The sequence below is a fragment of the Mytilus edulis genome, chromosome 9 (genome assembly GCF_963676685.1).
Source record: "Mytilus edulis chromosome 9, xbMytEdul2.2, whole genome shotgun sequence".
NCBI lineage: Eukaryota > Metazoa > Mollusca > Bivalvia > Mytilida > Mytilidae > Mytilus > Mytilus edulis.
Genome location: NC_092352.1, coordinates 49,965,269 through 50,037,357, shown reverse-complemented (window position 1 = coordinate 50,037,357; position 72,089 = coordinate 49,965,269). Strand labels below are relative to the sequence as shown.

Sequence of the window (72,089 nt, the reverse complement as noted above, 5' to 3'; positions counted from 1 at the left end):
AATTCGTACTAGATCAAATCTGCCTGAGGACGTTGGAACTATAGTTTATTTTTATTTGATAAAAAGTATGTAAATACCGAAGCAATGTGTTCATTCAGCTAGGCACAGTAGTCCTCTAGCATCGGTATCGGTAGAGGATGAAATGATTACTTAATCGTGTTTAATTTGAATAACTGATGTTGTAGATAAACTCATCATAGATACCAGGATTGAAATTTTATATTTACGCCAGACGCTACTGTATTCATAAATACGTTTATCGTTCATAACCGCGCTGTATTATATATAGTTAAATATAATTATCAATAATTTCAATGTTTATGAGATCTAAGATGTGTTAATTAGATAAATGTAATTTTGGAAAGATAATATTTTAAAGAATGCTACGGTGAAACGTGCACGTGTAAACTACGAACTAAGAAACAGGTCATTTGCAACCTGACGGATGGGAGGGAGGAAATCAAGGGGGGACAATTTTGGGGAATGGTAAAGGGGGTATTTAATGTTTCAATACTACAGATGGGGAGGGGTCCGTGTAACACTTATCAATAGAAAATTTTAAAAAGTTTTCAATTTTTTGTTTTTTGAATTTTGATCAAAGTATTGAAATATCAAAATTTCAAAGTTTTGAAAAGTTTTGCAATTTTGAAATTTTTACCTTATAATTAAAATTCTAAAATTCTAAATATCGTTTTTAAATTTGATAGTTTAGACATTAGACAAAACTTTAAAAGTACTAAACTTAACGTGCAGTTTTAATTATTTTTCCTTTTTGAAAGTTTGAAAATTTTAAGTTTTTTAAGATACCAAAAATAGAGAAGGGGCGAAAAGAGGGATACCTAAACAAAACAAAATGGACAGTTACTGTTACTTAAAAGTTACTGTAAGAAATAAAACCAGAGGCAGACAGTTGTAAGCGGTGAAAAAATGGATAACAAAATAAACATTTCTCAAAAGCGGAGAATTCATTTTAAAACAAGAAGCACGGCTCTAATTCTAAGTTAAGAATAAAAAGCAATAAAATATATCAAATTATATTTATTTGCAAGTAAAATAATTTAAAGAAAAAGTGTTGTTTGTTGATAACTTCAAAGGGGATTGGGGTGGTCTGTTTTTTTCCATAAACACATTCTGATCCCCAATTTGATGGAAAAAAATATGTTCTACATGTAGCAGAGAACAACAAATATAACCTGTTGGTGACCTTCTGCTGTTGTTTTTTTCTATGGTCGGGTTGTTGTCTCTTTGGCACATTCCCCATTTCCATTCTCAATTTTATTTTTTACAGAGTTTGTCTTTAGTGCCGTGTGGAGGCAGTAGAGGGCCTCCCCGTGCTTCAGGTTTATGCTCTTATAATATACTAGATTATGGAGTGTGTGTCCGAGCGAGACCTGCTCTAGTTCATTACTCTAGGAATATTTATCAAAAAGTAGCCCTTGAATTTTTACTAGATAACATTTTTGTTCGCTTTGGGGATTCCGTATATCGTCAGATTATCGGAATTCCAATGGGGACTAACTGTGCACCACTTATTGCGGACCTGTTTTTGTATTGCTATGAGTTACAATTTATGACAAAAATAAGCAAAGACCCATCGAAACAACATCTGATAAACAAATTTAATAATACTTTTAGATATTTGGATGATATTTTGGCTCTTAATAATGACGACTTCAGTATATATATTAAAGAAATTTATCCTGTTGAACTTACTTTAAATAAAGCTAATACTAACAATGACCACTGCCCTTTCCTCGATCTTGATATCTATATAACTAACAGAAAGCTGAATACTAAAATTTATGATAAAAGAGATGATTTTTCATTTCCTATCGTTAATTATCCATTTTTAGATGGTGACGTTCCCTTGTCACCATTTTACGGTGTTTATCTATCTCAACTTGTACGATTCGCTGGTGTATGTAACAATGTTTTAGATTTTAACGAGAGAAATTTATGTATTACTGAAAAATTATTACACCAGGGTTTTCGATATCACAAACTAGTCAAAACATTTACTAAATTGTATCATCGGTATAAGGACATCATTCGTAAATATAGCTCAACATGCAGACTTCTTATACGTTCAGGTATTTCACATCCAATTTTTTATGGAAATATTCTTTATAAAGCACAAATGTGTCAGTATTCACCTCAAAAACTAACAAAACCTTTGAATAGACTTAGTAAGAAGGGATATAGTTACGATACTGTTGTCAGGTCATTAAAGATTGCATATTTTGGCGTTAATATTGATTCACTTATAGGGTACGTCTTTGCATCGGAACTAAACACAATTATTCAAAAACCAGTTGTTGGCATGACACGGGTTATGTTCTGATGGTATGATAATAAACCCCTGACGGGAAGGATTGTGCCTGATGTTCATATGATGAAATCAAAATCTTTCAGTCAGTTTAATTGAAGTCTGGAGCTGGCATGTCAGTTAACTGCTAGTAGTCTGTTGTTATTTATGTATTATTGTCATTTTGTTTATTTTCTTTGGTTACTTCTTCTGACATCAGACTCGGACTTCTCTTGAACTGAATTTTAATGTGCGTATTGTTATGCGTTTACTTTTCTACATTGGCTAGAGGTATAGGGGGAGGGTTGAGATCTCACAAACATGTTTAACCCCGCCGCATTGTTACGCCTGTCCCAAGTCAGGAGCCTCTGGCCTTTGTTAGTCTTGTATTATTTCAATTTTAGTTTCTTGTGTACAATTTGGAAATTAGTATGGCGTTCATTATCACTGAACTAGTATATATTTGTTTAGGGGCCAGTTGAAGGACGCCTCCGGGTGTGGGAATTTCTCGCTACATTGAAGACCTGTTGGTGACCTTCTGCTGTTGTTTTTTTCTATGGTCGGGTTGTTGTCTCTTTGGCACATTCCCCATTTCCATTCTCAATTTTATGAATCCAGTTTTTCCCCATACCTTATAGTGATTAATTTTGAACCAAACAATTTGTTTGCTAGCGTTAAAAAACATGAAAATATTGTTCGCGCTGAAATTTCTCACTTCGACAATAAACCCTACCACTCCTCCTTTTGAAGTTAAATAGCTGCTGCCTAAAGCTAGGTTCACACTGCCGATCAAGACAAATAACGTGATCGGGAGACTGGTCTGACTCAATCGACAAGAATGTTCGGGATAGTCTACCATGATCATCATCGATCTGACTTTCTACCCGAGAGTTTTTGACATGTCAAAAACATTCGAGTAAGGATTGAGAAGCATGTCACTCGAGAAGAGATCGAGAATTCGTCGAGGAGCGGTCGAATTGATCGGTAAAGGATCGTGTAGAGATCAAGTTTGGTCGGAATATACAAATTTTACCGATCAGTACTCGATCATTTCGACCTTTGCTCGACTAATGTCCGATCCTTTCCAGATTTACTCGACCAATGCCCGATCGCTTCCAGATCACTGCAACTTATATATTTATTTTATCCCAGACCAACTCCACCAATACCCGTTCACTTCGCGACCACATTCGACCACTCTTCGATCTCTACTCGGCCATACACGAGAAAACATGACTGCTACACGATTATCTAAAAGTGTGTGCAGATCTTATTAACTCTCATAACTCTGCTTCCGAAAAAATATATTGGCAACATAAGTATTAACTGTACAAAAAAAATTCCCCCGTGTACAGTACGTGCCTTTACTTTTGCAAGAAGGGGTAACATTTTAAAAGAGAGGCAAAAGACACACAAAAAAACAATCAAACTCAAAGGTCGAAAACAAACCGACACGGTCAAGACGAAAAACAGAAACCGACGAGAAGACAAACAGCAGTCCACATAACATAGAAAACTAAAAACTTAGCCACACGTAACCCAAAAAAACCTGGGATGATCTCAGATGTTCCGTAAGGGAAAAAAATCCTGCAATTTCGGCACCGGTGGACTTTTCAAATATTAGAGTAATTGTGCCATTATATTCATTGTTAGACTGCTGATGACTAAGTTATCTCTCAAAATTGGTTTATAAGAACATCAAGATTATATTTTACCTGTTTTATAGGCTTTTTTCTGTTTTGTCTGTCTGTTGTTCCGTTTGTCGGTTTTCTCGGCGCTTGTTACTGTCTACACCTTCTTGTTCGTCTTCTATGCTCTCTACAAGCTCTCCTCTGGGAAGTGGATCGTAACCCTTGGCTAGCGAAGATGCACCTTGCCCACAAATCCAATTGCTACATTTCTATGTAGATATTTTAAATGTATGATTTTACTCGGACATTCTACTGAATATAACCAAATAAAAGAAAATGTGTCCATGGGACACTGATAATTCCCCAGCTATAAAATATAATATTATAAAGGGTCATGTTGGGACGTACGTGCGTACTGACGGACAAGGGTAACACTAAAATGCCTACTCCGAAGCGGCGAGGAATACAAAAAAATCGGACATTTTTATACTAAAAATGTGCATACACGACCAATTCCAGATTATACCTACGACCCATATACGATCGGATCGATCTGGTCTGGTCGAGATCAGGCTGAGATCGTGAATAGTTGATTTGGTCTAGCTATTTGGGTAAAGATCTGTAAAGATCGTGAATTGATCGGAATTATCGAATAAGTATTCATTTTGTTCTCGGGATGGAGTCGGGATGGAGTCATTAAGGAGTCGTGATGGGCCGAGTAAAGGTCGTGTACAATCGGATGGCGGTCGGGTAGAAGTCGTAAACAAGATCTGATAAAGAATTTGGTTGAGCTTGGTCGTGAAAATTTGGACAATCGGGATCATCGAGGTGATCTGATCGGCAGTGTGAACCTAGCTTAAGACAACGTTTGGACTGATGCTTCTAAAAAGTATATGCATTTATCATTTATGTACCTCCATTAGGGGTCCTGAACCCACCACTGTTTTTAAAAAGCAAATAAAAGGAAACAGGATTATAATTTTTTTTTATTTAGGGATAGTTCCGTATTTGTTTTTATCGGCATTTTTAAGTTATCGCACGACAATCAAATTTTAGCAAGTTAAATGTACGCAGCGAAGTCTTGTTAGAATGCGGCGTGTAGAAAGAGTGCCGAGCTCTCTTCACGTTAAGAACCCCTGCAGTAACTCGTTGGTTTTTTTCTGTCCCTATCCAATATACCCTCATTTTCCAGTGGCATCTAAATGTCGATCTTCATCATGAACAGACTCTTACAGGGCCTACCTGTTGAATTTATTTTTAATTTATTATCGTCCTGAACATGCATGATATATTTGCCACTGGCAACCAACAATCAATCATTTTAAATAGGTCGTTTTACAAAGAAACGTAGGTTTCAAATCCTTCGGGCAAAGTAACTCTTAGATGTTTTGGATATGTTTAACTTACTTGGTGGCCAAACACCTCCTCAATTTTTTCGTTTCTTGTATTTATTTGACTTTCAAATATTCCAAATTTTCAGCGTTTCGAAGGTAAATGTTTTACTTAAAATTCATCGTTTTGTATTGTCCTTGTTTTTCAAGAGCAACATTGTTGTATGACCAAAATGGCAAAATCCATCATGCATAGAGCGTGGGACTCTCTTTACACACCCAATTCTGACTAGACATAGCTGCATACTTTTACTTTGCTGAAAGTTGATTGTTGTACGATAACTTAAAAATGCGCAAATAATGAATACGGAACTATCCCTTGATACAAAAATATCTTTTTTTAATAATAAGTTTTCTTTAAGTCGCTATTTTAAAACAGAGGTGGATTTAGGGGGCCGCCCACCCCTACCAGAGCTACATATATGATAAATGCATATCCCTTTTACAAGCATCGGTCCTTACGTTGTCTTACTAGGGCCCGCCTTTTCAAATTAATAGATCTGCACATAAAAAATATATCATTATGGAAGCCCCTCGTGGAGGTATTCAAGTCAAATATATTGACAATATTTATTTTTTCCGATTCCCAAATAAATTATATCTCGGTTGGTCACTTCGACTTGGTCAAATGTTTATCATTAATATGATTTTTTTTAAATTATTAATTCAAATTACTCTTTCAAAATACCAACACCTACAAATGGATAGATGGGCGATTAATGTACAGCGGCAACAATTACTTAATGAATGACTGTTATTTATTTTGAATTTAGTGAACCATAAAATTAATTTTTGACTCTTCACATTGAATAATCCGCGAAGCGGATTATGTTAAATGTGAAGAGTCAAAACTTAATTTTATGGTTCAATAAATTCAAAGATATATATTAAAATACGAATAACAACGTACACAGATGTTTGCGTATGAATAAATAACGTTAGAGTAGGCGTGTCTCCATAAAAATTGATCACATTGAAAATAAAGCTAATTCTTTTAACCAATCAGAAGACAGTAAATACACCAAATTTATTTATATAAATATGCAGGCTTAAAATAATGTTTATGGTTGTCGTTTATATGGTATGAATTTATTCAGCTTTTACAAGACCAGCACGATCAGTTGGATGGTACTAACATTAGATACATTTAAACAGTATCCTGGCTTCAAGCTACTAATATTTTATCTTATCCTTAAATTCAGCGTGTTAAGCGAATAGCAGTGTAAAATAGATATCAACAACCTAAAACATTCGTGGCTAGCACAATGTTCATTGTGACACCATACATTCAATATTCCCTCCGTATCAATACTTTGAACTGAAATCAATGATAAAAGGGAATATATGAACGTCATGAAATCGATAAAAAAGGAAAACAAAACGTAAAAAATTGCATGCTGCTCACACCCGTAGCCAGGGGTTGTTTGAGGGATCGTACGACCCTACCTTTTGTCGACGTTCTGTTTGAATCGTAACTGTTAAGGCCCGCTTCGCAAGTCCGTGTACCCTCCCCCCCCTTTTTTTCCTTGGAAATAATGGCTACGGGCCTGATACCGAAGCGCATTTTCTGGATTTACCTTCATCAGGAACCCTAAAAAGCCGGATATTTGAAGGCCAACAATTTAAAACAATCGAAATAATTGATAAAATGTCAACTGAGATGACCGTTCAAAACTATTTATCTGAAACACTAAGCTTATACATGTATTAGAGTTTAAAAAAAAAGTAAATATACTTGTTTAATGTCGGTGTAAATGGGTTTAATTAAAAAAAAAAGAATAATAGATGCAAAACCTTAAAAATTCCAGGATATTGTTATCTCATGTGATGTCTAATTTGTTTTATAAAAAAACGACCTCTTAATTCTTTTAATTATTTATTTTGCAATTAGATATGATTTGATGTATTTTATGCTTTTTATACCTAACTAAGAATGATCATTATCAGAGCATAGTTTTTGTTTTAAAATGAATTATCCGCTTTTGATAAATGTTTATTATGTTATCCAATTGTTCACCGCTTACTGTACAACTGTCTGCCTCCGATTTTATGTTATACATTATTTTTTTAGTTACAGTAACTGTTTATTTCATTTTGTTTCGTTTCGTTCCGCTTTTATCCAGTTTCACACTTTGTCAGGTACCCCTCTTTTCGCCCCTTTTCTTTTTTTGGTATCTTCATCAAAAATTAAAAAAATCAAACTTTTAAAGTTTGATCTAATATTTTAAATATCTAATTAAAAAACAATATTTTGAATTTTAGAATTTTAATTATTTGGTGAAAATTTCAAAATTTCAAAACTATTCAAAACTTTGGAGTTTTGAAATTTTAAAACTTTGATCAAAATTCCAAAAACGTAAAATTTCAAAACTGTTTAAAATGTTGAATTGATAAGTTTTACACGGACCGGGAGGGAGCATTGAAAAAATTTAGAAGATTTTAGCATTCCGGTATTTTTCAGTAGCAAAAACTAATTTGCTAATTTGATGAATACTCGAAATTAGTATAGATCTGATGATTCAAAATGAGTGTTTAGTTCTATATAAGTAGCACTTGATACAGATATCCTGGTATCAGGGCCGTAAATTACCTGGAGGCATGTAGGCAGTTGCCTCCTATTGCAGGCTGACAAAAAAAGAAAAAATAAAGAAAATGAAAAAAAAATGGGTTACATCATGTTTTATTTTAAAAGTACTGGTTGTTATAGTTTAATTAACAAGGTGATTAATCATAATGGCAGGGTGTGTTCGATATTTATAACTGGTAAATATCGCTAAACGGTACTCAACTTCTCTGCACACGTAGTTCTACCCAAATATAAAACAAATACTATTGCTTATGTTAGCCTTGTCAGTTGTGTCTTGCAGTTATGAGAAATCGTTTTCTGCGCTACGTCGCCTTTAAACATGGAACAGGTCAATAATGACGAAGTTGAAATAGCTCGATTTGGACTGTCAAAAAAGCAGGATAAACCACAAAAAAACTATCAACTTCAGGGGGGCTTTCATTTTAAGTTTGCAAATTGTTTCCCTTAAACTAAGTAAAAATAGCTTGTGGAGAGTCATAAAGCAGGATAAAGCGTAAAAAGAATCTTACTTTAACGGCACACCCAATCTAATATAAATAAAAAAGAAGATGTGGTATGATTGCCAATGAGACAACTCTCTACAAGAGACAAATTGACACAGAAATAATTTAACAACTATAGGTCACCGTACGGCCTTTAACAATGAGCAAAGCCCATACCGCATGGTCAATTATAAAAGGCCCCGAAATGACAAATGTAAAACAATTCAAACGGGAAAACTAACCGGCCTAATTTATGTGCCAAAAATAAACGAAAAACAAATATGTTACACATCACCAAACCAAAACCACTGAATTACAGGCTCCTGACTTGGGACAGGCACATACATACAGAGTGTGTCGGGTTTAAACATGTTAGCGGGATCCCAACCATCCCCTAACTCTGCTTTATAACTGTATTCAATATATTCAAGGCGCTTATTTATGAAATGTAGCAAAAATCTAACAAGTGGTGGATTCTGTGGAGGTACGTTGCATACAGGGAAAATGCCCGAAAAAATATAATTTTCTGCATAAAATGGGTCCAAAATTTTTTTTTGCCTCGCTCCACTCGGCAGGCTGCATCCCCTTACAGGCCAGGCAATTTACGGCCCTGGGTATGGACTGGTTTTGCTCATTGTCAAAGGCAGTACAGAGATATAATAATTGCTACCTTTTACTTCACTATGTCTGGTAGAGCGGTCACAGTTGCAGTTTTACCACATTTTGATATTTTTATACAAGTACACAAATCTGGTAGTGCTAATGATGATATGACGTTAATCAAGCAGTGTTTTTCCTATTGTAAAACATTTAAATCAGCACACAGCAACAGTGTTGCATATTTGTTCATGTTAATTAAGTAAAATAAGCTATCTTTTCCTTGACTCATATGGATGTATTTTGCAAATAAAATTATTTTATTAATAGATAGACTAAATAAACTTTATCTATTTAAACTGATGACAAAGTATTTCAGTTTCATATTCAAGAGTTCATTTCCCCTACATATATATGTATTGCTACTTAAATCTTCCTGGTTGACACTCGTCTATCTACCAAGAATTTTTATAGAAATACTTTACAAATTCTTGATCTACCTGTTGACAAGATGGTTAAAATACGGATATACTTTGTATGTGAAATTTTGCTTTTATCCAAAGTCATAGGTGAGTTATATTGTTAATCCGTCTAACACCATAATGATCATGATAATATGAAATGGGTATTATTGTGTAAATTTAATTATTAAGCATATACTTATATATACATTAAGATGTGTACAACATGGAACGTTCTACTAAAGACCGTCAAAAACCGTTGATGGTTATTAGAAAATCGACTCTATATATAGTACATGATGCAGTGTGATTTGATTAGAATTTATCAACGTGTTTAGTTCATACAAATGAATTTTTTGTTATATAATTATGTGTTTTGTGCTTTTGAAATTAAACCCAAACTTAGAAACAACCAGGTTATTTGAATTTGTTTGAAATAAGTTATATTCACTGTCTAAATAACAGAAGAAACTGCATTCATTTAACTCAATGTAGTCATGATACAGATAACAATGATAAATCAAAGTACAGAAGTGCTGAACATCAGAGGACCTCAAGTTGTGTTGAATTATTGATAAATGACAGGTGTTTATATTATACCTATCAGACAGATATGTTCACCATACAATATATTATAAATATTAAATATAGTTTGCTATCATATCTGAGATACTGACTTGAACTAGGAAACTTAACTTTGTGAATTATCAATGATTACTTGGTCAAATGAGAACTGTTAGATTGGCATTATGACCATATAGTTGCACACATACAAAAATCGCTAACATATAACTTATAATAGAGAATCAACATAGCAAACAATTCTTCGAGTAGCTATATAATCACTCACTGAACTATGAAAAAGAGGTTCAAGGCAATCATATCAAAACAGATAAATTGTAATATTGTGGCTAGTTAAAAAATAAAGTGGCGAAAAAATATATTGTTTTGGCGAAAGAGGTGGCGAAAAAATAATTGACCCAGGGGAAACCCTGGGGCTAAAGATACCAGATGAACAGCAAACTCATAAATCGAAAATAAACTTACAATTCCATGACTAAAACTAAAGAGACATGCATACAAATAAAAGTACACTAGAAACAACACAGAAAACTAAAGACTGATCAACACGAACCCCACCAATCCTTGGGATGATCTCAGGTGCTCCGGATGGATAAGCAGATCCTGCTCTACAAATGGCATTTATTAACAATGTTTTTACATGTTGTTTCCAGGTCTTTTTTCTGAAACATTTAGCTTTTGGATCAATTGCTAATTAAATGGATGTTAACACAGCAAGATTACTATCCCTTATTCTAGATTTTTGTTGCAGTCAACACAAACTCTGTAAATGTTCATAAATAGATTCACTGAGTTACATTTGCATCTTGGTTTTATTGTAACACAGTCAATCATTTATCCATTCCATTATATTAAAAAAAAATTAAAAAAAATCAGCAGCTATACATGTACATTGTAGGTTCTGTTTTCTAACTATTAAATGGTTCATTGTAAATATTACAATGTATTATATGTAGTTAACCTATAGCTGTACAATGTAACCTATGGGAATGCAACAAGTGTATAAATCTCAATAACCGAAAATTATACCATAGCTATCTATGGTATAATTTTCACAATTATACCATGGTTTTGTTGTGCATGATTTTCGAAAAGAAAAACATAGATGGCAAGACCTAAAGGAGGCCGCCTAAAATTTTAAATTGACATGAACAACAGAGTCAATGTGGGTCCACTATTAAGCTAAACTGCCCGCTTTGCACCAGCCGATATAAATGAATGCCTAGGGTGGGAATCGAACCCACGTACACCAACTCCGTTGTCCCTACATTTTCAAATAAACAAATTTAAAAAAAGGTAGAAATGTGTTAAAATTTAATATCAAATTATACATGAAAATATAAGTTGTTTTTCGATGATTCAGAATCTGATGTCTACTTAGATTGTAGTCCCATATCCTCCATTGTACAGCTACACGACTGAATATATTTGGTAAAAGGGTTTAAAATTGCCGAGGCACATTTTTTTGGGGAGAAAGGAGCGGAAGGCACGCCCTCTTCAAGGAGCTTCATGTATGGTAGATGCGTAGTCCTTTTTTTAAATATAGTTTTACCTTAAATGTTGACTTGCTAGACCCCTCCCCCTTTAAAAATCCTGGATTCTCATCCGATTTGATATAAATCCAAACTGTTAACGAGGTTGCTTAAGTAATAACAATTATGTTTGAGAATTAAAATAGAAAGGTTCTTTAAAATGAAGCTGAACATTTTGTTTAAATTATCTAGAATATACATCGCATGCGATTTTAATCGTGGACATTTTGAATTCCTTGTTAATTAATGCGTCGACCTGGGGTTCTGGTACAAATAAAAACGTGGAATTATTCATCCAAACTCACCAAAAGATTCTTGAGATTCAAATTTCCACAGAATTATAAAATTAATCAACAATAAAAATTTAAACATTTCGAACATTTAACATTTTGATAAAGTAAAAATAATCACTAACCCTTTGCAGTTCAACTTTTAATCTGGGGTTCCGGAAAACTTTTAAAATATCTCTTGCAGCCATATGCAGAACATTCAATTTCTTTTGACTGTAACGTTACCCGTCACCAATGTAGATGTGGATCCATCGCTGTCGAAAAATCTTGTCTAACTGATGTTCCCGCTGTTTCAGAAGCCCGTGCTTATTTCAGAAAGTAGGCGGAGCTTAATGTGTAAGGTCCAAAAAGGGTAATTTGACTGATTCTTATTAAAGTATTTTTAAAGTAAAAACTAACAAAAATATATGAAATACACATTTTTAAACAGCAATATATGCGATAGGTTAAAACAGATATTTCATATATTTTGGATAGTTTTGTGGTGTTTCATAAATTATACCATAGCTTTTGTTGAAACCCCTCGGCAACCTCACTCGACTTCGTCTCGTGAGGTTATTGCCGGGAGTTTCCACAAAAGCTATGGTATAATTTACGATACACCACAAAACTATCCAAAAGATATGAAATATCTATAACATAGCCATTTGCTAATGATGGTATTTTTGTTAATTGAATTTCACAACATCTGGATAGTTTTTCAACTGTTAGTCTTTTTTTACTTTGTTCTGGATTGAATACTTTGGATACCACTGGTTTAGCAATGAGAACATTTTGCACTATACATATAGAACACAACTACCATATGAATGTGTCGGTCCTTTGTAAGAAGCCTGTAAAACAGGCCTTGTAATTTTTTGGTGTATATCTTGATTTCCCGATTGTACATTGATGTGGCCATTAGTTTCTTGTATATATTGTTTAACATTTGACATTTCATGGCTATTTCTAACTGATGTATGTATAGTTTTTTTCTTATTGTAAAAATGTTGTATGGTTATAAGCTTTATTTCTTTTTCATCATTTTGTCTAGAGCTGGTGTCTGATTTATACCAATCATACCTCCCTTTTCTTTTTTTATGAATAATGACAACAGTTTGGTTTTAATTTTCATTTATGTATGTACATGTACATGTAACAATATAAAACAGTATATAATATACATGTATAATCTCATTCCATCATTATAATTGGTCATTGTTGGTATATATTTATCTTTAAATTTAACAATGTACTGTGAAAGAGCTATCTTCTAACAGATACTTAGAATATAATGGTTATTGTGAAACCACTCATTCAAAGGACAAGTTTCACTTATTGCCCAAAATAGCCTAAACTATAAAACTCAAAAAAGTTCTCAATTTGGTTCGTAATTTGGGTCTATTTCAAAAGTCTTAACACTCAATAAATCAGTTCTTTTCATAAAAGTACATTTTATGTTCCAAATTTGTCAAAATGTGATGATTTTGGACTATTTTCAGACCTGAAAGCTTTAAACCTTTAGGAATAAAGATTTGGCCGCTACCTACATGTACCATCCAAAATGTTTTGTAACCAAAAGAATCCAAATCTGATATATATATAATTCATCAATATAAAAACTTTTTGGATCTTGGATGGCAGCCAAGTTTAATTATGCCAAAAACAATTAAAGTTTTACCATAGTTATCTGTGGTATAATTTTCACAATTATTCAATGGTTTTGTTGTGTCTGATTTTCGAATAGAAAAGATGGCAAGACCTGAACGAGGCCGCCTGATTTTTTTAAGTAACATATGAACAACAGAGTCAGTGTGGGGCCACTAAGCTTAACTGCCCGCTTTGTACCAGCCAATATAAATGAATGCCTAGGGTGGGAATCGAACCCACACACACCAACTCTGTTGTCCCTATATTTTTTTTAAAAATGAACAAAAAATTGTCAAGAACAAATTTAAAAAAATGTATAAACTATAAATGTGTTAAAATTTAATTTTAAATGAAAATATAGGTTGATTTTCGGTGATTCAGATGTCTACTTATATTGTAGTCCAATAGGCTCCACTGTACAGCTACATTAATATACAGCGTAAAAGGGTTCAAAATTGCTGAGGCATATTTTTAGGGGGAGGAGGGAGCTGAAGGAACGTCAAGGCATATTTTTAGTGGCTCCAACGTGCAGAAAAGGAACATATTTTCTTTACCTTGTAATACAATTTATTTAATATGTGAATATGATTTTCGGCAATTTTGAAACCTAATTGGAAATGTAATTCCAACCCTGTATCATCAAGTCAGAACCCGTATAAATGTGCTAGGGCTGTAAAATGTAAACAAATAATTGCGCTCTTGTAACCCTATACGTGATCTACTTGTTACTTTAATACGAAGAAGATAAATTTAACTTTAAAAATTGTTGAGATCTAATATAAAAAAACAAATTGTTGCAATATAGAATACACAGAAAGTAAACTTATCTTTAAAGGCCTTGCATGTTCTCGTTTCTCCAACTCAATCAGCTGGTATTTTCAAAATGGCGACAGGGAACGTAAACAGAGAAATTATTTTCATATTGTGCCAGATTAAATATTCCTGGTTTTGCTACGATAATATGATAGACAAATATTCTACAAACGGTTTTAAACAAGTTTAACCTAAAATCAAATAATTGAAATATATAAATTACCTTTCTGTTTATAAATTCCTGTATTGATCGACTCTCGTGTTTCTTCAAGCTCGCTCTTAATGATGAATGCGCACTGGTGGTATTCATCCGCAACAACAATTTTTTGCTACGTCTGCTCATTAATATTAAAGATTGGTTGACTAATAAACTTATATTTCTAACGACAAAACATTTCCATATTTTTAATTGGTATTGAATAAACATTAATTTTCTAAGTATCCATTGACAACATGAATTTAAAAGAAGCGATCAATAGTTTTATTTTGCACTATATAACGTGCGCGGATCAATAACTCGGTTATCATTCCAAAACTAATTATATATGCATATTCCTTATATGGATATATTCAAATTAGGCGGAACATTAGGCGATGGCAATACACCCAAAGCCCTGACGGTCCTCTGATGTAAAAATCTCCTTTAATTCTTAAGGTAGGAAATCCCTATCTCAGAACAAGGTTATTTGAATTTGTTTGAAATAAGTTATAGGTTATTTGAAAAAAAATAATAAAAACATAGGTCACTGATGAGTTAGAAAAGATGTTTCAATTTAAATGCAAACAAATGGCATTGTTGCACCAAAGGCAGATAATTTGAAACTTTTTCAATGATATAAACATTTTAAAAGTCATCTGGGGCCAAAACGAATCGATTATTTTGGTAAATGTTTGTACCATATCATAAAGTAACAACTAATTGTGTAATAAATAAAATTTGTAATGAAAAAACGAATATTTTGCTGCAAATTTTGTACCCGCGTGCATTAAATACGATTTAGACAAAAAAATATGATTTTTTGTGTCAAGTAATTATAAAAGCGGAATTTTTAAATAGTATGTTGTTATAAGGAGGTAATTTTGTCCAAATTTAAAAAAAATATGCTAAAAAAAGAAAAACATCGCCGATGTATTATTCGACCTCATGTGACTCAATATTCATGTGAACTTCTGAATCAATTTAACCCTCTTTCGCTGGAGATAGTTCAAGCATGTACTTGGTGTATTCAGATGTTAAAATGAAAAAAAAAAGTCAACCTGGAATGTGAAACAAATGTGAATAATTACGCTTCCTGGTTCGATTCGCAACAAATCATTCTGACACATTTTAAAATGATGGTATATCATATCGGACAATTCATACGCTTTTGAAACTGACACTCGTCTGAACCGAAACAGAACACTTTTCCTTTTAAGAGTTATTTTCTCGAACACTTTTCCTTTTAAGAGTTATCTCACCGAACACTTTGTTACATGTTATTTTAAACTTCTTCGCAACTGTAAGGGAAACCGACAAATGCATTGTTCCAAATGTCACGTTATATTATCAGTATATTTTGTGGAATTTTGACTGAAACGATACAGAGATTATTCTCCCTTCTCTATGTGATATATGTATAATGTACTTGTAACTGACAAACCATACAAAATAAAGATTTTTTTATTTAAGTTACCTGGTCCACCTAAAAGAAGATGAGGTCAACGTTATGTTCTCCTAATTTTTGGCTTTGTTTTTCTCTTCCTAAAACCATATTCATGTAAGATACCGACAAAATCTGGTTAAACCAAACTGTAAATGTGTAAGTTGCGACATGTCATGATATTAACGTTTTTTTATTTGATGTTCTTGTCTTATGATCTTGAATTTCTGGCTAATGTCAAAGGTATATCTAAGGTTCCAGATTTTTACATTTGCTATAAATTCATATTTCTCTAAGTAAATGAAGGTTATTTCACCACATCAACTGAAGATCAGAAAGTTTGGATAACAAATAGTACCGCAGGCGTTAAAGATAGCTTATACCATTTTAATTGTCATTAGTATTGGTTTTTTTTGTATTTACAACCCTTTCATAGGAAAAGAGAGACTAAAAAAATATTATCTGTAAAAAAAAGTACAAAAGGCGAGAATAGCAAGTATGAACAAAAACTAATTTATGTAAATGTTAACAGAATGTTTTATATTTACTTGTAGAAAGTTTCCAAGTTACTTTAAGTGAAACAACTGGACAAGATGAACAAGTTACCTGTCCTGTAAACAAAACAATAAGTCGGAAATGGATTACATACGGTGAATCTCAGTGTAAAGATGTCGGGAACAACAATATATGTCATTCAAATGTAAATAGTTACTTCAATGACCAATGTCTTGGACAAAATATGTGTATTCTTCCGATCGACATTTTGTCTAATAATAGTTGCCAAAGACCACCAAGACTTTTAAAAGTAACATTTCAATGTATCTGTGAGTATTTCTAAGCTTTACCCTTGAAAGTTATATTGTCGATTGGTGTACCATGACTGTTATAATAATTTAGAAAGCGACTGTATTTTCAAAACTCTATCCAATTCTCACTCGCTATGAAACTTATATAATCCACTGGTACATGTATAAATGTAAGAATCGTTTTTATAAATTACGATTTACGTTGCGGTCGGAGATAATTTTGACACAACATTACAACTTAATTATGCAATAATTTTATAGTTTTGGTTCGAAGAACATATGCTTTCATTTCAAATAATTCTTATTGGAAAGACTGTTGTTAAAAACAATTTATACTGTCTTCTCATACTTACTTATAGACTTTGTATTCAAAATAGCCTCGTTTTTCAACATAATGTTATCTATATATATGTCGTGTATATGTTATTTATAGTTTGTACAATTTACTATCTGTCCAATTTTTGTTGAGAAAAAGATATTAACTTGTACAACTCGCTATCTTTGAGTTATATTTGATACTTCCTTCCATGACATGACATTTGAGCAAATTGGTCTAAACAACTTGTTGTCACTTAAATGCAGACCTGGTATAAGCGATTAAGTCGTTAAAATGAAAGTATCAAAATGAAACTCTTCTACCAATTATTTTGATTTATTATAAAAAATCATCTTCAATTGGGAAAAATGGATTGTTCTAAGGACATTTTTACCACATGGTAGATTGTGTTTTGTCATAATGTCGTCTAATCTTTTAATTACCAAACGTGACTTATTCCCGATTGTGACTGTTTTGCCGAGTGTGAACTCACATTACTATAAGACGTGGAACGGTACTTATCCATCCCAAATTCATGTATTTAGTTTAAATGTTTAATGTTATATTTGTAATTCTCATCGGATTTTGTCAAATGTGTTGACGTCTTTTCTATTATATTTATGTGTTATGGTAAAGAAAATTAATCACCGCCTTCATTTATCAGATTTGATTTCGTTCAAAGTAATCAGTACGATATTTTACGTTTGAAGTTAGATTCATAACAAACCGGACATAGTTTTATGATATAGACGTTACGCACGGTATTGGTGCCACTCAGCGTTACACGACGTTCCTAATAAAACGATGATTTTGACGTTGTTCCACGGAAAGTTTCAAACGTTGACCTTATATTCTACTCTTGTGAAAATGCCGCTTAAAGTAAAGAGATGTTCGAAGTTGCTTCTTTAAATGGTTTTATTTTTTCAAGCCGGTGCAAATGCAAAATTCCATTGAATTAAAACAAAATTTTAGATACTGATACATGAACAATTTTTAATTTGCGAAGAATTGTCTGCAACAATAGCACAAAATGACAATTTGATGTCTTATAAAATGATTTAAATATATAAAAAGACGATGTGGTATGATTGTCAATGAGACAATTCTCCACAAAAGATCAAAATGACACAGAAATTAACAACTATAGGTCACTGTACGGCCTTCAACAATCAGTTTCTTCTATTTCTTAAAATTAAGCAATGCTCTCTCTGCCAGAAGACGTCCCCTATCTTTGCTAGTGAAATTGTAAATATTTCGTTTCTTGTTTCCGTCTCTTTTCCCCAATTACACGTTTATATATGTTTGTTGTAATTTGGTAATTTCGCTCCCTCAATTAATATCCAAATGCTTCTTGATTTGTCTTTGATTATGTGAAAGATGTAGGTAGTATATCGCAAGCTATTTTTTCATAATCTTATTTTATCAATAATTTAATCCTGGGACTATTATACTGTATACTAACGTTAATATAAAAGTCCAAGAATTTGGTTTTATTTAATTTTTCTTAAACAGTGACTTATAATTACATCATAATTCATATTATTTATTTTAACGTATAAGTAAGTCCACAATCTTAATATCAATCCCGATTTTATGGAAAATGTTAACTATATCATTATTTAAAAAATCTCTAACAAAAAACTTTATAAATGTGCATCATGTTTAAAAAAAAATACGTGCTCTTATGCTGCCGTTGCCAACTTTCAATAATTTAAAGTTGGTCGGGGTCTAAATTATTTTTTTTAAAAAGAAAACGTTTTCATTGATTAATTTTTTTAAATCAGGATTGTTTTACCAGGGAAATAATTAAGAAAATTCATGTTATGTAGGAATTTACACATTTTGCACATAAATCAGGCCGTTAGTTTTCTCGTTTGAATTGTTTTACATTTGTCATTTCGGGGCTTTTCATAGCTAAGGTAAGGGTTTTGCTCATTTTTGTTTGTATTAATTGGTTTTATACGGCCACATCTTCTACTTTATTGTGAAAATGAGAACCGTGATTCTGTATTGTATTGTTTTTGCTTTCGGAAACATATTTTGCAAGCTATCCTTACATCTGATATTTTTTTACAAACTCAAGCTTCAAAAAAGGGTCGGCAATCAATATTTTTTGTTGTTGTTAATATTAGAATTTGGCAAAGTATAGAAAACTTTTACACAGACCAATACCTACATCACACGGATTACCAGCAGTTCGAAATCCGATTTTGAATAATACAACTTTTTTTTTTTACTAGATGTGATGTTTTTAAATAACTGCTATACGTGCATGTTTGCATAGTTCAGTTTTTTCTCAAGCGAACAACTACGAACCGTCAGGAATGCATTTCATGCATTTTTTTTATACTATACAATATTTTTGGTTCCGCGCTTCCATTTTCAATATATAACTGAGTATCGGTTTACACAAAATCTTCTTTGACATTCATCTGATTATTTTTATGTTTTCGGTTTCAATCTTTTTGGTTTCGTATTTACATTGTTTTAAAAGTATAATCAAAGTACTGAAGTACTGAACCTCGGATGACCGCAAGTTCTTGTGGATGGTTACAAGCACTTGTCTCAGAAAAAAAATCACATTGCGATACCGTAAAACTGAGGTTTATGTACAGAGATATATTTTTTCTGAGACAAGTTCGTGCGTGGATGATGAATAAATGACAAGGAATTCAACTTCACTGCTTTAATATCTATTATATTGTGGTGATACAAATACGTATGCTCTTGTTTGTTGTTATATATTATATTTATAATTGTATATAGCAGTTACATGTATGTATAATTTTCATCCAATTGTATATCATTCTATTCTACGATTCTAATACAAGTGCATTACAAGTGCATGGTGGACACTCTTCTATAACAATTCGATTTTTCCAATAGATTGGATTTGAGAAGACATTCATATTTTCCCAAAAAAAACTTTCTTGTGATATTCTTCCGCATGCGTTAACACAATTTTTCTGTACGTGTGCATTTTATAATGCATATAAATATTTGTAACGACATAATATTTGCGTATTATAAATTTCTGTTCTTATGAGTATTCATTGAAGAAGTGAATTTATAACAAGCGATAAGAAATGTTATTTTGCACTCGATGATATCCGCGTATTTATACGATCGGTTACCAGTCAAAAACGAAAGTCAAATCTCTATGGCAACAATACATCGGAATGCCCTCACGGTCATTGCGATGTAAAAATTAAAATTCAAGCTATGTGGCGTTCTGCGAAGATAAAAAAAAATCTACTTTACACCGCAGATTGATTGGTTGATTTTTTTTCTAGAATGAGTTGGGAGTGTCTGTAAAATAATACCTTGGAGCTAGCTGCTACATGTTGGTGTGCCATCCATCATATATGTTGGACAACTACTCTCTCACTCTCTCTCTCGTTCGTTCTTTCTCAATTATGGTAAAAGAAAAGTTTTAATTTCAATATACTAGTTTCATCACATGCCTATGTACCAGGCAATTCTGTTGGAGATTCGAGAAAATAATCTTTATTCTGCCACACTACCTCTAAATGTAATAACCTTATTTTTCAAACACATATTGGTAGGTAGATGACTAGGAATTGTTCTACTCACAGTAGATAAAAAATTATCGTTAGCTATACTGAAATGTTTATGACATACAAGTATTTCTCTGATAAAATGTTTTGTTAAATGAGTCGATGCGACAAAAAAAATGATTGCACGTTTTACTGAAATGTTTACGACTAAGGTGTACTTTTTCTCATAAATGTTTTGGGAGAATTTTCATTCATGTGTATAGCTTCGAATCTTTTAATAGCAACGCTAGGAATTACAGATACTATCTGGCTTAGGATGATAATTAAGAAGATCTCACTTTTGATCGTATTTTCTTTTTCAATGTATCTTGCTTTTATAAAGTGGGAGTGTGGTTAATAGTAAGTTATCTCTTTGTTATACATCCGGGCCTTGTCTTTATGAAATATCCGAGTTAAATATTTCGACATCTTATATGCATGAATTAATGCAGATCTGTATTTTAATGCATGTTAAACGAGAACTTCATTTTATATAGATCAGACCATATCATGAAATTATGTTATGCCAAATATGCAAGAAATTTCGTATACAGTTTAACGTTATTATAACGCGAACGTCAAATTACGGTTACGGGGACATTTCATTGGACATCTTAGATCGTTTCGGATTTTCTAACTGCAAATCAAACAAAAGTACATATCATATCATTTTAAAGGAAATTAAATGTATTTTCCATTCATATCAGTTAACAGGTGTTAAAAAATTGAGATATAGTAGAATTTCGTTTGATAAAAAGCCTCTGAATTATTCTTTATGTTATTTTGTCCATCGGGACATTTTATTGGACACGGGGAAAATGACGATGTTTTTAAAATAAGACCGCAGTTACTTAATGATGACTTCAGATAGCTTCTTCGGGACATGTATAATTTTTCTGATATTATTAAAATCCATTTTCGTCCTTTATATCTTATGAAAGTGAAGACAGAAAAAAAATTTACGGGTTGAGCAGCTAATTGGGACATTTTTTTCTCTTTTTTATTTAAACTCTTTTGACGATCTTCCTTCTCTTAAAGTTAAAACCGTCTGTTACTTCATTTTAAGTTAAATGTATACAAAACAATTGCAAAATTTTTAACCATTCTACCTACTAATGAATCCGCACTGGGATTTTAAAGACTCACATAAAACAAAATTGTAACAGCGGGACACCCTTGAAATGACGTCATAGGGATCGAAATGAGCAAAGTTTTTCATTAAAAAATAGACAAAGCACAAAATCATCTATGTTATTGTTTTCTGTGGTTTATTTCCTTTCGAATGATATGCATAACATGGATATTTATTGTATAGGATAAGAGCTTGAATTTGAATAACCCGCCTTCTAACCCATATTTCCAAAGTGACACCAATATCGTGCGCAACGTCATAGTTAATTGCTACCTCAGTTTTATATTAATAAGAATTAAAATGTGCTTTGTTATTAAATTCAATATCAGTATTTAGTTCAAATAAATAATCTTAAATTAATCCTAATTCTATCTTATTCATTCTTATGTGACGTCATTTTTCATTTTTTGATGCTCTGTTTTACTTATTCAAATGACGTCATTTTTTCGTCATTTTTCAGTTTCAAATAGGACGTCACTTGGCGTAGAGGTTTAAACCTATTCGGATGTGTCTACTTTTGTGTTTCAAATGTCTGGTTATGTAAATGTATTTCAGTTGTTTCCTGGAATAAGTTAATACTTCAGCTTTATCATGTACATCTTTTGAATATTCATTTTATTAAATTTACTGTTTGCAAAAGTATAAATTACTCTAAATTATAGGGATTTTCTGGTAACTTAACAGAAAACCCTTGCCGTTTTTGGCACAACCTTTTTGATCTTTTGGTCCTCGATGCTGTTCAACTTTGTACTCGTTTCGGCTTTCAAACTTTTGTATCTGTGCGTCACACATAGGTCTTGTGTGTACAAAATACACTTCTGGCGTATTAAATTTTTGAACTTGTTGCCTTTTGTTGGCTGTTGTTCGTGTGATTCTTTGTCAATTGTGTTCTCCAATTTATTTATATTGTAGTCCTGTGTTGTCATTTTGATGTTATATTTCACATGGCCATAAAAGTGCGAGGTTTGGCATGCCACAAAACCAGGTTCAACCCACCATTTTTTCCTTTAAAAATGCCCTGTACCAAGTCAGGAATATGGTCATTGTTATATTATAGTTCGTTTCTGTGTGTATTACATTATAACGTTGTGTCGTTTGTTTTCTCTTATTTTTTAGTGTAAATTCACATTGCGATAAGACGTGTCACGGTACTTGTCTATCCCAAATTCATGTATTTGGTTTTGATGTTATATATATATGTTATATTTGTTATTCTCGTGGGATTTTGTCTATGTGTGTTACATTTTAGTGTTATGTCGTTGTTCTCTTCTTATATTTAATGCGTTTCCCTCGGTTTTAGTTTGTTATCCCGATTTTGTTATTTGTCCATGGATTTATGAGTTTTGAACAGCGGTATACTACTGTTGACTTTATTTATGTCAGCTAAGTTTATATATTTAGGTTTTATATATTATTATACTTTTTTCCTTTTTTTTTTATGAAAATAAACAAATCCTAAGGGGAACTAGCTACGAGATATATAAAAAAAAATCTAAAAAAGGATTTTTTTTATTCAATTAATAATGAAAGCGAAATAGTGAAATAAGAATACGCTTTCAGCAGCAAGTATTGTTCAATTTTGACAAAATAAGCTACATGTAAGAAACACTGAAGATTAAAAATTCACTTGCAAGTAAATAATTCGACTTCATTGAATTTTTATTCATGTGAACTTCAATTTAACCCCTTAGCTAGAGATGGATAACGCATGAATCGTGCGTGATCAGTCATTTAAAGGAAAATTAATGAATGTCAACATTGAAAGTGAAACACAGGTACGTATTAGATACAATACAAAGGTAACAAAGAAACAGGCCGGTAACAACCGTTGCCGGATAGTTTTTCTGCACGAGAAGTCAGGTCAAGGTCCGAGGCGCTTGCCGAGGACCTTGACCTGACTACAAGTGCAGACAACTATACGGCAGGTTGTTTCCGGCCTATTTTTTTTTTGTTACCTTTGTTTTGTATCTGACTTGTACGACGTTTCAGGAAGGATGTAGTACATTTTTGCATTTAGATAAGGTAGCAAAACTAAACATATTAGAAACTTCAATGGCTATATACCAGTTTATGTAAGTTACAGTTTAAGCACATTTTTTTTCACTGCCTTTAAGCCGAGAGATTTTTTTTTCTTAAAAATTCAAGAATTTAATAACTTAATGAAAAAAAGAACTCTTTCAAGGAAAAGATGAATGTTGTTCACATTTGAGACTTTTTAGAATGCAACTTCGCTAGTAAAGCTATTTATAAAAAAAAAACAGCTACCATTTGAATTTTTTTATCGTGGGAAAAAAACGGAAGAGAAAGACGAGGAGGGGGGGGGGGGGCGGTGGTAATCAATTTAAAATAGACAGACTTGATATTTGTATAAAAGTGCAGGATATGCTATTCTTCCACCCCACCCCCCATTTCCCCTAAAAAAAATGGATTTTGTCTTGTTATTAGGTATATAAATAGGCATATGTTTTGGATTTTTTTTTAATAGTTCATACCTATAGTTTTTTTATATGTCTCTGATAGTGTTAATCAGGATTTAACACGTGTCACTATATGATCCAATCGCAGCTAACCGTTCAAAATTGATGACATTAGATGAATGATTTTTCTTCACGATTTGCTGCATATTTGAACATGTACTATACGGACACTTTTTATTTATAGGATCAATCGTGCATTGGTGAGTTAATAGGGATGTTATCTTTTGATTTGATTAGATTTGATTTATCTATAATAATACTAAAATTACGAGGTCCAATTTGTCAGCCGTCATCACGCAAAAACGACGAATCACAGAATTCAACTTTATATATAACTAATATAGTACAAAGGTGTAGATTAAAAATTACACCACTCCTGGCCCTTTTGTTTTCCACGTAATTAATATTGCCAATAATTAAGAAGTTCCGGGTCGAGTCCGCTACCGATACCAATAGTATAGTTACCTGTTACCTATTACCTTATTTGTACGTTCCGCATCTGACAGGCGCACCACCAAACGTTGTATTCAGGATTAATATGCTATATACACGGGTCATAACCACAGGGTTGACACTACTAAACTGTCAAATTGTTACCTATTGTAGGTTGCAATTTGTAAATACAGCTGTTTCTCAAAACACGCCTCTTTTGGGGAGTAATAGAATATTCATAGAAAATTAATTTTGTTTACATACTGGTTCCCAGTTATGCTCTTTGTGTTCCATATCGCAGAGACAGAACTTGGGAATGTTACCAGTAAATAAACACGTGCATATTGTTTACATTGAAATCTGTGGTAACCTTTCATTCGAGGTAGGGGTAGTTAAGAAAATTAGTGTAAGTTTAAACTCTGAGAAGTTCAGGGCATATAAACGTTGAAAATATGCCGCACAGCCCTATATTTTGACCTTTGAAAAAAATTGTGGTGCATATGAACTTTCAATTCTAGGATAAGATTTTTTTCAAAACTTCATAGTAAAAGTGGTACAGTTTTAGCCGTAAAAGGAGTTCCTATGGGAAATTGCATTGTCAATATTTACAGAAATGCAACCTGTGGTATTTTAATCAGTAACACTTTCTAAGATAACAATACGAAGACTAAAAATCTGGACTAAAAATAAGGCGTATAGGTACAGTTTTCAATTTGTTAGTGGGCATGACGTAAAACAGCGAAGCAAAGAATTCAACTTTATTTATAACTTATATAGGACAATGCTGTTGATTAAAAAATACTCCATTCCAGGACCTTTTGTTTTCCAAATAATTAATATTATTGTTTCAGTTCGACGGGTTCAAACAGAAAGACTTGAAAGCAGAGAAAAGCTGTGTATCTTATAATCGGCATGACTTTATCAGATGACAATACTAATACTAAAATAAGGCTTGCGCATAGTTATATACTTTAATTCAGTCACGGACCAGTGATATCACGGGTGTGTTCTAGTTTTATATATTTTTCCTGGTGTTTTTATTGAAATATAAACGTTGGTACCAGCATTTCTTTACTTTCAACATTGTCCAGAAAACTATTCATGTCCATAATGTTGAAGGAAAAAAAAAACACTAACGGACCGACCATTTAGCTTCAAAAGGGGGTATGGTATCTTCTTTTCTGAGTAAGAATCAGCGCTATCACCCAACTTAGGATTTTAAAAAAATATCGAAATTAGACGATTATATACGGTATACGGAAAATCAGGAATCAGAACATCATTTTGTCATCTGCTTGACCACAATATATTTTTTCTCATAAAGTTGGGGATCAAAATATTTTTTAGAAAAAAAGACATGCCCCCCCCCCCCCTTTTAAAAAATAAAATTAAATGGTCAATCCCTTAGTGTATATACTGATATGAATAGTAATTTACTGGAATTGTTTGAAATATAGTTATTGATGTTAACGTTAATATTTTATTCAAAAAGAGAGGAAATATGTCGGTGAAACAAAAAGTTCAAATCCAATTGAAATTTAAAAGTAACCATGAACTCACTGATCATGCACGGGTGATTCTATTCATAAAAAGTGTCCGTGTAACAACTAAAAAGTGTCCGTATAACACCCGTTAATGTACTGTTTTTCTATAGCTCTGCTGGGGGTAAAGTCGTAAAAATCATTTGATTGTCTGGTTCAATCGACAAAAAATAATAAAAATACAGATAAAAACGATGATTAACATAAATTATATTTGCAATCTATAAAATTAAATTATATAGACCTAGAAAAATCCAATTACACAAGTTCGCAGAATCTATCGATTATATCTATATCTATTACGAAATACCCGCGAAATATAATATATGGTTCATAATTTGAAGATATATAGTTTTCGTATAAGGCGATATAAAGATCTTACATCTTTTTGAAGCCTGTCACCGACGAAATACCACCACTCAATATAACACCCAAAACAAGAGTCTTCCCGACTAAATATAATAGCGTGTGTGATCTAATCTTACTAGGATATGTCCTTGTCATACCCATGATGCATTGCACTAATAAAAATAGTATGTGTTTATAAAAGCTTTTAATTGGTGACATATAGAGCAAAACCTGACTGGGATTTTTTACAAAAAAATATCCTGACCCTGATTTGGTACCCAACAAAACATGTCTAGCACTTCTAGCAGTTTTGCCAATCCTCCAAACAGTTTTAGAAATAAATTGAGTACTGAACACATAGGGAAACATTGAATGATAAAAAAATCCAGTTATGCATGAGAATCCCAACCATTGTCATTATACCAACCTTCTATTGGGTGACTTCTTTGGTGCTTTTAAATGTGGAAGAGAACAAATAACCAGTGTTCTCCCCAGGATTTTTTGACAGCGCTGTGGTAAGCGCGCGATGTTGGATTCATTCAAATAATGTTACATTTATATATAACTGCCATGTTGGTTATATTATATTAAATATACAAAGACCTGCATTTTGTATACACTCATATGCTTTCACAAAAATGGAAAAAAAGTTACATTTTAAATATTATGTTTTAAAAATTAAAATGCCTAGATTTGATTTCATTACCACCCTTCCAATTCTTTTGTGTGACAGTAAGTATGCACTTTTTGTTGTTTGACTTATAAACTAGTTATACATCCTTTACAACTTCATAAATTTACTAAATTTACAGAAAGTTTTCAATGACAAGATTGGTATGTTTTACATTAACTTTAATTAACATTTATACAAATTGCAATTTCAATAAAAATGAGTATAGTACATGTATTTCAAAGGAAGAAATGCAATTGTCCTTTCAATAATATTCAAATGTTATCAAAGATTTGCTTAAAAAAGGCTATCATATTCCAAGATGAATATGAAAAAAATCCAATAAAATATTTTAAAGAGATTTATTTTATTCTAAAGGTTAATTACCAATCAAATATATTATGTTTGCCAATTGAATCAACTACCACCTTTAGAGGTTGTGTTTAATAATTTATAAACATTCTAATACTTGCCACCAGATAAGTTTGTCAAGATTTGACAATACTTCTTTTAGGAATTTCCCTCCCAAATCATCTCTCTTACTGGCTGACATAACTTCCTGTTTACACTTGTGGCTTTTGTAGCATTAAATGCTATTCATTATCCAAGCCATCCTCTGTTTACATTAAATTTAAAGCAATATTTAATTAATACATATTGATGATTGGTTGACAAATATAGATATTTTATATATATTTACACAAAATTTTCGTTTTGTTTTACTCCCTTATCCATTTGGAAAGAGCCATCGAAGTAATCGTAAGATACGGGCTTGTAATGAATCCCTTGAGAACAGGGATGCTTCCTTCAAGCAATACAGGTTCAACAGTTCGGTTGTAAACGCAAAGAAAGAAATGAAATAATCGCAGATGGTTCAAAAAATGGTCGAGACCACGTTGTCAGAGAAGGGGTAAAACTTCCCTTATATAATTCAGAAATGAACTTTTGAGCACCAGAGACATGTATTATAAGTCTCTGTTAGCATTGTCCATTCCTTTCATAAGTTTCGGCATCTTGTTAAAGCGAAAAACTTGAGGAAGGAAAGGTTTATTTGGCAATAAAAGTTTTGCAAATGGCGCCATTTTATTTATTTATTGAACTGGCACCTACGATATTTGACCTCGTTGGGTGAATTAACGATCTCTCAGATAAATAAACCAGTCGATCACGTGATCTGAAATTGAACAAAATAATACCGGAAGTTTGAAAATTCCAAAACAATAGCGCTGATTTTTGATTGGAAAGCACTGCGGTCTGCCCAAAAACCACCGCCGTGAAATCAAATAGCGCTGAACATCGAGCGCTAAAACGGCCTGGGGAGAACACTGAAATAACCATTGTCAATAAGTGGTGACAGTAACACAGCTGCACATTTTGCTGAACATTCGTTGTAGCAAATCACATTCATTTTTCAACTACAAACTATATAAAAGTATTTATATAATGATGTTGATCGGTCAATCGCGAACTACGTATTCATAAACAATGTTGTACGTGTAACATGTGTAATGAAAATTGTTTGTATTAATATATGAATTGGGGTGGGTCACAGTCCAGCCGCACTCCGGTAAAACTGAAGTAATCTCCCACCCTTTTCGTGTTGAATTGATGCGGTTCCCCGGAGGGAAAAGCTCTTGACGTGAAAATTTTATGCATTAATATATGAATGGGATGGTCACATTCCAGCCACACTTCGGTAGAACTGAAGTAAAAAATAAATGCCCAACCCTTTTCGTGTTGAATTGATGCGATTCCCCGGAAGGAAAAGCTCTTGACGTGAAAATGTTATGCATTAATATATGAATTGGGCTGGTCACATACTCCAGCCGCACTTCGGTAAAACTGAAGTAAAAAATAAATGCCCCACCCTTTTCGTGTTGAATTGATGCAATTCCCCAGAAAGAAAAGCTCTTGATGTGTAAAAATCTGTTGTAAAATTGATGAGCCAGTATATTATCGAGCGTATGATCTGTAAATTGTTTATTCTAGACTTTTGATAATTTAGATAAATTTTATACATTCTTATAAATCAAATATGAGAATTTGAGTCAAATCGGTAAACATAAATTTGATAGCTAGTGCCCTTTAATCATTCAGACCAGTATAAGTTGTTCTCGATCATACACTTAATGTCAGCATTCTCTCTTTTAACGGACAGCTGACTTTGAGGAGGACATGTTCTATCATGCACCAATTTAAGCGCTGGCCAAATATGTTTAAATTATGTAATAACATTAGCTGTAATTTCCCTTCCATTATCACTTTGGAGGTTTGTCTGATCATGTGGAGCCCCGAAAGTATAATAAATATCAGGAGGTTGGTAAGCCACTTCGGCTGCTCTTTTTGCCTGCAAGTTGGTACGGTGATACTAGTAGTGCATGATCCATTGATATTTTCCATCTGGACAAGATTATAAGAAAATAAGGTCTACCTACCAATAAAATCCATGACTTCGACTTGATGACGGTGAGGAACTGCATTATTTGGGTAATATTCAATTTGATAATTATTTTGACATTGATATTTCTTAAACCTTTACTGAATCGCCATTCACTTTCAGGGACTAAACTTGTAAGCTGGTTTGACAAATATCCAACTAATGTAGATACATGTGTAAATTCGTTGGGAAGAGTGAATTGCCCCTCGTGGTACCACATTCGTATCATAAATGTCAATTCATATAGTTATGGAAGTGGATCGGATAGAATGGACCCTGTTTGTGCCAGAAACAATCTTGAAGCATTATGTAATAATAGACGCTGGTGCTCATCTTATAGAAATAAGGACACGTGCCTTTATGACGAAAGATTCGCCAGTATTTCGTATTTTTGCAGCAGTAAGCATATTTATGTTTTATGTCAAATAAACGTGTTTACATGTAAAAAAAAATACCCAACAACGTATGCATTTTGATGACGGGATTAAAAAAAACCCACACATTTCAGTAGATTTAAACTTTGATGTAATGATATCAATGTAAAACAAATTAGTTTGAAATATAAACATCATTGTAACTGCAATACACAATTAATAGTTTAAACCAGTAAGCAGCAATAACAATTTTGTCTTTTAATGTCTCGTGACGTGGAGTTTCTTTTTATTGATTTATACACAATATATTTGATGCATATAGATTCTGAAACACTTACAAAATTAATTATCGTGTCTTTTGTTTTTTGTGTCTAACCTCGAAACTCAACCTACCTTCCTACCGTCCTAGCTGGATTTTACATGGATATATTGACGTATTTTGTACTAACTGTTGCTGTTGATAGACTATTCCATTGATTAGTGATCCGTTGTGTTGAATTACACCTTTTTTCAATTAATTTCCAAGGAAGACCTCTATTAATGTTTGAAGACAGCTAAAACACGTTCTGCTATTCTGTATCATCTAGCCCGTGTAAAGCAGTATACAGTTGTAACCTATCATAACGATCTCTGCTGTATTCAAGTGTTGGTCTCCATAATATTTGCAATCTTTTAATATATTAACTTAAATTGACTGATAAGTATATAAATTCGTATAGAACACCCATGCAAATTAATTGTCTAATTAGTAACTTTTACATAGTTGCAGAGTTAATAGATGCCTCCTGTCTAAGTTGTGTATGATATCTTCAAATTATTTTGATGTATTGTTTATTGCCACTTATGATTATATATCTGGTTTGTAATTGATAAGGTTCATCACTACATTCAATACGTTAATGTAGTTTCTCCTCGCGGAAACAGTAGTAATTATTCATTACCCTTTCTTTTCAGACCCAACAGATCCTCTAATTACAGAGGCCATACTGAGCACTAAGTCATCAACAGGTAATTAATATTATTATGATATATCATACATTTGCTTTTTGTGTGTATTTAAATTTATATATTTTGTATGTGTGTTTTGCTAAAATTAACAAGTATAGCAATTATATACCATGTCTATAAAACCGCAAGTACATTAAAATGATTTGTAAGTATAAAATCAAACCGTAAATCTAATTATATGAGTCTTTATTGTCTCAATTTGACTACGAAATACCGATGATAACATTTGACCAGTTGGAGTGAAAATAACAATCATACGTTAAACTTTGTAGTTTGTAATATAATATTCATAAACAAATCCGAGCACTTGACTCGTATATCAGAAATAGTCGACATAGGGTTGTGTCACTTTTTGAATACGAACGGACTATAAGGTTAAATTTGTGTCCTGTGAAAACGACAGATAACTGAATCATTGAATTTGGTGTCACAGTACGAAAATTTACAATTGAAAGTTAGTACTTGGTTTAATAATACAACTTCACCTAATTTTATTTAGAATACTTTTCTAGTTTTCACTGTAACCAGCGTAGTAACATTGATGATATTTAGTTCGTGCACGTGACTTTGCCTGTAGTTTCATGTTTATTCTTATGTGGACGAAACGCGCGTCTGGCATACTAAATTATAATCCTGGTACTTTGATAACTATTATTCGTCCGTGTCTTCGTCTCTTCTCAGAACAGTCCAATATTGTTTTAATCAGACTGAGAACAATCAATTTGTTATTTTTTTGAAATACTAAGGCTTTTCTACCTAAGGAATATATAACCTTAGGTGTATTTGTGGAAAAAAATAGGACTTTTGTTCCTCGATGCTCTTTAACTTCATACTTTATTTAGCCTTTTTAACTTTATTTGATTTGAGCGTCACTTGCGAGTCTTTTGTAGGCGAAACGCGCGTCTAACGCAAATACACAATTTCAATCCTGGTATCTATGATGAGTTTATTTGTAGATGATATGCATTTAATTAGTCCGTCTATAGATGTATTGCAAACCGTGTCAAAAAAAGAGGTTTGAAGAATGATTTGCTATAGACAAGTATAGAAAATCTTGCATTTAGATAAATAAAGGAAACATTAGTATAACGCTGTTCGAAAGTCATGAATCGAGTAAGAGAAAACTAATCCGGGTAACGACCTATTGAAGTAAACACATCAACTATAAGCAGTAAACAACGAAACCACAGAAACACTGTAGTTTTGAATACCAATGGACTCTGTGGTTTGTAGGCGAAACACAGTATAAATAAAAGATACAAACCGAACATGTTTATTAATGTTTACAAGTTATGTACGATCTCAATCTTGAATATATACCGTTTACAACTTAATAATTATATGTGTTATGTTTATTTATATGATTTAGCTTGTACTTGTAATACATTATTACGACTGAGGCTATGTTTTCTGTGGTAAAACATATAGTTTGCACTTTTGTTAATATAGTCAATGCGATTGTCCATAAGAACTCTTTTCATGTCTTTAATCGTTACGCTTCCACTCCGAAGTTTCGTAAAGTAGTTGTTATCCTAGAATTGAGAGTGCATATGCTCTTCTAAAAATAAAATTCAAAGGTCAAAAATAGGGCTGTGTGGCATATTTGCATGACGTACATGCCTCGAACTTCCGATAGTGTAAACTTATACTTAAATATCTTTACTATCCCTCCCGTCATGTTTTATCTTATTCAAAATTCTCTTTGGCCGCTATCCATGTGGATTTAACCTGGTAATATCTTCAAGTTGTGTCTTTACGACATTAAATATAAATATTCTTTCTTTGAACCAAAAGGTAAGTAAAACAAAATATCTTATGATTATTATATACATGCATCTCCCCTAAAGAGGTGCTATTTGTGCAACAGCTGGATTTACAAATACAAATAAAAATCAACTCAAATAGCAAAATCTTGAACACACTTTTTTCTCACAGCACTAATTAATCAGAATCATAGTCTTACAGAAATCAGTGCATGTACTCTTACTTTTCTTTTACAGATCATTTAATGCTAACCAACCTGTATCAATTGTTAAAGAATTTTAAAACAAGACTTTGTCAGCTTACGCTATGTGCGTGTTTCTTACATAATACGTATAGAAACTACTCTGATAACAAATTTAAAGCATTTCAGAATATTATAAATGTAAAGTCCAAAGTCTAAAGCTAATCATTCCAACATTCAAAATTAAATATTGTATATAAAGTATACAACTTTTCTTTGTCTCTATACCCCATCTAATTGTATAACCATTTATGATCTATAAACGTTCACAATTTCTGCCTAAAATGGTCAGTTAAAAATCTTGTCACAATAATATCATTTCTAACCATATATGTAACATTATTTGGTTAATATGAGAACTTGAAGTGTTTAAACATGTTAAACAAATCCCTATTTGCAAAAGTTGTATAACTGTTTGAAGTTATCAGCTGACATATAACATTTATTTTTGAGGTAATACATTTTAATGTTTAACTTTACTTTCTCACATCGTAATACTCGAATGCTGTGTGAAGTCCTCATCCTATTTATTCATTGAATGACATATCTGATTTTAAAACCAGGCAATAAACATAGTGATCAATAGTTATCAAAGGTACCAGGATTATAATTTAGTATATCAGACGCGCGTTTCGTCTACATAAGACTTATCAGTGACGCTCATATCAAAATATTTATAAAGCCAAACAAGTACAAAGTTGAAGAGCATTGAGGATCCAAATTCCAAAAAGTTGTGCCAAAAACGGCTGAGGTAATCTATGCCTGGGATAAGAAAATCCTTAGTTTTTCGAAAAATTCAAACTTTTGTAAACAGGAAATTTATAAAAACGACCACATTATTGATATTCATGTCAACACCGAAGTGTTGACTACTGGGCTGGTGATACCCTCGGGGACGAAACGTCCACCAGCAGTGGCATCGACCCAGTGGTGTAAATAGATCAACTGTTGTTATGAAACGAATGATAATGGTTAATCGCAGTGTTACTTTTTATGGCTATTAGTTTTCGAAATTAACCTTTTTCCTCTTCTTCTAATTGTTCCTGCTATGTAATTTTTGTTTCCGTATTGATGGAACATTTCTCTTTCTGCTATAATCCTAATGAATATCAAATAACAATAAGTAAGTGCACTTTTCTATTACTGTTTTTCCCCTTCAGACCATGAATTTGACAGGACCACTATCTCTGCTGAAAATGCTCCTTCGGAAAGTAAGTTGAAAGAACATCAATTGATTGTGTAATACAATTTACAAAAATATCCAAAATATTATATATTGAATGCATGAAAGTTAGTCTAGGTGTGTCTTCCTTAAGGCTTAATACATACGCAAAGAAGATATATGCTGTAACTGCAAACATTACCAACAACATCCCACTATCATATGTAAGATACCAGAGGGACAGTCAAACTCATAGATCGAAAATAAACTGACAACGCCATGACTAAAGATATAAAGAGAAAACAGACAAATAATAGCACAGAAGACACAACATAGAAAATTAAAGACTAATCAACACGAACCCCACCAAAAACTGAGACAAAAACGGAAAGCTAATTTAAAAGCTTCAGAGCGGTACACATTTCATATAGCTATATATTAACGGTTACCGTAGTTAAAAGCCAGTGATGTTCTACATAAACTTATCGACCGCTTTAATGGTTCTCAAAAACACAACTAAATAATGTCCTGTCTGCACCTCCTCCGTGCAATTGAGAATACTCTTTAGATTTAGATAAAACTGAAAGACTGAAGAAATTGCATATCCTTTTACAAACCATTTCAAGCTTGTTAAATGTGTTCATGTATTTATTTTACACGAATAAATGTCGAAATTAAAAAAAAAATTGACTTGTCTCAGGGGACCAGCGTCCTGTTTTGAGACTTGATGATAATCACAGGGTTGAATTTTCTTCACATTCACACAACAAAAAGCTGTACCTGTGCAGTTCTGGATGGGATGATTTAGATGCTGGTGTGCTCTGTAAATCTTTTAACAAAACATGGATTGGAAAAGCTACAATAGCTGATAAATTCTTAGACAAGCCGATTTTTCCTTATTCCATGCATTGTGATGGACTAGAATCTAGTTTGTTGGACTGCAATTTTACAGAGGATGGTAATTGTAATACAACAACTAAAGTAGCCGGTGCAATATGTTGTCAAGGTAAACACATTTTTTAAGTGAATGATAATGTATGTAACATATATCATGACTAGTGCTAATATGACATGTAAGGTTTTAATACTTCTAAAAAGTGATTGAAATAACGTGCTCAAATTGATTTTTTTCTTAATTCACCATTAGCAAAATCAATTCGTATCCTTACTTGTATTTATAATGATTTACATGATGGTGATCACTTGTAGACTGTGTTCTGCTAATACTCTCATGTGTACCTGATATTACCAGTTGTAGGGTTCCTGCTGCGCAGTCTATAGTTTTTTTATGTAGTGTAAAGGACTTCTTTGTATTTTCGTCCTATTTCTTTTTCTTGTCCATGCTGTTGTCACTTTCGCGTCGACTTATGAGTCCTCTTGGTATTTTCTGACTCCTGTTTTCCCCAAGCGGTTTATAAAAATAGTCAGATATTCAATTTAAATGTCTCGTTGATTCTTTCGCTTTTCTTTTCCAAATTTATCTATCAAACATGTTACCTTGTGAGTTAATACGTTAATAATCTGACTATACCTGTTGGTCAAGCCAATAGCTGTGCAAATTAATATCACGTTCAAATTGTGTTGTCATCAACTTTCAAGCATGTGATAATTGCTACTTCATTTTAAGCGCCACTCAATCAATATTTTATATTTTTATTATCATACATTTCAAATGTAATCTATATGTAGTTTATAACTATATTAATTTTTCATAGGTACCGACACACCAGGGGAATGTGTTACAAATCCTCCTCCCGACAAATTGGCCTTATCAAATTCAGGATTTCCAACCTTAGGTATGTCTAACATTTTAACATAATAAATAAAGTATGCCAACTAACAGATAACGTTCTACATGTTCTATTTTCGAGTCCACGTAAGTCTGAGCCAATTTCGAATAAATCTTATGAGTCTGTATTAATACTATTATTATTATTATTAGGTCTTTCCACTTTTCCGTGGAAAGACCTATTGGTTTTCTTCTGATTATTATTTTTTTTCTTCCGCCAACTTTTTGTTTCTTCGCTGTTTTTTTGTTTCGCAAGATGTCGCTTAGACATATGGTATATGATATCGAACAGTTATTACGCTTTTGACACCGCGTAACCAAAATCTTTTCAGTGTAAGAATTATCCCCCAAACACTATTTTTCTTGTTATCGCTTAATATTCGCAACCGTATAAGAAACTGACAAATTTATTTTACCAAATTGCTCGTTATATCCTCAGGATGATTTGATTTATTTTGACCGAAGCTATCCGGAGACTCCATATGAGAGTTATTTCCCCTTTTATATTTGATATAAGTGATATGCATTTTTAACTGGAAAACCATAAGTGTTAGAGGCCTAGGGTCTTTTGATTTGAGGTCCTTGGTCCAAAAAAATGAAAATGAGGTCAAGGTCAAAGGTCAAGGTCATGATTAAATTTTTGATTTTGGCTTGTTATCTCTTATTTTCAGAAATCTTATAAGATATCGACAAAATATTTTCACATAATTGTTAGTCGTGACATGTAGTTACACATAATTTTTAGTCGAAAGGGTACGTAAACATTTGCTGCGAGTTTTCCCCCCTTTTATATCTAATATCAGTCGTATGGTAATATAACACATTAACAATATAAAGTAAAGACCTAGAGTCTTTTGATTTGAGGTCCTTGGTTCATGACCTTGAAATTGAGCTCAAGGTCATATGTTAATTTAACGTTCTAGATTTTGACCTTTGCTTTTACCTCATATGTATTCATGTTAAAGATATTAGACTTTTTGCATTAGGTTGCAAGCAGTATGACGTTGAAAAAGCTAACCGGAAGTGACCTTTTGTAAACCGGAAGTAGCTAATTTTTGTTATAAATTATTGTAAAAGTATGTAAAACCATATATTTTTGGAATCAGCGTCAAGTAAACTATAAGACAGTACCGGAAGAAACATATTTTGAACCGGAAGTAAAAAATTATCTCCCTTATTTATATCTTTTTGTATAGAAACCTTATACTTTTGGAATCAGCGTACAATAAGTTGTCATTTGACGCTGAAATTGACATTTAAACCCAAATTTTAATATTTTCACATCAAAAAAATCATTACTGGTGGAAAGACCATCAATGGTTCTCTGAACAATTTTTTTTTATTATTTTTTTTTTCTTCCGCCTAATTTTTTTTCCTTCACTGTTTTTTTGTTTCACAAGATGTCGCTTAGATAAATGAAATATGATATCGAACAGTTTATGCGCTTTTGAAACTGACCCTGCTAAACCGAATACTTTCTCATATAAGAGTTATCTCCCCAAACACTGTTTTTCTTGTTATCGCTTTATCTTCGCAACCGTATAAGAAACCAACAAATTTATTTTGCCAAATTGCTCGTTATATCCTCAGGATGATTTGATTAATTTTGACCGAAGCTATCCGGAGACTCCATATGAGAGTTATTTCCCCTTTTATATTTGATATAAGTGATATGCATTTTTAACTGGAAAACCATAAGTGATAGAGGCCTAGGGTCTTTTGATTTGAGGTCCTTGGTCCAAAAAAATTTGATTTTGGCTTGTTATCTCTTATTTTCAGAAATCATACAAGATATCGACAAAATATTTTCACACAATTGTTAGTTACGACATGTCGTAACACATAAATTTTAGTCGAAAGGGTACGTAGACATTTGACGCAAGTGTTCCCCCTTTTTATATCTAATATCATACGTATGGTAATATAACTCATTAACAATATAAAGTAGAGAACAAGAGTCTTTTGATTTGAGGTTCTTGGTTTATAATCTTGAAATTGAGCTCAAGGTCATATGCAGGGTTTCCGCTAGGAAAAATTATAATTGTGGCGATTAAAATTCGTCATTGGCGAAAGAATTTGGCGAAAGAAATATATGTAACGATTTATTTTCAGCCATCTTGTTTATTTACTTTTTTCGAGTTTCTCTGACTTTACCGATCAGACAATACTCGGAATTCACCTTGAACTCGTTAAGATTTTGACAGAAAATCAATAATTAGCTGATTGCATTCATAGATATCGACATCAAAGGACTAATTGATAAAGGTGTTGATTGTATATGACAAAATGATATGGTTAAATGACCTCGGTCACATGTCACAAAAGGGATTTATTAACCACTTTGTGACGCACGTGTTTGGAGCAATCTAATTAAAACATAGATGATAGATCTCCGATTTCGTTATATGTAGTAACGTAGTATAACGAAATCGGAGATCTATATTGTAATTAGATTGGTGTTTGAAGCAAAATTTTTACGCTTCCTCTCCGTCTTTTAATGATAGTCCAGAAAAGAAAATTATTGTTATGACGAAAAATGTTCCAAAGCAAGAAAGGTCTCTGATTTAAAACTTTATCATTTAACTTTCATATAGATCATTGATTTGAGTGGGTACTTCAAAGTCGTTTCAGTGACACACGTGTTTCAAGCATATAGTTTCACTTATTTACGATGGTCTAGAAAAGAAAACTGTCGTTATGAAGAAATCTATTGAAAAGGTTGGCATGAGAGTAGCCCTTCAATGTAATGACTACACCTTACACGAGGGGTCAATTCCTAAGTGGTAAGGTGCGTCGTTTTGTTGTAAAAACAACTTCTAATTTAGGGCGGTGGGTGCTGAAAAAAAGGAAAATTTTAAAAGAAAAATATATTTGTGTTACTTGGCGAAAAAAATAATAAAGTGGCGAAAAATATATTGTTTTGGCGAAAGAGTTGGCGAAAAATATAACTGACCCAGGGGAAACCCTGGTCATATGCTAATTAAACGTTCTAGATTTTGACCTTTGCTTTTACCTCATATGTACACATGATAAAGCCGTGGGACGTTTTGCATTAAGTTGTAAGCAATGTGACCTTAAAAAATACAACCGGAAGTGACCTTTTGTAAACTGGAAGTAGCTATTTTTTGTACTAAATCAATGTAAAAGTATATAAAACCATATATTTTTGGAATCAGTGTCAAGTAAACTATCAAACAATACCGGAAGTAAACTTTTTAAACCGGAAGTAAAAGATTATCTCCCTTTTCTATATATTTTTTTATAGAAACCATATATTTTTTGAATAACTGTTCAATAAGCTGTCATTTGGCGCTAAAATTGACATTTAAAACCAAATTTTTATATTTTTATATAAAAAAGGTCTTAACTGGTGGAAAGACCATCAATGGTTCTCTGAACGATTGGTTTTTAATTATTATTATTTTTATTATTTTGCATTTCATTTTAGAATCTTGTAATATCAATATCGGAGAGCATTGTGAAAACAAATCAAATCCCTCCTATCTAATGACCCAGAAGGAACAAGCTATATCTGTCGTAATGTTAGACAATCAAAATCGATACCAACTTACCAAATCGCTACGAAAGAAAACACAAACATTTCGTTAAATGATTTACATTCGAGAATATAATAATTAAAGATAAATAAAACTTTCTGTTTGTCGAAATAAAGACAAGCTTGACATGTATATTCACATTGTAATTGCTTTCTAGACTAGCATGATTATAACTCTTATATAATAAATTATATTTTTTTTTGCCAGGAGTCGCTGTAGGAGTACCGGTTGGTATAATTGTTATTGTCTGCATTATCGTTGCTGTCGTGCTCATCAGACGAAGGTATGATATAATCATGAGACGATTAACATGCAGTATTGTTAAAAACTTCAAATATATACATATAAAAATATATTAAAGAAGATGTGGTATGATTTCCAATGAGTCACCTCTCGATCAAGAGACCAAAGATAAGGCCATTAACAGCTATAGGTCACTGTACGACATTCAACAATGAGCAAATTCATTACCACATAGTAATCTATAACAGGCAATGAAATCAACTCAAACGAGAAAACTAACGGCCTATTTAATGTACAAAAAAGAACCAAAAAAGATATGTAACACAGCAAAAAACGACAACCACTAAATAACAGACACAAACATACAGTAGGTGGTGGAGTTAAACATGTAAGCAGGGTCCCAACTATACCCCTAACCTGGAAATTTGTGTAACAGTACAACATAAAAACGAACTATAATCAAAGTACTGAAGTACTGAACATCAGAGGACCTCAAGTATTGTTGAATTATTGATAAATGACAGGTGTTTATATAATACCTGCCAGACAGATATGTTCACCTTACAATATAGTACAAATAATATAATTTGCTATCATATCTGAGATACTGACTTGAACTAGGAAACTTAACTTTGTGAATTATCAACGATGACGTGGTCAAATGAGAACTGTTAGATTGGCATTATGACCATATAGTTGCACACATACAAAAATCGTTAGCGTATAACTTATAATAGAGAATCAACATAGCAAACAATTCTTCGAGTAGCTATATAGTCACTCACTGAACTATGAAAAAGAGGTTCAAGACAATCATATTAAAACAGATAAATTGTAATATTGGGGCTAAAGATACCAGATGAACAGCAAACTCATAATAATAATAAACTTACAATTCCATTACTAAAACTGAAAAAGACATGCACACAAATAAAAGTACACTAGAAACAACATAGAAAACTAAAGACTGAGCAACACGAACCCCACCAAAACTTGGGGGTGATCTCAGGTGCTCCGGAGAAAATTTTGCACCATACATATAGAACACAACTACCATATGAATGTGTCGGTCCTTAGTAAGAAGCCTGTAAAACAGGGCTTGTATTTTTTGGTGTATATCTTGATTTTCCGTTTGTACATTGATGTGGCCATTAGTTTTCTTGTATATATTGTTTAACATTTGTCATTTCATGGCTATTTCTAACTGATTTATGTATAGTTTTTTTTTCTGATTGTAAAAGTGTTGTATGGTAAGCTTTATTTCTTTTCATCATTTTGTATAGAGCTGATGTCTGATTACCAATCATACCTCCCTTTTCGTTCCTTTTTTATGAATAATGACAACAGTTTGGTTTTAATTTTCATTTATGTATGTACATGTAACAATATAAAACAGTGAACATGTATAATCTCAGTCCATTTTTTATATTGGTCATTGGTATATATTTATCTTTAAGTTTAACAATTACTGTGAAATAGCTATCTTCTAACATATACTTAGTATTATGGTTATTGTGAAACCACTGATTCAAAGGACAAGTTTCACGTATTGCCCAAAATGGACTAAAATATAAACTTTACCATAAAACTCCGAAAAGTTCACAATTTGGTTCGTAAATGGGTCTATTTCAAAAGTCTTAACGCTCAATAAATCGGTTCTTTTCATAAAAGTACATTTTATGTTCCAAATTTGTCAAAATGTGATGATTTTGGGCAATTTTCAGACCTGAAAGCTTTAAGCCTTTAGGAATAAAGATTTAGCTGTCACCTACCATCCAAAATGTTTTGTAACCAAAAGAATCCAAATCTGATATATATAATTCATCAATATAAAAACTTTTTGTATCTTGGATGGCAGCCAAGGTTAATTATGCCAAAAACAATTAAAGTTTTACTATAGTTATCTGTGGTATAATTTTCAATTATTCAATGGTTTTGTTGTGTATGATTTTCTAAAAGAAAAAAAAGATGGCAAGACCTGAACGAGGCCGCTGGATTTTTTTAAGTGACATATGAACAACAGAGTCAGTGTGGGGCCACTAAGCTAAACTGCCCGCTTTGCACCAGCCAATATAAATGAATGCCTATGGTGGGAATCGAACCCACATACACCAACTCTGTTGTCCCTATATTTTCAAATGAACAAATAATTGTCAAGAACAAATTAAAAAAAATGTATAAATGTGTTAAAATTTAATTATCAAATTATACATGAAAATATAGGTTGATTTTCGGTGATTCAGATGTCTACTTAGATTGTAGTCCCATAGGCTCCACTGTACAGCTACATGAATATACAGTGTAAAAGGGTTTAAAATTGCTGAGGCAGATTTTTTGGGGGAGGAGGGAGCTGAAGGCACGCTCTTTTCAAGCAGCTTCATGTATGGTAAATGCGTAGTCCTTTTTTTTATATAGTTTTACCCAAAATGTTGACTTGCTCCTTTAAAAAACCTGGATTCTCATCCGATTTGATATAAATCTAAACTGTTAACAAGGTTGCTCAAGTAATAACAATTATGTTTGGGAATTAAAAATAGATAGGTCCCTTAAAATGTAGCTGAACATTTTGTTTAAATTATATAGAATATACATGTACATGTGATTTTAATCGTGGACATTTTAAATCACTGTTAACTAATGCGTGACTTGGGCTTCTGGTACAAATTAAAACATGGAATTATTCATCCAAACTCACAGAAAGATTCTTGAGATTTAAATTTCCACAGAATAGTAAATTAACAATAAAAATTTAAACATTTCGAACATTTAACATTTTGTTAAAAAAAATAATACACTAACCCTTTGCAATGTTGCAGTTCAACTTTTAATCTGGGGTTCCGGAAAACTTTTTAAATATCTCTTCCAGTCATATGCACTGCAGCAGAACATCCAATTTCTTTTCTCTCTAATGTAACCCGTCACCAATGTATATGCGCATCCATCGCTGTGCAAAAAATCTTGTCTAACCTCCCGATTTTGAGCTTGTTTTTTTATGGGAATGAGCACTGTTGAATAGTTTTAAGTATTACATTTGTCTGTGGCAAATAAGAGTTAGAAATATTATTAAAAAGAGAAACATTATTAAAAAAAAAGATAAAAATATTTGCACATTTAAATGGACATACATTTTTCACTATAATGATAACAGTGACACAATCCAAATTTTTAAATTATCTGGGGTTTTTTGTGTGATAATAAGCACTGTACATGTATATATATACATTATATATATCATGCATTATATAAACTCAGCCCTTATCATGGTTCCGATTCATTGACGATATTGATTTCAAATGGACAGATTCACAAGAACATCTTAATGAGTTTCTAGAACACTGTAACTCTTTCCACCATTCAATAAAATTTACATATGAATCATCTATGGAGAAAATAAACTTCCTCGATACTCCGAGTTACATCAAGAACGGAACCATTATAACGGACCTTCATACCAAACAAACGGACAAACATCAATTCCTTTCTCCTAAAAGTTGCCATCCTAAACACTGCTCCCCGCGTGGTATCCCATTCAGCCAGGCATTGCGAATCAAGAGAATATGCTCCACTGAAAATACGAAAAATGCTAGACTTGGACAACTTCGTGAACATCTAGTTGTTCGAGGATACAATTGAAACATCATTGATAGCGCTTTCGAAAGAGCAAACAGAACTAGTCGCCAAGAACTTCTTGAGTACAAAGATAAGAATAACGCATCTAACAGAACACCCCTTGTACTCACTTACCATCCTGATTTTAAAATGTGTCATCCATTGTTCAGAAGCATTGGAAAATTATAGAAAATGATTTAAATCTAAAAAAAAGTATTTTCATCACCACCAGTCATGGCCTTCAGAAGACCTAAAAACATCCGTGACAAATTAGTGACATCTGTATTAGCAAAGCAGTCTACTCCATCGCCTGGTTGCTACAAACAATGTGGTCGAATGAATTGTTTGTGTTGTAAAGCTGCCAATACAAGCAGTTTTTTCATCAGCTCCGTTACTAAACAAAATTATACCATCTACTCTAATTCCAACTGTAAAACGGAGAACTCAATTTATATATTAACATGTGACACTTATGGCATTCAGTATGTGGGAGAAACAATGGACAAATTTAATATTCGTCTCAATAACCATCGTTCATCGTCCAAAACCAACAAAAACTGTCCTCTCACAAGACATCTTCGTTCAACGAAACATCCTTTTGATAATGTTACTTTCCAAATTATAGAAGTCAACACCGAGTGGGACACCTCGGCGAGAAGGAGAAGAGAAAACTTTTGGATCCACCAACTCCACACTTTAGAAGCTGATGGTATTAACGAAAAAGACGAGAAAAGATACAGGAAAGATAAAGAATAATTTAAAACAAAGCATCGTCCTTTTTATCCCGTAATATTGGCCAATGGATGGTGCTTACTTCAACTACCAATTATGTATTTTCAAGGCAGCTAAATCCAAGTGCAACAATTCAGGCGCGTAGCTCCCTATACGCCAACACGCAGTTGCGTGCACATCAATTCGGCATGCAAAAAAAAATTGCAAAATAAAAATTTATAAATTAAAAATTTAAAGGATACACATACATTCAAATGATATAATGTCATTAAATAGTGGCATTTGGTTTCAAAATTAAAGTTTTATTGCAGATGACAAAAACGGACAGTAACTTGAATCTATTACAAGATTATAATTTGTTATACTCTTGTAGTTTCGGAAAACATTTTACAGAGTACGGTTTATCTGTTTGGAATGCGATGTACCAATCGGCCATTAGATTTATCAGAACCCTTCGATATCGTTAAATATGCCGATGCGATGTGACTACCAAAGCCAATCACCCTGCAAACACGCAAAAACAGTCTTGGAAAGTCTCATTATATTTTGCGTCCATAGACCACATGATAATTTACGAGTAAATTAATATCTTTAATTAATATTCTTTAATATTGTTAAAAGTAGTATAACTATAAAACGTAGCATAACACCATAAAAAGTTTTTTTCTCGGGATATATCAGTTTGTTTTGGGGAGATAATTAAGTCTCCCAAACAAAGTTTGGAGACTTATTGTTTTTGCTCAGTTCTTATTATTTTTATTATTCTTCTTTTTCTTTTTCTTCTTTTTCTTCCGCCACTTTAAAAATGAACTTGTCCGCGGCATTTCTCCAAAACCGCTGGTCAGATGAACTTAGGGTTTCATAGAATGATAGACTAATATGTCTAGGTGAGCCATCAATCTTTCGTTTGTCCATTGGGGTCTATTAAGGGGTATTTTGGGGGTGCAGAAAGGAGGGAGGGGTTTACTATTGAACCCTATGGGATTTTATTTTCTAAAATTTTCAAATGAATTTAACTTGAAAACTATAAGTGATAGATACATGCAGTCTTCAGAAATGATAATAGTACAATAACCACATGAAATATAGGGGAAGTCCCTGGGGGTCATCCCCACCCCCTTCAATTTGAGAATATGCTTTTATCTTGTAAACGGTCCAGATCCCCACCACCAAACCATATATATTCTTTAATGGGACGATAAAACAAATCAAATGAAATTAAAGGGAAGTCCCCAGGGGTCATCCCCACCCCATTCAATTTTAGAATGTGCTTTTATCTTGTAAATGGTCCAGATCCCCACCCTTAAACCACATATATTCTTGTAGGGGACGATAAGACAAATGAAGTGAATTAAAAGGGAAGTCCCTAGGGGGTCACCCCACCCCGTCTTGTTTGAAAACTTGTAAACGGTCAACATCCCCACCCCTAAACCATATATATATACTTGTATTGGACAATAAAACTAATCAAATGAAATTAAAGGGAAGTTCCTGGGGATCACCCCCACCCCGTTCAATTTGAGAATGTGCTATTATCTTGTAAACGATTCAGATCCCCACCCCTAAACCATATTTTTTCTTATAGGGGACAATAAATGAAATAAAATGAAAGGGAAGTCCCGAGGGGTCACCCCACCCCCTCTTGTTTGAAAACTTGTAAACGGTCCAAATCCCCAGCCCTAAACCATATATATTTTTGTAGGGGACAATAAATCAAATCAAATGAAATGTAGGTAAAGTCCCTGGGGTCACCACCACCCCTCCTGTTTGAAAACTTGTAAATGGTGAAGATCCCCACCCCTAAGCCATATATTTTCTTGTATGGGCGGTCCAGATCCCCACCCCTAAACCATATATATTCTTGTAGGGGACAATAAAACAAATCAAATGAAATGTAGGTAAAGTCTCTGGGGGTCACCACCACCCCTCCTGTTTGAATACTTGTAAATGGTGAAGATCCCCACCCCTAAGCCATATATTTTCTTGTATGGGACAAAAAATCAAATCCATATGAATGGCGAGTTATGGGTGCTTTGTTTCAGTTGGGAGACTTCGTAACAGCATCCTGTTACAATTACTTCTTGTGTTTTTCTTGTATTTCTCGGGAAATCGTGGTACCGGAAAAAGGTTTGTTTTTCGGGTTTTGGCCATAGGACGGTTTATTGAGAAGCTACATGTACATAGGTACATGAAATTTTATGGAACTGAAGTCGCGTCTGATATCAGTCAAAAAAATCACTGCTTTGCGCATATCTGCTTCCTCGTGCTGTAGGAAATACAACAAACGAACAAATCGCAGCATTGTTTGAGACATACGAAACTGACTTGTCATGTAATTTTGACAAATTCAATCGGGAGGTCGCTCAATGGCGAACACGCTGGATGACATCTCGCGGGTGCTACCGCAGAGAGATCGTTCAGTGTACTACGTCTGTTGAAAACATATGTACGATTAACAACGAACAACGACGGTTTAGCATCGCTAGCATTGCTGCATATTCATCGGGATTTTTGTGTGAATATTGACAAAGTAATGAAGAAGTTCGTTTCTGCTAATACCCGAAGGGCAGATTTTTGACAATTTTTAGTATATTCCATAACACAAAAATGTGTTGTTTGCTTTATTCTATTTAGATGTTCTATTCAGAAGATTTTTGAATAGTTTTGCAGTCATGAATTATGTATAAGGCCTATGTACATGTAGCTTCTCAATTAACCGTCCTATGGCCAAAACCCCAAAAAACAAACCATTTTCTGCATAAAAGGGTCCTAAAATTTTTGTTAGGCAATCCATTATATATATCATGTGTATATAATAACATTCAGTCGAGCCATATTAATGTCATAGAACTGAAATCAATTTCGTGATGAACAGAAACTTACATACAGACAGACAAGGGTAACTGTTACATTGAGTGCCACCAATGGCTTAGCGAAAGGGGCATTAAAATTGTAATGACTTAGTCTAGTATAGATGCATTGGGACTGAGTACAGCATTATTCATGCATTAATAGTAGTTCATAGCATACAGTTTAAAGTACTCATGTATATGTGTAAACAAATGTCTAATTACTAAAATTGTATATGGATAAGGTTATACAATTAAATACTGCTGTAGTGTATGATTAGCACATATCATCAAATTATCATATAATTTTGAAAATACACATACATGTCATGTATAAATGTCAAAATTATACAATACTTTTAGGAAGACTTATAAAAAAACATGACAGTTATCTCCAAGACTGTAAGACTCCCAATATATCTTTAGGCTAGTAAGTTAGGTACGGACTTACAGGCACTTGTTTCTGTCAATAAGGGGTTTATTATCCACACCCGTATGAAAAATCACAAAATCACTTGATTTTTCGTACGGGTGTGAGACGGTGACGTGTGGATAGTAAACCCCACATTGACAGAAACAATTGCCTGTGTACCGCCACTTACATGTATGGTAATTCAGTATTATAAAATGCGATTTACCCAGACTCTGTCATTTCAGTGTAAAGTAAGACGAAGATTCTCTGAATATGACATAATATAAACAATAAAATCAACCAATAATTACATAAAACTTACATATTCAAAGTCATTACAAATTCGCGTTTTTCATTCCAGTTTTTACAAGGGACATAATTTACATAAACTAATGCAACAAACTTAGTCGGAGAAGGAACGAAAATCCGAAACAGTATCTTAAAAAAAAAGAAAATAGTTCCACGTGTGTGTGTCTCATTGGCAGATCCAAGGGGGGGGGGGGGGGGTTCGGGGGTTTGCACCCCTCTTTTTTTTGCCGATCAATGCATTTGAATGGGGACATATAGTTGAAACCCCCCTTTTTTAAATGGCTGGATCCGACCCTGTTGAAGTTTACAAGAGCGCAATTATTCGTAATGCATTTTCCATAGGGTACCACTGGTGTTCCGTAGTTTTTTTCTCGAATACTACACAAACTAGGGGATAACGGGTAGCAGTTCCTGTTACTGGAAATGCCAGTGTTGCATTACACCAAAAAACATATTTAGGGTCATGCGGCTCAAATTGACTTAAAATGCAGTTGAAAAAGATCGTCTATTTTTTTTTCGCTTAATGAAAAAGGCATATTTGTAATGGCTCCGACGTGCAGAAATGGAAGATATTTTCTATACTTCGTAATATATATGTGAATATGATTTTAGGCAATTTTTAAACCTAATTGGATAAGCTTTCGATTAATTGTAATTCCAATCCTGTATCATCCAATCAGAAGCCGTATATAGATCTAATATTAAAAAAAAATTGTTGCAATAAAGAATACACAAGTAAACTTATCTTTAAAGGCCTTGCATGCTCTCGTTTCTCCAACTCAATTAGCTGGTATTTTCAAAATGGCGACAGGAAACGTCAACAGAGAAATTATTTTCATATTGTGCCAGATTACATATTCCTGGTTTTGCTACGATAATATGATAGACAAATATGGTACAAACGGTTTTAAACAAGTAACTTAAAATCAAATAATTGAAATATATAAATTACCTTTCTGTGTATAAATTCCTGTATTGATCGCCTCTCGTGTTTCTTCAAGCTTGCTCTTGATGAATGCGCATTGGGGGTATTCATCCGCAACAACAATTTTTCGGTACGTCATTGATATTAAAGATTTTTTGACTAATAATCTAATATTTCTAACGACAATACATTTCCATATTATTAATTTGTACTTAATAAAAATAAATTTTTCAAGTATCCATGAAAACATGAATTTAAAAGAAGCGATAAGGAATTTTATTTTGCACTATATAATGTGCGCGGATCTATAATTTTTATAGCTCGGTTATCATTCCAAAACTAATTATTTATGCATACATATATTCAAATCAGGCGGAAAATTAGGCGATGGCAATATACCCGAGGCCCTGACGGTCCTCTGATGTAAAAATCAGTTGACGAAAAGCTAAACTCATCAGATAGATACAAATAGAAATTTATCTATTAAACGTAGAGTGCATTCGATCGGGAACTTGTACATCTCAACAACAACAGATCATGTATGAGAGTACTCGCAGTTACATGTAGTTCAAGGCCAATGACAACTTACAAACAAAAGTATGCATCTATAAATAAATTAAATGAAGTTCATTTGCCACTATATATAAAAGGATTGCTAAACATTGTGTATAATATTATGAAACTAAAAATTTCACAGTTTTCTATTAAAAGTATCGTATATTTTTTTTTTCCAATTGCATATATATTATCGAACGTGGACAAAAATACGCGTTTTTTCACCTGTCAAATTAACAAATGTGTCTGTAGAGATGAAACCATAATCGTTACTCGAAAGTACAATATCGGCTGCATGATTCTGTTTTACATTTTAATGTACGTTGTTGACATGAAATGTCATTTGGATGATCATATTAATTTTATAAATTAATTGTTTACTTAAATTTATTGGACTAACTAGTCTGTAAGAGATAAATTCACCAGGAATAATTATTATCATGTTTAAATTACAAATCTAGCTGTATGAATCTGTATTTATAAGAACCTTTCGGGATTATTTTTGGTTATTTATGGTTTATTAAACTAAACTAAATAAGCACATGTCCATTTAGTATTATTGAAAACAAATCCTCTTTTTACAGATGTACACGTGAAAATTCGGATAAAAAATTCTCAAACTTCATGAGTAATGCAACAGATGAAAACTACTTAGGTCAGCAAGATATAGCACTCCCTCAGTATCCAACCAACAACAAGGTATTGTACAGCCAGGTTCAAAAGCACGACACAGACACGACAAAGAACGAAGACGGACAGGATTGTAGTCATCCATCCAAAGACACAGAATCCCCGTATGCCCTATCTGAAGAAGGGGTATATGACAAGACAGATGATAGAAGGCATGTTGTTAATGATACAGACATGTATAGCCGTACTGTCGATACCGTGTATGATTCTGCTGAACAACACCTGAAAGAAGATAGAAAAGAGGAGACCTATGATCATTTTTTCGGTGATAAAACGGAAGATTTTTATGATCAAACGACAAGAACATAAATTGAAATACTTACAACTAGAATGTTTCAAGAATCTCTCCCGCCAATCATTGCGATTTATATACATTGCAAAAGACTCAATAAATGAAAGTAGTGGTAGAAGAAGGGTTACACGCATAAACATGTCCGTCGGGTATAGCAGTGACCAAAAATATAACTCAGAAAATTTAAACAATGAGTTTAATGGATTGTACATTTTAGCTTTTAGAAGTGCTTGGTGCGTGTACATTTGTAAATAGTTATTTTATTGTCAGTTCGTCTTTCCAATGTTCGTGTCGGTTGCTTTTACTGTTTTGTCTATATTCATATATACCCATTTGACGTGGCTAGGTATTTATACATCCCCTCAGTAGGCTATGGTAAATTTTGGTATTTTTGTCTTTCATTTTTGCTATTGTGCTTTGTTAATATGCCTTTTTATTTATCTTTCTTTACGTATTATTTTGCTTGTTTTTATAGTGATTAAGATAATAACGCAATTTTTACTGTTTTATCCCTATTTTTGACATTTTAACCTGATATGTCTGTTTGTTTTGTTCACACAGTATTGTCAATATAATGGAATTGTATGTGACTGCCTTGCAATTGAAAGGTTTGGCTAACTACAATGTTAAAACCAGGTTTAATCCACCGTTTTCTACATAACTTTGACAGTTGTTATTCATTCTTTTGATGTGTTTTGGCTTTTCAATTTGCAATTTGCTTATGGACTTTCCGTCTAGCTTTTTCCTCGTAGTGCGGTAATTTTGTAATTAATAGATAAATTGTGACACAGAAACCTAGTCACATCATGTACATTCTGACTTTTATTTCATTTTTTCATCCCAATGATTGTTGATGTATAATATGGCTTTACGCTGACTTTGTCATATTTGACCATTAGAGTAATTACTTGATATGCCGTTCTTATTCACTCGTCTACCAAATTCAATGAATCTGCTTATTCACCAATTCAAGAAATTGCCTACCAGTCTCCTTGGTTACCTTTAACTGGATCCTATATGAGGGTTTCTCTTTCTCAAATCACTGACTTTATGCGGGGTTGGTAAACTGGCATGAACATACTGCTTTCCTTGTAGATCTCTTGTTTCGGGTAATCACATGAATATTACTTTTCGTTCAGTATCGATGATGATTATAAAACGATTTCTGTGTTGTCACTCAATGCACTAATTGTTGTTGATATTATTTGATATTATTTTTTAAAGCTTTTCATTTTTTCTTCGAAAAATCATTTTCTTTAATTTTATTCGTGTGTTCTCTCCGCTCAATTTTAGAATATTCGCTTAAGTTGCTCTTTTAGAAAAAAAAATCTTTGTCTTATCTGTCTGCTAATCTATCCGTTGAATTCATTTGGTATTTTAAATTGTTCTCTCTTGCTTATTTGGAATGAACTTTATAAAGATTATATACATTTGAAGGAGGAGAGAATGCTAAAATTGCCATTACAAAAACAACAACAAAATCGTAAGGGTTCCGTGGAACCCAGTGTCTCGCCTACTTTTGCTGTTAATCGCACACACAACAAAAATGAGGGAAAAAAACAATAAAAATAATCTTCTCGATACTCTCTTTTGATTGTAAGAAGCTTTTGTCCACGTTTGGTAAAAATGCATGATAGTTTGTGAATCTTGTGATGTTTTAAAAACTTTAACTGCAGACTGTATGAAATGTTAAATGGAAGAAAAACCAAGTCCATTTACAAGTAAGATACATAAAAAATGGAACTATTTTACAAAATTTACTTCTGGATACTATCTTATGATCAGAAACAAAGCTTCTGTCCAAGTTTGGTACAAATCCAGGATTGTTTAAGAAAGTTATTGAAATTTTAAAAACTTTAACAACAGAGTGAATGTTATGTTTCCTGGCAGAAAAAACTAAGTCTATTTATAAGTAAAATAACAGAAAAAAATGGAATTTTATTTTTACAAAATTTACTTCTGGATACTATTTTATGATCATAAACAAGCTTCTGACCAAGTTTGGTATAAATCCAGGATACTTTTTTCTTTTAGTATAAGAAAGTTATTAACTTTTAAAACTTTAACCACAGAATGAAATTCAATGTAATGTTTCCTGGCAGAAAAACTAAGTCCATTTATAAGTAAAATACGGAAATAATGGAATTTATTTTTACAAAATTTACTTCTTGATACTATCTTATTATCTTATGATCACAAACAAGCTTCCGTCCAAGTTTGGTACAAATCTATGATAGTTTAAAAAAGTTATCAACATTTTAAAAACTTTAACCACAGAGTGAACGTAATGTTTCCTGGTAGAAAAACTAAGTCCACTTATAAGTAAAATACGGGAAAAAAAATTACAACTGGATACTATCTTATGAATATAAACAGAGTTCTGTCCAAGTTTGGTAGAAGTCCAGGATAGTTTACGAAAGTTATTAAAATTTCAAAAAACTTTAACCACAGAGTGAATATTTGTGGACGCCGTCGCCGACGGTATGTAGGATCGCTATGTCTCGCTTTTTCGACTAAAGTCGAAGGCTCGACAAAAAAGGGACAAAATGACTAACAACAGTCTATAAAACAACACATAGAAAACTAAGTATAAAGCAAATTAAACAAGTTCAATCAAGAATCTGAGTCAATCTCAAGTGCGCGAGAAGGGTAATGCGACCTTGTTCCACATTTGGCACCCGTTGTTCTGCTAATGCAAGAAATTGTGTGCGGTATGTAAAACAAATTCTTATTTTTAAGATCGATTGTCGATCAAACGTTCAATTTCACTGTTACTACAAAAATGAGTTGCTGGCTCATTCAGAACACATTCGACTCTCATTCCAGTCTTGAAGCAGATGTTCTAGAAGGGACCTCTTTGTTGGGTGCTTAGCAAGTGTCATAGACTTGTTTGTTAAGCCTGCAGGATCTCGGAAACTCCTCTATAAGTTTTGTGAGCATAAATGGACTCTCTTGAAATGTAAAGTAAATGTCACTCAGTTTTAGTTGTACATGTTTTTCATTAATTCGCCATTTGGGGGCTATATGTTGATTGTTTAACCATTTTGCTTGGTTTATTTAATGTCGAAGCTTAAAAAAATAGTTACAAATGTGTATTTACAATTTTAAATTTGAAAATATGACATTGAATTTGTACCCGTATGTCACTTTCGTGATGTTAAGATTTTTTTCAAACATTATTTTATCTTTATTGAAATAATTGTGCTTTCGTTTGATTAAGCTTTCCTTTCAAGCTCAGTTTAAAAAGATGACAATCAGTAACAATTACAGTCATAACAGGGAAATAAAATGATAAGTTTCAGAATAGTTTACGGTTTCTATTATTTTTCCAGGAATATTACCAGACCGTGAGAAACACATCCTTTCTAGATAATCAGAAACATCTTAACTTTCATCGTTAATAACGGAAATGTCTATTACAACTGTGTGTCTTTTATCTGTTTCTTTTCCTGACAAAATTCAGTTAACATGAATGCATCTATGAACGTATGCTCTGATACATCTATAAAAGCACGTCTACTTTAATAACATTCATAACTTTCGGCAATGTTTGCTGCAAACTTGCGGCAAATGTTTGCCACAAGGCTTATTTTTCGGTTAGGGTATAAATGAACTCATCATAGATACCAGGACTAAATTTTTTATATACGATACAATTTGGGGGGAAAGTTCATTGTTGATTCAGCATAAACAGTAAACTTTCCCTCACAATCGAACCGATCAAAATCTTGAATTTATTTATTTACGTTGGTCTTGCTTAGCCGAGTACCAGGATGTTCAACCAGGGAGAAGGTAACCTGTCAAAAAAAAAGTTCCGGAGTCGAAAGTCGGTAATATGAAAATGGTCTATTACATTGACACGATCTCCAAAACGTGACTCAAACAAAATAAAATACATTTCACAAATTCAGAAATGAAGAGTTTCATGAAACGAATGAATAAAATACGTTTACAAAATAATGCTTGAAGAAGTTACATTTCACAAATCAAGAAATGTAGAAATTCAAGTTACAGATGTAGAAATACATGTTACTAATTAAGAAATTACATTCAACAAATTTAGAAATGAATAACCATGGCGGGTATTTCCTTCCATACTACTGGGGTATAAAATCTAGAGACCAAATATGGACGGAAGATACGTTTGTACATGAAAAACCCGTTTAAGTTGAAATCACAGGTGCGAGACGATATTTTTGTAAAAAATATATGTATTATTCTAATATGACGTGCTTCTTTCGCTTTGTAAACAACACTGTGTGAAAATTCTCGATATATCTATACTCAGCGCAGAGATATACATAATAATGGATGTTACAATATACCTCCCACGTAAATCCACATGTATTTGAATCTACTTTGCAAACGCTTTGCCAATTTTGTTGTATTGGAAATTGTAATAAAACAAAAGACAAAAGAACTTTTATTCTATTCGGATGCATAATAAAAAGAATTTATATAATGCAACTAGTTTTGTTTATTTCCTAAATATAGTAACACAGCTATATTGTGCAATGTCAATTTCATCATGGAACACTTTCTCTACAATCAGGGGTTCATTAAGGGATGAAAATAAGCTTGATATTTATGTTACGATTTTAAAAGCTATTAATATACTAATTTAAGTTGCAGTATAAAAACAATATTTAGTCAATGTCACAAAAATATATTTTTTTTTGTAACCATCGAAGTTCGTATAATATTGTATTAAAATGGAATTCTGAGGTAGGTTTTCTTTTCTTTGATTTGATTTCATCGAGTCAACATGGCAGCTCTTTCGTTACAAAATGTCAATTTTGGATTTGACGGTAGCTAGCTTACGAGAAAATATGTAAATTAAAAATCGGAAATATTGGGTTTGAGAATTAAACATATTTTTTCCAGCGATATTAACGAAATAATCAATGCAAGCTAAATATTTATGAGAATATTTGAGCTTTATCTAACAAGGAGTAAAAAAGAACAGCTTCACACACGGCATACCCACTCTCGCTTCAGTATTTGAATGAACTTATTTGTCCTATTAGAATCGAAATAATTCATGGAAGCCATAGATTTGTTGTAAATTTACACATGGCCTGGACCGTGATATTCGTTAATTTTTCACCTCGCTAACGCTCAGGATAAAATTCGAATATCACGGCCCAGGCCATGTGTAAATTTCCAACAAATCTATGGCTTCCATGAATTATTTCTTAATTATACTAGATAACTAATAAAAGTTATTGTGTTCTTCGTTTATTATATATGCAGTGGACGCCCAACCCCTCTTTTTTTTGCTTGCACCTTTTTTCTTCTTCTTTTTTAGCAAGAACGTATTGACTTCTATTTCTGGAAGTATCTGGATTGAAAACAATAATCTTGTCCACTTTTAGAAACGAAAATTTCCAACAGAATTAATTAGCATTAAATGAATATGATGAATAAATAAAAACGTGCGTATTTTGTGTGTGTGTGTGTGTGTTGGGAGGGGGTTTGCATGTTTCACCAGAATGTCTGTTTCCCCGAACTGATATATTGAATACTTTTTTCAAGACCAAACTGCAACCTGCCTGCTAGGTGTAGCCTTTATGTCACCATTTGTCGACCGTCATTCAAAAATTCGTTGTCATTTTAGACTCATTCGTAGACTTTGGTTAATTCGGAACCCCTCACTTCCCTTAATGTTGTTGGGTGAAACATATCAACCTAACATTTGGATAAAAATTGTTTGTTTGTCTTTCTTAACTCGTGTCGGTCGTATTGTAAATGTCATTGAATAGCCCGGCGTATATCTTGTTTACAACAAGAAATATGTGAGGTTATGCTAACTAAACACACATGTACAACAAACGAGAATCCCACATCAAATATATCAGTACATAGCTTTGGATCCATACTATCATTTTATGATACGATAAACAAATAATAGGGAGAATACATGTAGCATAAAAAATGATCAACCCTTTGACTTTACAGCAACTATAAAATATACATGCCTCACGACAGGAACCGTTTAAAATGTGCATTTTAAACTTATTTTATGCTTTTTAGCACCAAAAAGATTCCAAAAAAAATTTTGCCTCGCTCCGATCGCCAATCTTCAAAAACTTCGCCCCCTTTACAAAATTCTGGATCCGCCCCTGATAAATGGGATATAAATGTACACATATATTTAAACCATTCCGATACGCAATTATGTCCGGTATCATCTTGTATTTTAAACAGTTTAAAATTATTACCTGTAAACAAAAATATAAACAAACAATATTTGGGAAATGTACTTTTACATTTTGTGAGTAAACCTTTAATATATATATAAAACAATGTGTTTCTTGCAACTACAGATTCTGGAATACATTTGAAACGTATGCGTTTTACCGACCAAATATATGGCATACTTGTCCTCTACTGGTAACCTAGTTTTATAGTGTGATCAATTTATTCGCATTAATAATTAATAAGGTTCGTTATTGGGAATGTCGGCAATGGACATTTGAGCGCATTGACAGGACATTTGAGCGAAAAAAAAGGACGTTTGAGCGCCAAAGTATAGGACATTTGAGCGCCTAAATTTTAGGACATTTGAGCGAAAATAAGAATAAGCGTAGGACATTTGAGCGAAAACAAGTCTTGGATAGAGAATTGTCTTATTGGCAATCATACCACATTTTCTTACGAATATAGTTCATTAAATGAGGAGTTTACCAACAAAAAGATTAAAACATATTTTAATTGTAAAAAACAAAGCACTAAAAACAAAGCACAGTCATAAAACAGGAGTTTACCAACAAAAAGATTAAAACATCTTTTAATTGTAAACAAAGCACTAAAAACAAAGCACTGTCATAAAACATAAAACTCGGCAACGGCATTATTTACAAGTCTGTTCGGGCTTGGAACTTATATCCCAGGCTTCTGACATAAAAATCCCTCGTAATTTCCTGCTGGCAGTATTTCGAATGCAAATCCCGGAGATTCTGTTCCTTCTCCTTTTCTGTTCGGCTCTGCGGTGCATCAATGTTCAAACTCCGAATTTTTATGTAAGTCACAGATTGCAATTTGATAATAGTGTCAAGGAAAGTATAAATTGATGGATGACTGTGATAGAACTGCTCGTTATAATGGGCATGAAATGATTCGGGCCCATTGTTAGTACGTTTTAACGAGGATGGAACTTCGGCCCAGAGATGAGGGGGAAATAACGATTCATCTGTTATATAAGTATCAGTCAGGTAATCTGCAAATTCTATACAAGGCTTGTCGTTAGGTACAACGGCCATAAAATCTTCTACGAAACAGTCGGCTACTTCGTCTGGAGCTAAAAAGGCTATCCCAAAAATCCCTTTAAGCCATTTACTAATGTCTGAATCAAGCTCTTTGTATTGTTGACTAAGTCCAACTTTCTGGATTTTTCGCCACCAGGCTTGGCCTAAGTGAAACCTACAGCATTTGATCTCTATAGACGGGAAAAAATCCTTCATAACTTTCATTACCCGTTCTTCAAAATCGACGTGTACTGCTTTCGGTTGAAGTGTGTGACCTTGATCGGAACATAGCTTGACAATTGAGGAAAAGCAATTCACGTAAATCACCACAGACATTTATGTGTTTAGCTTCTAAACATTTTCCTAAACATATAGATATAAATCAAAATTAAAAGAAGTTATGGGAATGTTGGGGTCAATACATTTGTTATATAAATATCAAAGTATGGCGGACCAGAAATGTATAATGGATACACCTAGACACCTTTGTGTCAAAATCAACTATAAGTATGCGTTTGGGAAAATTTTTAGATGCTTCGCTCAGATAAAAAGTAATTTAAGTAAGCAAATGAATAAGAACTTTATGATAATTTTAAAACTAGCATAATGATTATCTAAATATAGTGAACTGATTGGCATGGACAAAAGTGAAACGAAAGTAGATATCTAGTCTTTATGCATATTTAAACAGTGTAATTAAGTAGACTGTATCAAATAAAATGCAGACGTTTGTTTATTATGTATATCATCTTCTGCATGGCTAAGTAAAAAAAAATAAAATCAGAGTTCATAAATCGTTTTGGGCGTATTGCGTCTCCGCTAATTTTTTCAAAGTCCCAATACTACATTTCCGGAAATTTAAAGTATTACGTTTCCGCAATTTGTATTTATTACTTTTCCGGAAATGTACCTGGTGAATTATAAATATTTGAATATTGTATATGAGATAAATATTATTATTTTTTTTTTTAAAGAAAAGGTTTTTGATCTAGATATAACCGAGATAGTTCATGTTGCATTTGAATGTGCAATGCATACTGTTGTTACGAAAACATTTCCTGCTGCTACAACCAGTTGTTACAGATTTCATTTAGGACAAAGTTGGTGGCGATAAATTCAGTCGTTAGGTCTGAGTGCCGATCACAAAGACAAAGATTCGGATGTAATTAGTAAATGGCTAACACATGTCTTTGCTTTGGCTTACTTGCCAACTGACAAGATTGCTGAATTAAAATAATAGCCGATGCTCCATCTGACGATTATGCATGAAGCGGTTTGTCGATTATATATTGGAATTTTATATCGATGGCAATTTGAAATTTTCACCAACCATTTGGGCATCACCTCTTGACCCCGAGGAAAATAGTCAACTACATTTGTAATTGTGTTGAGTCTTTTATGTCCACCTGAGCCAGCAGTTTTACGTTAGCCCTCCTAACATTTTTGTCTTTGTCGATGTGTTATTGAAACTGCAAACAACATTGTACATATAATTATATTCAAGATAAGAACTCTAACTGTAAAAACATATGAAAAGGAGAAAACAAGAAAGGCGACAGCGTTGTTTCTTTTAATTCAAATGGAACAAGAAGAGCAGCTATTAAAGGCTCAGGATTTACTTTTACAAGTAAAATATTATTTTTTGTCAATTATTCATATCAAGTAACATAATGAAAATCATAAACGCGCTTCGTACACCAACACTGCAAGTACACATATATAGGGAAACCAACTTTTTCTTCATTATTCTGATTTTTTATGTATCGTCTGAGTTGTTGTCACACGAATGTTTACTCCATAACCATTTTTGTTATCTATATGTCATATTTTGACGCATTTGTTGCTTTCCCCATATCCTTCCTTTTGTCCATATTATTATGATATTCTCCTGGAAAGAGCTCTTTTAAAATGTGCGCAAGGTCATCGCTTTTACAACCCTATGAAGTTACAAAAGGAAACATTCAATACTTATAATTACATATTTTAGCTAGGATTATGAAAACACGATTTTTATCAAGTTTTTATTTAATCTATCTTTGCACTCTATTGTGGGACCTCGTGTCATCATGAATAATACATTTTATTGTGTAATGAAATTGATTGCTATGGGCATCCGATTCCGAACTTTCCACTAATTCATAATGTGATGAAGAAATAAGCTCTTGAATTTCATCTAGTTTTAGCCTCCATATATTGTGAAATAAGCCAACTAATTGCATTTCATGATGGTAATTTTGCTTTAAGTTATCAAGTATACACCTAGTATATCTATTTTTCTTTTGGTTTTGTACTTTCCTGCTAGACTCATACCCCTCCCTCTTCCTCTTCCTCTCCCTGATTATGGTGGCATTAAATGCAGAGACTCAGAGTCAAGTTTTACCTTCAAGCCCACGGTCTTCCGTCTTATTATAATGTTGGAAAATTGTATGTTAAAAAAGGAAAATAAAATAAAGTAAAGTTAAACAATTAAATTAATAAATAAATAAAATTGAATTATATTGCATTGAAAAAGCTCCAAGACAAAGTATGTGACGTAAGATTAAGTTTCGTCTTTTTGTAAATAATATAGTTAATCTCAGTTCTAGAGATCTTTTCATCATATCTATTAATCTGACGTTGAGAAATAAATTAGATAAACTGTCATCTTTTAAAAGAATAAAAATGTTTGTAAATTGCCGTAGGAAAATACCCTAAAGTGTTTTCTATTGTCCACCTAATAATTCTGTAAAGTAAGTAAAGATTTTGATAATCCTTTAATTGCTTTTACGTGACTTTATAAAATATATGTCGATCATATAAATCTATAACATAAAAAGATAATAGTTGACCAATAAAAAGTAACTTTAGAAAATTCAAAATTGACGCTAAAATTTCATAGGTGAATAAAATAATTCCAATCAGCACGTGATGTTGGGGTTAAAAAGGGAAGACCGCAACCTCCCAACATCACATATCACACTTCAATGTAGATAGCTGTTTGGAATAAATAATTGAAACATCATTGTATTTTATTCACCAGGTATGTAAATTGTTAAAGTGTAAACTATTTTCAATTGAATTTTAAAAGTTAGAATTTGTCTTTTAATTTAATAACGTTGATATTTAAAACTTAACTTAAATTTATAAAAGATTTTCATTAACATAAGTAAGTTAAAAACAAAGTTTTCTATTAAGATCAATAGATCACAGATGACATATCACACTTCAATGTAGATAGCTGTTTGGAATAAATAATTGAAACATCATTGTATTTTATTCACCAGTCACCAGCGCCGGTAGTCGAAAGGAGAAAGTGTCCGAGATGAGGGACACGCCAGTAGAAGGTATTACATAGACCTGAATATGAGCGAGCTAGTATTTCCCAGATTCTCCGAAAGAAGTTAGAATCCCAGTATAGATAAAAGCGAGCGAGAATAGTCCCTAAGTGAAATATGTCAGATCCCCGATTTTAATATTATTAGCGTTTTGGAGGGAAAGGGAAAACAACCTAACAGAACTGCGATTCTTCCCCTGCATTACATTATGATTAAACCAGAAATTAAATGTACAATATAATATATATTCTATATTGATCAAACAATTTAAAACGCGTGATGCCTTCGGCATATAATTTAAATGCATCGTAAGCCGTACACGACGTCTTTTAGACATCGTATGGCCATCGCGCCATCATCGTAATCCATCGTTTAGCCTTCGTAATCCATCGTGTAGCCTTCGTGATCCATCGTGTAGGCTTCGGCTGAGATATGAAGCTTAAATACCCGTCTTCGGTTAACCTTCATATGTCCATCTTTTGCTATCGTATATAATTTCGGCATCATCGTATAGACTTTGTTATTCATCGTACTTGCTTCGGTCACTTTTTGGTATTTTAACGAGATTGGGACCAACTTCGAACGAACTTTCAATTTTCGCATCCAGGTGTCCATCGTATATAAAAAATCTTTGTATTACTCTTATTTTTTTTTATAACATGTATATACCAACTTTGACTTATTACTAGTTTAATTTTTTTTTTAAAGTACATCATTCAGTATACAGTTTTCATCACAAACTATTTAAAAGTTACCTTGATGGCTACATATTCGGTTCTGTTCTATGTAAATACAAAATAAATCGTTTTGTTAATATATCTTCATGTTGATTGTAAATATGATAACAAATAATTATTGTATTACAAATTGAAAAGATCATTTATGGAAGTTATGGTTAAACACATTGCATCAAAATTATTTTTATTTCCTTGTCGTAAAATTCGCTGAAAGTAGCTTAAACATGTGGTGGAGTTATATCTTTAATTTAGGAATACATACTGTGATAATAGTTGCAAAAGCAGGTTAGTCAAACACCGTATGGATTCAACGTTTTTATAACTCTACAACCGTATACATAATTTATTTTTCATATTTGGTCTGCTCTGCTCCTCTAAAAATTTTACATCAATAATGTGCATGTAACGATGTAGGTTTCGTTCCAATATTGAACAGAGTCATTCATTTGGTGTTTGATATGCTTGCTATTATTTTTGACCAATCTTGTTTCATCGCACTTATGATTTCAAGGGATTGAAGTTTGGCCTCATTATTCAAATTAAACCTTCAAAATAACTATACAGACCATCTGATTGCTTTCATTTAAAGAATTAAGAGACAAAAAAAGTACCAAACACTAATTTTTCATATTACCGAAGGACCGATCAACTTTTTTGTTTTTTTTTCATTCTAGGATTATTTCGTACGAGGTAAGCATCACTTTATTTAAATTTTTTAAAGCAAATAGCGAAAAACTTTAAGAATTAAAGTGATGACAAACATCCTAAATTCGAGTTTTGTCCTCCTGATTATAATATTACGACCTGATTGCCACGACCGCACCACGATTGTTTTGAACATGTTCACAGTTTACCACGTTCATCACGATCTTGCAGACCTCGCCACGACTGTAATACGACCTTACTACGATCGTACTACGATCATCAAAATTTGAATTTTTTTTTCACAGATCGTAGTACGATCGTGGCCTAGTGGGACTGCAGTATTACATAAAGCTAGGTTCACACTGCCGATCAGATCAACTCGATGATTCCGATTGTCCAAATTTCCACGATCAAGATCAACCAAATTCTTGGTCGGGCCTGGTTACGACTTCTACCCGACCGCCATATCCGACTGTACACGATCTTAACTCGACCATTCACGACTCCTTAATGACTCCACCACGACTTCATCCCGACAACAAAATGAATACTTATTCGATAATTCCGATCAATTCATGATCTTTACACGATCTTTACTCGACTTTACTTCGACTATCTATTTTAGTATAAAAACGTCCAAATTTTTTATTCCCCTCAGCTTCGGAGTAGGCATTAAGTGTAACCTTTGTCCGTACGTACGTCCAAACAATATTGTTTCCGTTCTCTAACTTTATTTTGCCTCAACCAAATTTTATGAAACGCCGTGTACACAAATTGAATGCTTATTACCATAAAACACAGATCAAATACGAATTTGGGTGGCCGTTCTTGCGTAATGACCCTTTATAATGTTATGTTTGCTAGCTGGACACATTCTCTGTTTATTTGGTTATATTCAGTAGAAGATCCTAGTAAAATCATACATTTAAAATATCTACAAAGGAATAAAGCAGTTGGATTTGTAGGCAAGGTGGTAAGAGCTCAGAGAGACAGGTTAATAGTAATGACGGAGATTGAAGAGTGCATAGAAGATGGTGTAGACAGCAACGGCACCGAGAAATCTAGGTGAGGCAGTCACTGTGGCTGACACGATGACCACTGTGTGGGCAGTATGCGAGACTTGCATTTACTCAACAAAGAGGAACCCAGTGTTTATAAAAACTTCCTCATAGTGGACACTGATATGTAATGGCAGTTTTATTGCTCTTTTTTTTAAAATGACACCACAAATTAGATTGGTCTCTGGATTAGTACTTATGATAGACAGCAATATACATAAACTTCACCACCCCTTGTCCTTGCTATCTTACAAATAAAGCGTACCGTTTGTGTCATATATGGTGCATAAGTATGTTATCAGTATTTTTTATAGATTTGATATCCAGTATTTAAAGGGTTAAAGATATATATTTTCTTTTTGCTTTATGGCAACAATCTGCATTTATTTGCTAAACAATATTGCAAAAGATGTCACATATTTCCTCAAAATTTTACCAATAGTAGAATTTCAATCCCCTGGAGTGATACCTTTTCTGAAACTGATTCCAACTTTATAAATATATATATATCGAGAGATCAAGAGTGCATTTCTTTCTAACAAAAGTTTGGTAAACGTTGTGTGCCGTTTGTTATAGTTTGTTAAACGTTACAGAAGTAGAAACAATTGCATCGTTTAATCAGAGTTTGCTGACCCTGTTTAAACTGTCAAAAACGCATGCGCATTTTGTTGTTATTTGAACTTATTACGCGGGGAAATTAGACTCCGTAGAAAAAGACACAGATGACATCGCTCCTTTATGCATATTTAATTTCATTGGCAGTTCTTCATCTTAATCAGATGACTGTATGAAAATAGTGATGTTTTTAAAAAGAGGTATGTTTTTGCTTGTCATAACTCAAAATATTGTCTAAAATTACTCAAGTTTTCTTTCATATATTATATAGCTGTTATTTTAATGGAAAAAAGGAGGGAGATACCTAGATTTGAATAATTTTAGATTATTAGATAATTGATTTAATGTTAAAGTTAGAAAGAAATGCATCGTTTCAACTAACAAACGACGAACGACAAACTGTAGACGCATTTGCAGCGAGTGAATAGTTTGCTTTTGTCTCATTTTTGTGTGAAATTACGTCAAAAAGTTCGAATAAAGAAGAAAATGACTGCAATGTGACCTATAGTTGTTATGAATAATTTCTGTGTTATTTTGTGTTCTGTGACGAGCTGTCTCATTGGCAATTGTACCACACTAGTCTCCTTTTTTATTTATACTACAACCATTTCTGGACAAACGGAAAATACGGACAGACAAAACAGAAACTAGTCCATAAAACAGGTAAACTATAATCCTGATGTTCTTACAAACCAACTTTGAATGATAACTTAGTCATCAGCAGTCTAATAATGAATGTTATTGTACAATTACTTTCATATTTGAAAAATCCGCCGGTGCCAAAATTGCATGATTTTCTTCCCTCCCGGAACACCTGAGTTCTTCTCAGGTTTTGTTGGGTTACGTGTAGCTAAGTTTTTAGTTTTCTATGTTATGCATGTGGACTGCTGTTTGTCTTCTCGTCGGTTTTCGTTTTTTGCTATGACTGTGTCGGTTTGTTTTCGACCTTTGAGTTTGCTTGGTCCTTTGGTGTCTTTTGCCTCTCTTTTAAATTGTTACCTCTACGTGCAAAAGTTTATACACGTACTGTACATGGAGGACTTTTCTTACAGTTAAAAACGTGTTGCCAATATATTTTTCGGAAGCAGAGTTATGAGAGTTAATCAGATCTGCACACACTTTTAGAGAATCGTGTAGCAATCATGTGTTCTCGTGTGTGGCCGAGTAGAGATCTAAGATTGGTCGAATGTGGTCGCGAAGGGATCGGGTATTGGTCGAATTGGTCTGGGATAAAATAAATATAGAAGTCGCAGTGATCTGGAAGCGATCGGGCATTGGTCGAGTTAATCTGGAAATGATCGCACATTAGTCGAGCAAAGGTCGAAATGATCGAGTCCTGATCAGTAAAATTTTTGTATTCCGACCAAACTCGATCTCTACACGATCCTTTCCCGATCAATTCGACCGTTACTCGACGAATTCTCGATCTCTTTTCGACTGAATTGCTTCTCGATCCTTACTCGAATGTTTTTGATATGTCAAAAACTCTCGGTTAGGAAGTCCGATCGATAAAGAGCAAGGTATACTATCCCGCATGCTTGTCGATTGAGTCAGACCAGTCTCCCGATCACGTAATTTGTCTTGATCGGGGTTGATCGAGTTGATCTGATCGGCAGTGTGAACCTAGCTTAAGCATTGATAATTATTTATACTCGAGGACAATGAGAGTTTAAGACAACTTGATGAGTCATAAAACGATTTCCTACTTTTCCTAATTTTCGCACCTTCGAACTATGAAAATCATGCTTTTAATGTTATCAAATATTATATTTTTTTATGATTTTCAAATAAATTTGAATATCGAATAACTAACCGGCTTCTAACTTCTCATCAATTTTTAAAAGGTATTTTCCGTGAACACATGGTGAATGATGATTTGTATTTTTTTGGAAGCATTTTTGTTCAAAAAAAATATAGAAAATGTCAAATCACCAAAATACCGAGATCCGCGGAAAATTTAAAACGGAAAGTCCCTAATTAAATGGTGAAATCAAAAGCCCAATCACATTTAACAAATGGATAACAACTGTCATATTCATGACATGGTAGCGGCATTTTCCTGTGCAGAACCTCTTACTTGGACATAGACAGTCACAAAAAAAATCAGTAATATTGACAACGATGATAATTTAATTTTGTGTACTACAAGTACAGATCTGTACAATTAGCACATTTAAAATGATTCACATTCATATCACATTAACGGGATCCTGTTATGCGTGTAAAAGTTGCCACTGGATGTTAAAACCGGTTACACAACGGTACCATTATTCCGACAGCCCATTAGTCAGACAGGTCATTGGTTCGACAACCCATTAGTCCGACAACCCAATAGTCTGACAACCCATTGCTCTGACAGCCCAATACTCAGACAGCCCACAAGTCCGACACTTATCAAGTCAAGTATAAGGGTAACATGGGTAACAGGGTAAAACAAAATGTGTTTGTCTGTATTATTATGTTTACATATGTAACAACATATTTTAAGATAAAACTCCGTATATATAACATAAGGCTAACTTAGGATAGTTCGAATACTTTCTATATACTCAATTCGAAATCTGTATATAGAATAGAACAGAACGAATATTCCATTTTCCAAATTACAGGGTCTATAAAGAGCATATAAATCAAGAACAACCAGTGATGATGCGAGCTACTGATGATACCCCCGCCCAAATATTTCGTTGTTGAGTTGTGAATCTGAAAAAAGCATTACACAGTATAGCTGACTCATATAAACCTTTAAACCAAATTTCAGAAATCATTGTATTGTAATTCCTGAGAAAAATGTGACGAAATTTTTTAACTTGACTGTCATGTGAAAGTGTTCGGTAAAGCTAGGTTCACACTGCCGATCAGATCAACTCGATGTTCCCGATTGTTCAAATTTCCACGACGAAGCGGGACAAAATTCTTGATCGGTCTTGTTTACGACTTCTACCTGACTGCTATCCGACTGTGCACGACCTTAACCCGAACATTCACGACTCCTTTACGACTCCATCACAACTCAAACCCGACCACTAATTGAATGCATATTCGATAATTCCGACCAATTCATGATCTCTACACGATCTTTACTCGACTAGCTAGACCAAATCATCTATACTCGATCTCAGCCTGATATCGGCCAGACTAGATCGACTTGATCGTATAGGGGTCGTAGGGATAGTCGGGCATTGTTCGGGTATGTACAATTTCAGTATAAAAACATCTTATTTTTTTTATATCACTCGCTGCAGCGGAGGAGTCATTAAGTGTTACCCTTGTCCGTCCTTGAGTGCGTATACATACGTCCCAATAATAATTTTATTTTGCCTCAACCAAATTTGATGAAACACAATACCATAAAACACAGATCAAGTGCGAATTTGGTTGGTGTCACTTTTACCATTCTTGAGTAATGACTCTTTATAACTGGGGCATTATCTGTGTACAATGGACACGTTCCCCGTTTATTTGGTTAGATTCATTAGTTCACAGAAGGTCTGAGTAAAATTTTACATTTAAAATAATCTACATAGAAATAAAGCAGTTTGATTGTTTGGCAAGGTGGTTAGGGCTCAGATAGACAGGTTATAATAGCTGTGACGGAGCTTGAAGAGAGCGTAAAAAAAACATTAAGGGGTAGACAACAAAGGGTGCCCAAAAATCTAGATGATGCAGCGGCTGACAAGGCGACCACTGTGTGGGCAGTTTAAATAGTAATCACAAAAATACTGAACTCCGAGGAAAACTTAAAACGGAAAGTCCCTAATCAAATGGCATAATCAAAAGTATGACAGACTTGCAGGAGCTGAACAAAGAGGACCCCAATGCATATGGTTATAAAAACTTTCTAAAAGTAGAGTAGGACGCTGATTTGTTATAGGCGTTTTACTGCTCTTTTCTTCAAAATGAGATTTGTCATTGGATAAGTACCAATCTATTTGGATTATATATATATACATAGTATAACGTAATCAGCGAACTATATTTTAATTAGATTGAATAAGTACTGATATAGGTTAGCATTATACATAAATGTTATCATCCCCTTTCCTTGCTTTCTTACAAATTAAGCCTACTGTTTGTGTCATATATGTGCATATGTATGTAATCAGTATTTTCCATAGATCTGATACCAAGTAGATGAATGGTTCAATATATTTCTTTTTGTGTATCCATGGTAACAACCTGCATTTTTTTTACTAATATTGCAAAAAGGGGTAAAGATGTTACATATTTTCCCAAAATGTGACCAAATATAGAATTTGCAATCCCATTGAGGATACCTTTTTCGAAAACTGTTTACATATATCTACCACGAATTCAAATTAAAACCATTTGTCGTTCGTCTCATTTTCTTTTTAATAAAATTGTACAAAAAAGCGTATGAAAAAAGTGTTTGTAAACATTTGACCGTACGGTGACATATAGTTGTTAATTTTTGTTTAGTTTATTTTAAACATATTTTATTTGCTGAATTAAAGCAAAATGGATTGGACACAAGTAAATCATACTTATGAAGTCTTCTCCATAATACAATATAAAGTTACAATAATAGTATAATATAATGCACATGCATATAAAACAAACAGTTTATACAATATAATACTAGCTTTCATAGGTGAACAAAGAGGAGAGAAAGCAAAAAGAGAAAAAGAAAGTTTGAAAAGTCGTATAATTCTGTGACGATGACTTGTGAATTGATGACAACGATGACGTTCCGTGTCAGTAATAATAACGCTCTATCAAGGCATAAGAAATCTGTTTGACCTTTTTATGAAATTTTGAACATGTTTGAAAATTTGAATATTTTGTTCGTTCGAAAGTTCCAAGTGTTCGCAAATTGATAGTTTCGTATCTAAAAAAAAGTTTTCAGATAGCCAGTTAAGGTTATGGAATAAGGTTTTTCTACATAATGTGTATTTTGGGCAAACGAAAAAGTAGTGGTAGACATCCTCAATATCGGACCCACAATGGCAAGAAGGATCATCTATAATTTTAGCTCTAAATAGGTCATTGTTTAAGAATGAAGCGGAACATCGCAATTGCGTTAAGATAATATTTAATTTCCTTGAGCCGTACAAATAAAACGTTTCAATTCTACATATTAGACTATCGTTTTTTTAATTCCTTCTTTTCAGAAATATAGTCGACACTGCAAGTTTTTGGATCAAGTTCATTCCATTCACGTATAGTAGAGGGAATAAACGATTCAGTGGTAAGGGAAAGTCTACGAAATGGAACAATAATATCATGACCATTTCGCAACGGGTAGTTGGTTGTACTTTGTACACAAGGAGGTACAAGATTACATAGATATTATGGTGCATGCTTTTGGTTCATGTTATAAAACATCTGTAATTTTCCTCTCCTTCTTCTTTCAAAAAGAGATTCCCAGCCAACCTCAGAATATAAAGTTTCAGTTTTTGTAAATATTGGTAGATAAATAAAGGCATCAGTAGTATACCGCTGTTCAAACTCATAAATCCATGGACAAAAAACAAAATCGGGGTAACGAACTAAAACTGAGGGAAACGCATTAAATATAAGAGAACAACGACACAACACTACAATGTAGACCTGTTACTATTCTTGTGGCCTCTAATTGCAAATTTTCTAATTTATGTGAGTAGCCTATTCCACAATTATCCCAAACTTCCGTGGCATATTCGAAAATGGGTCGAATTAAAACTAAGTATAGTTTTTCTAAATTATTTCGAAATAATCGGTATTTATGTTTACGTAAAACATTTAACTCCCAGGTGCTTATGAGATGTACTTAAGGAGGCTCGCGGGTATAAGATTTTCAGAAAAAAATAAAACATTTATTTTTCATATCAAAATCTATTAATTACCTTTAGTAGTTGTTACTGTATCATATGGAATAAAAATCATATCAAAAAATCAATTCGTGTTGGCCCCAGGTGATTTTTAAAATGTAGATATCATTGAAAAAGCTCCAAATTATCTCCCTTTGGTGCAAAAATGCCATTTTTTTGGCATTAAAACTGAAATATCTATTTTAACTCATCGGTGACCTATATTTTTTATTGTTGTTTTCGAATAAGCTGTACATAAACTAAATAATTGTAAAATTTAAGCAATTTCTGTAATTTAGTTCTTTTTTTATTTCGATATTACCGCTTTTTCTCCTATTAGTTCAACAGAAAAGAAGAACATTAACAAAAATGTATGCATCTTTCGAAGGCAGATTGTGAGCGTAAATGAACGGTGACCCCATTTTTTTTATTTAATTTTTCTATTAAGTATAAGATAAAGTTCATTTTTAGAAAAATTTAGCGAAATCCTATATTAGATAAAAAAAAAAATTGATTTAGACCCGTGAGCTCTCTTAAAGGTATATTTTTACCATTTAAGGAAAAGCTAAGGTCTGGAGTCTCAATATTTGAAAAAATCACAACTTCGGTTTTATCTGGGTTAAATGACATAAGCCATTTAGAAGACCAAACATCCAGCTCTTTCAAGTCGCGATCGATAACAGATTTAATCTGTTCCCCGTCGTTACCAGAATAATTGAATTTCTGTGTCAGTTGGTGTCATGTGGATAGTTGGTAATTATACCATATTTTCTTATTTTGATACTACAAACATTACTGGACATACGGAAAATACGGACAGTCACACACACAAAAATAGCCCGTTAAACAGCTAAAATATAATATTGATGTTCTTAAAAACTAACTTTGAAGGTTAGATTAGTCATCAGCTGTCTAATAATGAATTATAATGCACAAGTTTTTTTCATATTTTAAAAAATCCTCTGGGGCCAAAATGCAGAATCTACTTCCTTTCAGAAACACCTGAGATCATCCCAGGTTTTATTGGGTTTCGTGTTGCTATGTTTTTATTTTGTGTTATGTTCACTTCTGTTTGTCTTCTCGTCGGCTTTTGTTTTTCGCTATGGCTGTGTCGGTTTGACCTTTGGATTTGATTGTTCCTTTGATATTTGTGTTCTCTCTTTTAAAATTTTACATCTCCTTGCAAAAGTACAGACGCGTACTGTACATGGAGAAATTTGTGTACAGCTAAAAATAAATAGTGGCAATATTTTTGCAGAAGCAAAGTTAAGAGAGTTAATCAGAGCAGCACACATTTTTAGCGAATCGTGTAGCAGTCATGTATACTAGTGTATGGCCGAGTAGAGATCGAAAAGTGGTCAAATGTGGTCGCGTAGAGATCGGGTATTGGTCGAGTCGGTCTGGGATTAAAAAAATATAGAAGTCACAGTGATCATGAAGCGATCGGGAATTGGTCGAGTTAGTCTTGACCACATATCGTACGGGTTGTCGTTAATCTGGAAATTATCGTATATAAGTTGAGCAAAGATCGAAACGGTCGAGTACTGATCGGTAAACTATTTGTAATCTGACCAAACACGATCTCTACACGATCCTTTCCCGAGTGACTGGCTTTTCGATCCTTACTTGAATGTTTTTGACATGTCAAAAACTCTCGGGTAGAAAGTCAGATCGATGACGACCAAGATAGACCGACCCGAACATTCTTGTCGATAGAGACAGATCAGTCTCCCGATCGCTTAATTTGTCTTCATCGAGATTGGTCGAGTTGGTCTGATCAGCAGTGTGAAGCTAGCTTAAACGGGAAGTGGTTGAGTAATAAATCTGAAAACGCATCACACGATTTAGACGACTTCAATAAACCTTTCAGAAATCCTTGTAATGTAGTTCATAAAAAAGATGCAACGAAAATATTCATGGGACGGAGGGACTAACTGACGGACTGACTGACGAATGGACGGATGGACAGACAGAGGTAAAACAGTATACCCCACTTTTTCGAAGCGGCGGTATAATGATTGGGTCAACATTAAGACTTTACAATAATAATATGATATAATTATCTTTATAGCACCATAAGCCTCGGTCATAATCGGAGCCATAACAAAAAAACAACTAACAAAAGAACTAAGAATATAATCATCATTTTTCCCCATAATAGTAAAGTGTTCTTGTGTTAACATCGAAGATTTATCATATTTATCGAACTTTTTAAAGTTCTGACATGTGCTAGAAAAATGCTGAAAGAGTTCTTCCCTCAAATTGTTGTGGAAGTGAGCATTCGATTGAAAAATGACACTTATCCTCAACCTTAGCTGAACCATACGATAATCTGGCATTTTCAATTCTTAATGAAATGAGTGAGCACCTACCTTTTTTAAAATCAATGATATCTTAATATTTTTATTCTTTAGTTATATTACATGTACATAGTGTGTTAGTGACCTAATACGATATATATATATATATATTACGAAATATATATATATATATATA

At 33.0% G+C, this 72,089-nt stretch overlaps 1 protein-coding gene across 1 annotated transcript; it reads left to right on the top strand.

Moving 5' to 3' along the window:
• Nucleotides 1–29,925: 29,925 nt before the first annotated feature.
• LOC139490010 (uncharacterized) lies at nt 29,926–50,980 on the top strand. The gene is made up of 7 exons (XM_071276862.1): nt 29,926–30,034; nt 30,985–31,038; nt 34,204–34,254; nt 34,906–35,211; nt 35,921–36,001; nt 39,759–39,834; nt 49,770–50,980. The coding sequence occupies exons 1-7, from the start codon at nt 29,926–29,928 to the stop codon at nt 50,182–50,184; spliced, it is 1,092 nt and encodes a 363-aa protein (XP_071132963.1). The 3' UTR covers nt 50,185–50,980.
• The last annotated feature ends 21,109 nt before the right edge of the window (nt 50,981–72,089 follow it).

Excerpts from the sequence above, each read along its gene's own strand:
- LOC139490010 (XM_071276862.1), top strand. The coding sequence starts at position 29,926 with ATGGACCCTGTTTGTGCCAGAAACAATCTTGAAGCATTATGTAATAAT. Across the intron at positions 31,039-34,203 it reads GAGCACTAAGTCATCAACAG|ACCATGAATTTGACAGGACC; the intron begins GTAATTAATATT and ends TTTCCCCTTCAG. Across the intron at positions 34,255-34,905 it reads TGAAAATGCTCCTTCGGAAA|GGGACCAGCGTCCTGTTTTG; the intron begins GTAAGTTGAAAG and ends GACTTGTCTCAG.